Raw genomic sequence first — 72,089 nt, 5'->3', positions numbered from 1 at the left:
ATGCATTGATGAGTTGTTTCATCTTCTCATTGTTTTTTCCCAACTCCTCAATCGCCTCAATCTTCAATGATTCTAGTTCCAAGCTGGTGTAGAGTAATCTATCTTTCAATTCATAGATGTTCTGTTTCATTTCATGCCAAAATAACATAATCATTCAATTCAATTCATATAGATATATACATAAAAGAGATTAAAGGATGATGATGATGATGATGACCCACCTCTTGATAGCACCATAAAGAAGCCATTTCTTCCATTGTATAAGCTCTTGGGATCAATGGGATGGGTGGGGACTGTGGGGGGAGATATGTATGTTCTTATAGAGGGGATTATATTTTTATATTTGGATAGATAGAGAGGATCAAGGTATTTATAGAAGAAAATTAAAGGTTTCCAAAGTGGGTCTTTTTCTCACACACGAGTCATAAATGACAGTCAACGATTATTAAAAGCAAATTAAATTACCATAACAATTATTAAGTCACAAAACACCATTATCTACTAATGTCACAACTACCATGATACAATCTTAAATTTAAGCTATATAAATGGCACAAATGGGCAGGCATAACTTATCATTGCGTTTGTTTAGATTCATTTTGAGAAGAGTGCATTGCATTTTCTTTAGTATATTTGCTCGTAAATCTCTTAAAAAAAATTTAAAGACTTAGAATTTTTTTTTATAGTTATGATATGTGTTATAAGGGATGGACTCATGAATTAGAGTTTGACGGACTTGAAAAAATTTTAGAGTGAATTTAAAAAAATTACGATCTTTTTTTAATAAAACGAGTGAATACTGCCCATTTTTTTATAATTAGATAAACAAACAGTGAATTATATTGAATTTTTTAAGAAAATAGAGATGATGTCACATTTTTATCGTTAAAAGATATATATATTTGGGGTGTGCTCCAGCCTACCCAAACCCCTACTTAGATCCATCTTTATGTATTATTTTAAGTTCTCAAAAAAAAAATAAAAAAAAATAAAGCAGCATATAATCTCATTCCAAGAAATCAAATAAATAATAAAACGTCATATATTTAGACCAAAAATATGTAATGTGCTTAAACCTTAAGATCCAGTATAAACCTTAATATGTAATATTAATTGCGGGTGGGTTAGTATGGTATACCTTATTTTTTTTATCTATATTTATAGCTTACCGAAAGTTTCGGTATAAAAAAATTCATATATTTACCTTAACTTGATTTCGGTGTACCTCAATCTCGGTATGATATTTGTATTATACATTTCATATATCAAAAAAATTAACTTAACAAAAAAAAAACAACTTAATATAGTTAATACATAAACGATACACAAAATTAAAAATATTTATTATAAAATAAAGTATTATATTTTATAAATTAATAATATAATTCATGCTATATAATAATAATAATAAATATCAGTTAATTTAGACTTAATTAATAATAAAAAATTTATCACTCATTTTAATTTGTTCATTTTTTCTTTGAACAGTATTTGTATAATTTTTTCTTTGAATTTTTTTTCTTTACTTAAGCTAAAAATAGACTTATTAGTAAAAGTTGAGGATGGGATTGCAAAAATATTCTTGAAAATAATTGAAAGGAATGGGTACCTATTTTTCACTTTCTTTCCATAATTGTAAGAGATTAAAAGTTTGGTTGGATTTTTTTCTCAATTTTATCGGCAAGTTGGAGAGATATATATTCAATATTTTTCAGTATAATTATATTTTAATTTGATTTTTAAAAATTATGTTTCTATAATTAAATTAATATTAAATATATTTCTTTTCTTATAAGTATTATATATATAATTTATAAATATTATTTCGGTATATCTCGAAAACTTTGAAAATCTCATACATTTATCGTACAGATAATTTCGGTACGGTACCATACCTTACATTTTTTTCGATATACCTTAAAAATTGATATTTTCGATATATTGCGGTAAAATATTTTCAATATAAATATAATATTCGTAATTTTTCCCCCCTAATTTTATTTGTCTGTTTATTATAATGTTATTCTTAGTTTTGTTATACTTAAGAGGCTATAAGTGACTTCTCCAAAATATACTTCAACCTAGAACCTAAGGTCCAAGAAGAGTAATATAAATGAAAGTCTATACGTTCTATTTACACATCAATTAAAAAGTTTATACAATAACATTGAAAAATACAAAAACACATATTATACTAATTATAACAATGCATCTTGTAATTTATTGTACCATCGATTAGTTCAAAATTATTGTAAAACATATTTAGCATTATACGATAAATTTTACACTAGTTGTGGCATCATAACTATAAATTTGATATGCTTATTTTTTTCTAACTTAATTTTCAACAATTTTGTCGAGTATTTACACTTGTTTATCAACTATATTTGTTGAACATTATAACCAAACTTGTGTTTGTTGCTAACAATCATTTGTTATGTATATGTTTTGTCCATTATTTTGTTTGGCTCGATGTTATATGAACATATGCAAGTTCGAAATATTTCCTATGTCATTTCCTCCCTTATAAATTGTTTAGTTTTTAAGATACAAAAAGAAAAGATATTCAGTCACAAGATAACATGTAAGACTTTTAACCCAAAACACACGAGGCCAGGATTCTTCATTCTTAGATTCCCTCTCCATTGATGCCAACATTTTACCAACCAGAAATTTTAAGTATTCCTCTAGCTCCATTGTCGACCATATTATATATGCTAGCTAACTCATAATTAACCATATAAAGGCAAGCTTATTAATTTGTATCCAGTCACACAATTTGTTTTCTTTTTCTTTACCAAACTAGCTAGCCAACAAAAAAGATAATACTAGAATATTTTTAATTTAAAATTTAAGAAAGGAAACTTATAAATGTATATTTTCAAATGGGGGTCATTAATTATATATACTCATGATCCATCATCCCTAAAAAAATAGCTTTCATTCTATAAGTAAGCATTGATGAATAGTAAAGTTTGGTATGTGAGTAGGTGTAATGGCGGCAAAAAAGACAAGAAAATAAAAACCCATTACTATTGTATCATTGTGTGTGGTCAAACCTTTCAAAAACATAAAAGACTTTCTCCTCTTTTATATGTGAATGTGATCATGACTTAAAGGAGATGAAAATGAAATTCAGAAAAGAAAAAAAATGAAAATGAAAATGAAAGGTTTTAAAGATTTTACTTCTTGCAGCCCAAAAAGTATAACAAAAAAGGTGAGACATTTATGATCGGGGTCCACTTCAAACAACATTGTGAAAAAAACCCACCTAATTATTGCAATAAATGAGAAAAGGTGGTCATAATCTCATATCGATTAAATATATGTTCTAAAAAAGCTTCCAAATAAGTCGTGTTGATCTTGCCTTCACGTGCTAATGCTAGCCAATTCTCTAATGGTAGCAATGCTTAATTTTGTTTTTTTTCCAATGCCGAGTTCTAACATTTAGGCTGTCTTAGTAGTTATACCATTTTTTTTAATTTTATTTTATTAACTAGTGTCTCATATTGATAAATTTTCTTCACTTTAGTATATATAAATTAGTGTTTTTTTTTTAATTAGTAAAATCATTAAAAAAATTAAAAATTAAATAAAAATAATTTGGTCTCATAAAGGTCGTTGGGCTTACCCATGGCCAAACTTTGCAATTAAATTATTTATCGAAAAATCAATTTAAAGTAATAGAGACAACTCATTTAGATCATGTTATTCAAATGCGGAGGAGAAACTTTTTTATAAACCATCTTTTTAAAAACAAAGTATTAGTTAATTAGTTGAGGTGATATTGTGGGAGTTATTATTATTATTATTATTATTATTATTTAGGAGGGAGTGATTTCAAGTACACTTCCAAGGGATTGAATAAAATTGGGCTTGGGTTGAAAAGTCCAATTTAAACTAGCAAGGACAAATTCTTCATTTTAGTTTTAGTTTCACCCATGACAAATTAAATACTATTTAAATAAATCACTTACAAATATCAAATTTATACTAATATTTAAAATAAATTAATTTAGAGTAGAACCCATTGCCAAATAAATAGTAGGTAAAGGTTTGATGTGAAGTAGTTAGTTTGCACATTTATTTGTTGTCGGTTACATAATTATTTTTATTAATTATATAATATTATTATATTAGTTAGTATAATGACAGTCATTAATGATGATAGGAGGTTAGCAAATAGCAACACAAAGACCCTTTGACTGAGGGAATGTGCGTGTACAGATTCGGTTTGGTATTTGGTACACAGAATTTTCATCATTAATTAGAAACAACTATTTTTATTCATTTTTCCTTTTAATATATATCTATAACTAAGAATAATAATCCTTATTTCATTCATTAGTTATACCTAGCCTTTAGCAGTTAATTTGCACGAGTAATAATATAAAAAACCGTGAAAAAAATTACGAATAACATTTTTAATTTTATTTTTAATCGTTTTAAGTTTATGAGTGGGTCAACCCACAATTCGATCCAAGTATCCATCTAGTCAACATCATCATATATATAGATTAGTTAGTTAAAAAGTTGAACTTATATTAATATTAAAATGTCTCGCGTTTATCAAATTTGGTGTTGAATTTAAAATATAAAGTCTTTATAGCCTAGTTGGTTAAAGAGTTATACTTGTTTTGTTAGATTGCAAATTCGAAACATACCGCTAGCATTTTTAATTTTATTTTTAACCATTTTAAATTTAAAACCGGGTCAACCCACAATCCGACCCAAGTATCCAAATTAACCATAGCTCTCGACCCGACAATCCGGACACTTTAAAAATTAAGCATCATTATATATATATATATATATATATATATATATATATATATATTAGTTAGTTAAAAATTTGAACTTATATTAATATTAAAACGTCCCTCGTTTATCAAATTTGGTGTTGAATTTAAAATATAAAGTTTTTGTAGCCTAGTTGGTTAAAGAGTTGTACTTGTTTTGTTATGTTGCAAGTTCGAAACATACTTCTAGCATTTTTAATTTTATTTTTAACCGTTTTAAATTTAAAAACGGGTCAACCCACAATCCGACCCAAGTATCCAAATTAACCACAGCTCTCGACCCGGCAATCCGAACACTTTAAAAATTACGCATCATTATATATATATATATAGATTAGTTAGTTAAAAAGTTGAACTTATATTAATATTAAAACGTCCCGCATTTATCAAATTTGGTGTTGAATTTAAAATATAATGTCTTTGTAGCCTAGTTGGTTAAAGAGTTGTACTTGTTTTGTTAGGTTGCAAGTTCGAAACATACCTCTAGCATTTTTAATTTTATTTTTAACCGTTTTAAATTTAAAAACGGGTCAACCCACAATTCGACCCAAGTATCCAAATTAACCACGGCTCTCGACCCGGCAATCCGGACACTTTAAAAATTACGCATCATTATATATATATATATATATTAGTTAGTTAAAAAGTTGAACTTATATTAATATTAAAACGTTCCACGTTTATCAAATTTGGTGTTGAATTTAAAATATAAATTCTTTGTAGCCTAGTTGGTTAAAGAGTTGTACTTGTTTTGTTAGGTTGCAAATTTGAAACATACCTCTAGCATTTTTAATTTTATTTTTAACCGTTTTAAATTTAAAAACGGGTCAACCCACAATCCGACCAAAGTATCCAAATTAACCATAGCTCTCGACCCGGCAATCCGGACACTTTAAAAATTAAGCATCATTATATATATATAGATTAGTTAGTTAAAAAGTTGAACTTATATTAATATTAAAACGTCCCACGTTTATCAAATTTGGTGTTGAATTTAAAATATGAAGTCTTTGTAGTCTAGTTGGCTAAAGAGTTGTACTTGTTTTGTTAGGTTGCAAGTTCGAAACATACCTCTAGCATTTTTAATTTTATTTTTAACCGTTTTAAATTTAAAAACGGGTCAACCCACAATCCGACCCAAGTATCCAAATTAACCACAGTTCTCAATCCGGCAATCCGGACACTTTAAAAATTAAGCATCATTATATATATATAGATATTGACTTTATTGCCAGAATGAAGTTAACAAGAATGGCATTCAAATACAATTTTTGAACTATTTTTAAAAGTTAAGACAAATGCAAATTGAGGGTTTAAAACAAGTTATTAGTGTAAGTTCAAAAAGACTAAAATGAGATTTTTCTCCTTATAGATATCTAATTCTTAAGACTAATGTTTTAATATGTCCTATAGAATTTTTGTAAGTGAACAATAAATATTGATTCTAAGTTCTAACCTAGAATATTAACATTAAAAGTGGACAAAAGTTTAAAAGTACCTAGCCACATAAAAAAAAGTAATTCCAATTTCAAATCCTTAGTTTAAAATAAATAAATAATGATATTTTTTTAATAAAATATGAACTTCACTTCAACTTCAATTCAATATTAACCAAAGATAATCTAAACGAATACAGATGGGCTCAAGCCCAACTCCAAGACAAGAAGGGCCCGGTCCTAGCAATGTTTCATTTTGCATACTTCATTGATTACTCTGAGTTTTTCATAATGTCTTAATAGAAAGAGATCAGGCTGCTTTTAAAACTAACTATAATAATTATAATTTTATTTTGAAAAAAATGCCATTTATATTAAAAAATATATTTATAACGACAAAACATTACATTAAAAAAAATACAGTACTTATCGAGCTTGTATGTACTCGAGAATAATGATTAACTCCCCGAAAAACTTTATTGTCTTCTTCATAACGATATATCAAGAGATATTATAAATATAAATTGAATTGAAACTTTTTATTTTTTTAGTCAAGATTTTTGCTACTTTAATCACTTCTATCATTTTCTTTGTTTATTTTCTAGAGTAAATTATCATACAAATAAAATTAAAGATAATCATGTTGATATTATTTTTGTAACTTAACTCATAACACACTCTTGTAGCTCTTCAATCTTCTTAAGAATATTTGTGTTGATTAACTTTATTAGTTTTTATGAATTTTAACTCTTTTTAATATTATTATGTTTATTTTTGTTATTATTAAATTATTATCATTTTGTTAATATTATTATTATGTTTATTATCGTTATATATACTCACAACACTTATGTATCAATCCTCTTAAGAATATTTGTGTTGGTTAATTTTATTAGTTTTTATGAATATTAACTCTTTTTTTAAATATCATTTTTATGTTTATTTTCGTTATACTTAAATGACAATTAATTTTTAATATATAATCCATATAAAACAACTTTTGTCCCGTATACATACATCTGGCTCATGACTAACCTAGTTTTTTTTTTTAAATATAATGAGTCATGAGAAGAGGTGGTTAATCATACACGTAGTACATTAGTTTAAACAAACATATGTATCTCTATCTACTTTGCAAAATGATGGGAATAGACAATAATCATGAAATTAATAAAAGTGAATAATTACGTAACGGAATTTGGTAACTCATTGTGGTTATCTAAAAGATCAACCTTAATTAAAATAATCTCTCCCTCAAAAGGGGTTTGAAGCACTCAAATCATTTATTAATAAGAAAAATAATATTGTCAATTTTGACTAGTTTAGCACCAGCTGATCATAATAATACCCATATCCTTTTTTTAAACTTTTAATTTGAAGTGGTATTGCTTTGACTTATCAAAGTGCAACTTATAATTATTGTCCCTAGCAAAGAGCTAGATTCTCTTTTAATCCCATAAACTAAATAATGCAGACAACAGTATATATTTAGGTGGTAAATGGGTAAAGCACAATTATCATTTTATTTTCTCTAATCTTCTTTTAGTATGTAAATGGTTCATACTTTTTTTCACCTAAATTTAAATTTGATTTGATGTTATATTTTATTCGATATACTATCTTATTTACTTTGATCAAATTTTTTATCAAAATTTTATAATTCGGAAAATATTTGGATGGTCCCGAATATCATCGTTGGCTTTATTAGGGTATGCTATTTTTAGTTTAAATGATTTTTGTTGTCTTTAAATAATTATTAAATGTGCTAACTAAATTTAATATTTCTATTTTCCAATTTTAAAAATCTATCTATATATATATATATTGATACTTAATTTTCAAAGGTGATTAATTTGGATATATATGTGAGAATAAATAGATACTTGGGTCGGATTATGGGTTCACCCGTCCATAAACTTAAAACGGTTTAAAATAAAATTAAAAATATTATATATATATTTTGAATTTGCAATCTAACAACACAACAAAAAAAAAAAAAAAAAAAATTTAACCAACTAAGTTAATAATTTTAAATTTAATAAATTTGATTAACGCAGTTAACCAAATTTAATATTTTCATTTTCCAATTTTAAAAATTATTTTAAAAGTCCAAATCTCATCACTTACTTCCTCTCTAGTCCAGATAAGAGATCAAGATTTGAAGGGTTAGATTTCATTAAAGAAATACTAATTTAAAATTAACTTATTTTTATTTTTAATGACTCACCTTTCTAAATTTTATGGTGGTCACTTAAATTTTAAAAATTTAAAAATTAAGAAAATATTATACGTGTACAAGCGGTATATTCAAAAAAATCTTTTTGAGTTCGTTGCTTGGTGACACTCGAAAAAAAGTTTTCACGCTATGTTCTTTGTGCCCGTTAAAAAACCGTCTCTATTTATAAAATTTTAACTATTTAGAAAATTAGATTTTATGTTTTATTTGTCCAATTATATTTTCTTAAATTCTAAACATGTATTTATGTTTGAAATTTTTAATTTTAAAATAATATTGATATATACGATTGATGTCAAGAATTATAGAAAATGGTACCGACAAAATATCAATTAAAAGAATTAGATTTTTTCTAAAAAATAAAAATCCAAACAAGTCTTTAATAAAATATATATTTTTGTTCTAAAAATATTTTAAAAGTATTTTATATTTTTTTACATTTTAAAAATAGTTTAAAGCCTTTAAAAATATTAAAAACAAGAAAATAAATTAGGGGAAATCAAACCGGCCCAATGGGATATTTGGACCAGAGGCGAGATGGACGTCGGTTCTCGGGAACGACCTAGGTGTGGCTTGGGCGCCGTTTGGAATGGGGTAAACGAGGTATGGGCCAAAGTCAAAGGGCACGGCATGGGCTGACTTAGGCGTAGGGGCCGAGTTGATGCTCGTCTTCAACTTCACTAAAATTGAAAACTCCGGTTTTTTATTTTTGTTTGGAGTCTTCAAACACCAAACAAAATACATGAGAAGTTTCCCATGAACATTTAGAATATGTTTGCGCAAAGGCCTCCATCGGAGCCTCAACGAAAAATAAGATTTTCAATTGAAAAAATGGTTTTTCGTGTTTAAGAGCATTAATTTAAATTCCCGGTAGAAAGCTTTCTTCAGCTTAGTAGAATTAAAATTAATTGATTAAAATTGACTAGTTTGGCCTTTGGATTAATTTTAAAATTAAAATCTGAGAGCATTTCAAGAAAATTGATTTTGGTTAAAACTATGGGTGCAAATGAGCCGAGCCGTTTGTGAGCTGATCGGTTAAAGTTCGATTCGAGTTCGGTCAAAATCGAATTCAAGCCGAGCTTGAGACAGCTTGTTTAAGATTCGAGCTTTGATAAACTCGCTTGATGGTTCGTCGAGTTTTTTCGAGCTCAATCATATAATTTTTTTATATTATATTTTACTTTTTAATTAAAATTTAAAACATACCCATAAGATTATTTATGAGATTATTACTTATAGGTCTTCCCAAAATATACTTATAATTTAAAAATATATATTATAAAATACTTATAAGAAAATAAATAAATTTGATATTAATTTAATTACGAAAATATAATTTTTAAAAATAAAATAAAAACATAATTATACTATAATATTATTTAATATATGCAATCTCAATATATTATATTTTATAAAATATAAAATTATTTTTATTTCACTATAAAGTATTTATCAAGATATATCAAAATAATATTTATAAATTAAAAATATATATTATATAATTATTATTATAAAGAAATAAATAGATTTGATATTAATTTAAATACATAAACATAATTTTTAAAAATCAAATCAAAATATAATTATACATATATGCAATCTCAATATATTATATTTTATAAGATATAAAACTATTTTTATTCACTATAAAGTGTTTTATTTTTTAAAATAAATCTAATAGAGTCTAATATGTTTTCAAGTTTATCTCAAATACAATACATGACTTGAATGTATTCTTCTTGAGAAGACTCTCGATTTCCATTTACATCTCATTCTACACTCAATACTTTGGTGATTGATGAATTATGATTTAAGTCTTTTTAATATAAGAAATTAATATATAAATATATTTAAATTCGAGCATTTCGAGTTGAACTCGAGCCTATGGTTATATGATCGAGCTGAGTTCGAGCTTAATATTGAAAGCTCGATCGAGCTCGAGCCGAGCTAATAAAAAACAAGTCGAGCCGAACTCGAGCCAATGTAAGTTCGAGTTCGGCTTGACTCGTTTACACCCCTAGTTAAAATATAACCAAATCACTAAGGATTGGTCTTAAAATGTCCCCGACATTATTTACAAATTGTTGAAAGCTTATTGAGTCTCCATTCTTGAGTAGGAGATCAAGAACAAAGTTTTGATTTTTCAAAATTTTAAAATCTAAATTGAGTATTTCTATTTAGGTTGATTAATTCACTTTTGTTTCTAGAGAAAATTTGTAAACGGTCTTAGGATCAAATTCAAATCAAAAATTCGAACAATAATGCAATATTAAAGAACACATGAACTTAGATATATAAAATTTGATTTGTGTTCATAACATGCATTACAACATGAGTGACAACTTACATTGGGTTGGAAATCAATCCTAGAAAGTTGTTGAAACTTTTGGCTGAGCTAGAACCGAGCTTTAAAGCTTCTTACAAATTTTTCTAAAAATTGAAAAGTTGGAGAAAATTTTAATGGCGATTTTATGTAAAAGATGATTGAAGGCTTGGAGTAACAAGATTGAAAAAGAGTATGTATATTTTCTTGATATTTGCATTGTGAAACAATTCACATATATATACAAATAGGGATGACAATTTGAAACCGCACCGCTGAAACCGAGTTGAACCGAACCGATTGGTATGATTTTTTCCCGCTTTGACTGCGGATCGAGGCGGATCGGAGAAAACCCGAAATATGTTGACCGGGGTTCGGGGCGGGGATGGTATTTACATGTACCGAACCGATCCCCAAACCGAACCGAACCGATAATATATAACTATATTTATTTAAAGAAAATATATTACTTAATGAAATCATTATTTTTCTCTTTTTTTATTGAAAAACTTTTTATCTTCCTTACTTTTACACCCTTTATACACATATTAAATTATCTCTTACTTTTAACTCTTCATCTTCCTTATTATATTTTCTCTCTCTCTCAATTTATTATAATTTTAATTACATACATGATTCTACATGCATGATTCTCTCTTGAATCTTGACAAAATTTTCAGGTGGAAGGTTAGTTGAACTCATTGCTAATACTATTTTGTATATTATTTTACTGTTTTCTTACTAATTAATATAAACAATATGGTATCACATCTTTTCTCTTCAGGTAGGATTTCTTTTATCTCTGTCTTCTTCTTTCACAATCTTTGTTATTCGGTTTCGGTGTACCGCGGGGAAACCCCGTCCCCGATCGGGGCGGGGATGATTTATATTTAAAAACCAAGTTGGGAATCGGGGCGGGGTGGGTAAATTCGGGGCGGGGATGGTATTGTTATTCTTCGAACTGAACTGCCCCATTGTCATCCCTATATACAAAGGATGCCTATAATTACGTCCAGAATATTTGACCAAATAATACAGTTAATATTATGCATATAATTACGTCCAGAATATTGGACCAAATAATATAGCTAATACTCTACCTCAAGTGAGAGCAGAAAGATCACGAATGCCCAACTTGCGAAGAAGAAAATTAAAAGACGAACGTCCCAAGGCCTTAGTCAAAACGCTAGTTAATTGGCATATATTGGGTGACAATGTTTCTAGAAATTAGCTCATCCCGAATAAAGTGATAGTTAATCTCAATATGCTTCGTACGATCATGAAAAATAGGGTTATTAGTGATGTGGAAAGCCGACTGACTGTCACAGAAGAGGTATATAGGGAACGTATGTAAAATATCAAGAGTCTTCAACAAATACTTGAGCCATTTTAGTTTGTAAATAGTAACCGCCATAACACGATATTCAACTTCAGAAGAGGATTGGGCAACAATAGGTTACTTTTTAGTACGCCAAGAAATAGGAGAATGTCCAAGAAAAACCACATAGCCAGTAAGAGAGCGACGAGTGAGAGGACAGGCAACTCAGTCACTATCCGAGTACGCTCGTAGAGTCAAAGGTGATGTAGGTCGCAAATAAATACCTTCACCCGGATGACACTTAAGATATCGAAGAACTTGCAAAGCATCATCCTAATGGTATTGCATTGGATTACTTAGAAATTATGCTAGAGTGTGAATAACATAACTCAAATCCGGTCGAGTAACCGAAAGATTGACCAAACGACCAACCAAACGTCGACATTGGTTAGGTTGACCAAAGATATCAGTAGTAGACGAAGCAAGACAATGATTTTTCTCCATAGGCGTGTCAATAGGGCGACATCCAAGCATACTAGCTTTAGTTAATAAATCTAGCACATACTTGCGTTGGGATAAAAAAAAATCCCACTAGGACCTCGAGCCACCTCAATACCAAGAAAATATTTCAAACACCTCAAGTCCTTCATATGAAAACACGATTGCAAGTAATCTTTAAAACGAAAATTCAGCGTGGAAGAACTACCAATAATAATTGAATCATCTACATAAACCAACACATGGATAAAATAGGCATCTCGAATAAGGCTAAATATGGAATAATCAGCATAAGATTGAGTAAACAACACATATGGGCATAATACAACAAACAACTTAGTGAACCACTGGCGAGGAGCCTGGCGTAACCCATATAAAGAATTGCATAAACGACAAACCATACCGAAATGAGTAGAATAGCCTGGGGAGGACGTATATACACTTCCTTAGACAAGTCACTATGAAAAAAGTATTCTGCACATCCATGTGATGAAGTTCCCAATTAAAAATGGCAGTAACAACAAGAAAAATGCGTACCGTACCCATTTTCGCATAACGTTCCACCATGCTAGAAGAGGTCATTTAGTTTTATAAACTCAACCACTGTTAATTGCTTACTTACAGGCAACCGGGTTAAAGTCCGAGTTCTGTTGCATTCCAAAGCAGATATGTCCTCAGTCATTATTGTTTGCCATTGCGGTGATTTAACAGCCTCCATAAAAGAGGAGGGCTCTTTAATATCCAAAAGAGCTGCTAGATAACACTAATGTGTGACAGAAAAAATATTATAATTTACAAAACACACAATGCCAGTGGGCTTACTTGAGGTTCCTAAAGGTGATGATGGTGTAGTAGTAGGGGGGTCTATATTTTGTTGAACTAATGTATTAGTCACATAATTGCAAAGACGAGTCGAAATAATTTTAGTACGCAAGCCACGACCCAATTCCTCTAGAGCTGAGACAGTAGTTGTGGAATAAGAGGGGTCGGTCGAACTCCCCTTATAGTCAATATTTATGTCATCATCCGAATCAACCCATAATGATGGTTGATTAAAATATTTTTCCCATTTAGTTTTAGTCGTATCCGAAAGAGAATCCAAGTAAGGGAATTGATCTTCAAAAAACTGAACGTCACGACTAAAAAAATTGGATTTAAGATCATATAACCGCCAGCCCTTTTTACCAAATGGATATCCCATAAATATACAATGACGTGAGCGTGTGTCGAATTTATCTTTAATATACGGGGAATTGAAGTCATAACATAAACAACTAAAAACCTTAAGAGAATAATGAGGTGGTGGTTTACCAAAAAGACATTCATACGGAGTCTTAAGATCCAACAAAGGTGTTGGCGTGAAACTGAATAGGTACGCAGCAGTAAGTACACATTCTCCCCAAAAATATCGTGGAAGCTTAGCTTGAAAATGTAAAGCACGGACCACGTTAAGAATATGACGGTGTTTACGTTCAACTCTACCATTTTGTTGAGCCGTATCAACACAAAAAGTTTGTAAAATAATGTCTTTTTCGACAAAAAATGATTCCAATGAGGTAAATTCTCGACCATTATCCGAACGAAACACATAAATACGTTTATCAATTTGTGTTTTTACCATCTTATAAAATTTTCTAATCAAAGCACCAACTTCACTTTTGCAAATCATCAAAAATACCCATGTAGTGCGTAAAAAACCATCAACAAGAGTAAGAAAATAACGAGTTCCACAACTCGATAAAACCTTGTTTGGTCCCCAAATATCACAATGGACTAAATCAAAAACAGTAGTAACACGGGTAAAACTAACAGAAAAAGGAGCACGTGTTTGTTTGCTCATATAACAAATATGGTAGTTCATAGAACAACCTTTATTCAAAGTCTGTGAAACAAAAGTTAAAGCGAAAATAACTTTCATAGAGGGATGACTTAGGTGTTGGTGCTATAACACATTAGATCCTTTATTAGAAACCGCATGAGCTTGAATTGTTGGAGCCGCAATCGGCAGGCAACATTAAGTTGAGATACCGATAATAAATTATAAGTCATCGACGTGACATATAAGAAATTATCAAAAGACAACCCATCAAGCAAAATCCTACCAATTTTTGTCACAGAGATCGCAACACCATTAGGTAAACCAACACTAGTATTAATTGAGCTAGTGTTTGAAAAAAAAATAAGTTACACGTCATATGATTCAAAGCCCTAGTATCAATATTCCAATTATTGGGAAAAAACATATTTGATAATTTGTCAGAAGAAGCATTGATGCTATTCATAGTTTGCAACAATTGTGACAAATGCGTATCGAAAATAGATGGAAAATGTGTACGGTCAATCAAACCGGTAGACACCTCTCTAGAGGAGGCGACTTCCATGTGAAAGGCAAGGCTATGCCCGAAGCTATGGTATTGCGGCGATGAGTAACTTGAGATGTGCAGTCAAGGTGTGGTTGTTGTCCACCATGACCACTATAAGAACCACTCTTAGAACAACGTTCTTGATACCACTCCGGATAGCCATAAATCCCAAAAAAATTATCATTCGTATTCCCTTTTTTATTACAATGGCTACAAAACCGCTTATCCGAGCCATTGTCGGACCTGTTAGGATTCCCTAAGACTACAAACATTGGCTGAAAAATTGACAACCTTAATCCTAGGAGTAGATTTCCCTTCCGAAACAATCTACTTTCGTTTCTCAACAACAACCTTAACATATGCAATATTAAGTGTAGGAAATGGATCCATCATTAGAATAAAGGAAACACAATTACCAAATTTAGTAGCATCTAATCCCATACAAAATTGATGAAGAATAGCATGATTCTGAATCCGTTTATACTTAGGTGTAGCCGCACAGGTGCACTTTGGCAGCTTCTCAATCGCAAGTAAATCATTCTATAAACAACGCAATTCAGAATAGTATTTAGAAACAGACTTACCATGTTGCTTACACTCAGCAATTTGAGACTTAACCTTAGAATACGCGGTCCATTGCTCATGGAAAATTGCTCATGAAGATCATCCCACAAATCCTTAACCGTATCCGAATAACGAATGCGCCCCCTGATCGATTCATCCAATGTATTCACGATCCACGCATTAAGCATTGAATTAACGATACTCCATTGAGCAAAATCTTGATGAGTGACTACTGGAGGTGTGATATCAGATCAAGGAAGCCTAGTTTGTTCTTCGCACGAAGATTATTACGTATCATACACCTCCAATCTTCATAAGTATCACTAGTTAACATAATTGGGCTAATAATCGAGCTCGTACCTTCAAAGGGATGAAGGTAATATGGAGAGAGAGGCTCATAACGAGCAATAGAGGAGGTTGCAATAGTTAGTTCAGATGTCATCGCTGGGGTTTAGAGCCGACTAGGGTTAATCAGAGGAAGAAGACGCTAAAAGAAAAAATCAACATTGAAAAATTTGAAGAAAAATGAAATCTCTCACCGAGAGCTCTAATACCATAATAAGATTGAAAAAGAGTATGTATATTTTCTTGATCTCTACATTGTGAAACAACTCACATATATATATATAAAGGATGTCATAACTATCTCCCTAAATTATGCCTATAATTATGTCCAGAATATTTGACCAAATAATACAGCTAATATTATGCCTATAATTACATCCAAAATATTGGACCAAATAATACAGCTAATATGAAGTTTGGTTTCTTCTCTTTGTCTTCGTGGGGTCCTATTTATATGAGGCTTGAGTTAGGAAAGTGGTCGAGACGATCGAATTCGGGACAAAACTCATTAGTTTCTACAACTTGTTTAGTCAAATTATATCATCTCTGACGAGTAACACGACCAAAGATCACAAGAAAAATAATCACACAATTACTGTGATTATTTCCTTTTTTGGGAATTAAAAGAGAACTAGCATGACACCCCCACATCCATGATTCTCCGCTTAAACTCAAAGCGCTTCTAAATATAATCGAACTCGTGACATTTTGGTCTCTTAAGCCGACTTTTACCACTGGGTTACCTTGGTGGGGTAAAAAAGTAGCCACAAGGGAGTGAGGCACATAGCCCGCAAACACACTTAACCATTTAACTAGGCGCAGAACTTGTCGCCTGACGGACTCGAACTTAGGACCTCTCAAGGAGACTGTAGGTATCCACATTTTGTTGTTGCTAGGCTAGAAGAGGGTATATCATTTCCCTTTTTGAATTTCATCATTTGGTCAATGATTGATGAAGATAAGCTCGATCGGAATTTCAAATATGGTCGTCGTAATCCACTTATCGCGAGGAAGAAGACGAAGCTTGATCGCTTGGTCGCTCTGTTTGGAAAACCGTCCGCATCTTGGGCGTTAGCCTGGGCATTAGCCCTTCCGTTTGGTCAGATGGTTGTGCACTTGGTCTTCGAGTTCCCTATGCCTTGTTTGATTTGGGTCAAACAATTTTGGCTCTATTTGGCCTTCTCATTTTTTATTAACGGAAAAATACACAAAATTTATTTAAAAGATATAAATTTATTTTAGCCTATACTATTTATTATTTTGTATATATTTAGCTAAAAAATTATCTCAAATTTTAATTATTTTGGAATCAAATGGTGCAACATTTTTCAAAATAATTATTTATCTTATTTTTGCAGCAAACCACTAGGCCACCACAACCTAAACTCAAAAGGTACTCATGAAAGTATATATAATATACTAGCATCACTCTTATAAATAGTTCACATTTACTATGATTTCTCAATGTGGGACATCACAATCTCTCCTACTTAGTCACATGACATTCACGACACTTTATTTTCGCAGGATTCAAAAAGTATTCCCCCAATAAATCACTAGGCTACCACAGCCCAAGCTCATATGGTATTCATGAAGATATCTACAGTATATTAGTCTCACTTTTATAAATAGTTCATATTTATTATAATTTCTCGATGTGGGACATCATAATCTCTCTAACTTAGTCACGTGACGTCATTCATGATCATATTTGTAATCCTAGACTCCCTCAATTAGGAATTTAGAAGTGACCTACGTGACACTTTGTTTATGTGAGATTCAAGATGTGCTCCTCCGTGATACTTTGTTCCTACCTCCAGGTCAGGGGAGCACATCTTGCTCCCTCATAGGAACAAAGTGTCACGTGGGTCACTTCTAGAGTCCTAACTGAGGGAGTCTGGGACTACAAATGTGATCGTGATGAGGACGCCGCGTGACTAAGTTGGGGAGATTATGAAGTCCCATCGGAAAATCACATTAAATATAAATTCCGTATCAGAGTGAAACTATTAGACTATAGATATCTTCATGATAAGTACTTTTTAAGCTTGGGTTATGGTGGTCTAGTGATTTTTTCTCGGGATATTTATAGTCCATTTCCTCATAGGTAACGGTACCCGTCGGGGCATTACATAATGAATACAATATTTATTCAAAATAATTATTTGTTTTTATTCCTCATAATGAGTTGATAATTTTAGAAAATAATTAAGGACTCGGGATTCATTTGAAAATTTCATAAATTGGTAGAGTTAAAATTGGGTGTCTACAATATTCTAAGTCATTAGTAAGTTGTTTGTTACTCGTACCTTATGATTGTGTTGATGGTCTTTTCTCGAGTCTTACTAATATGATTCATCACTACTTTAGTTACCTTAGAGATTTGATTAGTTACTAATATGATTCATCACTACTTTAGTTACCTTAGAGATTTGATTAGTTACTCGAGACTCTCTATTATTTCATTTTATGATGTTACCCATGTATAGTAATCAAATATTATATTTTTCAACAATTTGACTACATATGATGAAACAAAATAAAGAGATATCAAGCTAAAAATAAAAAAGTGGCCAAAATTAAGCTTCAACTGGATATAAAACATAACACAATAAATATGACAGAAATTCAAGTACTTACAATTTATTTATTTATTGTTCAAAACTAGTGTTTTCATATTCTTGAAACATAGAAAAATACAGATATATACATATTACATGCATAAGGAGACACTTATATAGACCTACATTAAATTGACTAACATTAAAAACTACATGAGGGATTATTACTTAAGACTATTTCCACAACCTATCTAGATCTATTCAAGATTTTTTAACATACTAGTACAATGAATAAAAGAACTAGTTAACTATCTAGTCAATCATATACACATTCTCTTGATTATATCCTGCAAAATCTTGATCGTTTGTAGGTGCGAAAACCTTACTCTCTTCGGTATTTATATTCCACAACGATCCCGGAGAATATTTGTCCCATATTGGGGACGGCATGGTTTGGTAGGAAAAGTTGCATCCTTCCTCTGCATAGTCATAGTAAAGTGGGCTTATTTCTTGAGTTTGGGTAGTTTCTGTAAGACTAATTTCTTTCCATATGTCATCGATAACATTACTCATATCACTAGTTTCTTCTTCTTCTTTTGCCCCCTTCGAGAAAACCAATGGAGAAAAAATGCTTTCCAACCCGCCTGTATCAAAGAAACTTCTCGCATCCCCTTCTCCAATTAAAACCGAGGAAGCATTATTGCTACCAGATGATGATGAAGAGAAGTTTGAGATAGGTGATGAGGGAATTGTGTCTTGCTTCTTCTCTTGAGTATTCTTCCTCATAAGAGTCCTCCAGTAATTTTTTATCTCGTTATCTGTACGACCTGGTAACTTTCGTGCAATTCTTGACCACCTGACGATGTCGTAAACAATAACATAATTATTAATTCTTTGGTGTGTGGCTATCTATAATCATTCTTTGAAAATATTTTAATTTCCAATAGGACCAATATGTATGATTGACTTGAGATATTGATCATTGATCAGAAGCATTTTCTTCAAAAGATCCTATAGGCTATATTGATGATAAGTTTGTCATTATAAAGATTATAATTATAAGTGGGTATTGTTGGTCTGTATTCTGTTATTATAGTCCTCTCACAAATAATTGACATGCTAGATTACAAATTTTGGGTGAAGAAAATTCAAAACTTCTACTCAAGTTGCTTGATATAAATATAATATCTATTTTGAAAGGACAAATACAAATATATTATTAAATACACATAACTTGTTCTTCAGCATTTTCACTATGGATGCTATGATTTAAAATGGATCATTTAAAAAAACAAAAACTTATGCTTAAACTAGTAATACTCACCATGAATTTTATTCCCATCAATTTTTATAAGATAGAAAAAGAATAAAAAACACAAAAACATTTGTTATAAGTGTCGGTTACCTATTTCCCCATTTGGAGTGTAGTTCAAGGACTAGGGTCTCCTCTTGTTTGGTCATCTTTCCTCTCTTGAGACCGGGATGAAGATAGTTTACCCATCGAAGTCTGCAACTCTTTCCTGTTCTTCTCAAACCTAAAACATCTCGCTCAAAACACATGGACAAAAATAGAGTAACAATACATGTGATCTATATATTCATATTTGGCAATTGGGTAATTAAGAAGAATCACTATAGTTAAGAAAAAGAAAATGAAACAAACAAATTAATTAAACTCCTTCTACCTATATATGTGATCATTATTAGTAGGTAATATTTTTGTCTCCCGCCACCTTCAAACCTGAAACCTTAGCAATGAAATCCCATCTTCTATCTCCATAGAGATTCACAAATAGCACAAGTTGAATGTCCTCTTCTTCTGTCCATGGCCCTTTCTTCATCATCATCATCACCATCTTCATCTTCATGTCTTGCCCCATGATCTTAGTTTGAATGTATGTATGTATGTGGTTACTTAATCAGATGCACTTATAACCCGGCCACTAGCTAGTATTTATATATGTATGGTCTTTTGGGGTTTCTCAAAATGAAAACAAGTTGGGAAAATAAATGGGTGGGTGGGTGATGGTCTATTTGGAGTCATTGTTTAGTAGATGATCCAATCATAGCCATCCATGTGGGCCGCTTTTGCTTTGTGTGAGATAGGCTGATTACGTATGTGATATGGACTACCCATTAACACTACCACTATTTCTATGGATAAGCAAGTGATATGTAAACGTAACATCATTTTCATCATACATATCTCTTTTAAATTATATTTTTATTCAAATCTTAAATTAATCAATTTGATATGCAAATGGAAATTAGGATTCCCAAGGGGCAATCACAATATATATCAATCGACCTCTCTTATTACTAAAATATAAATAAGTCATTGTGTGTGATTATCTTTAAGACCCTAGTCCGTATCTTAATTCTAGAATTCACTAGATCTTTGGATCATATATGTAACATTTGAGTGATGAGAAATTTCGTAAAAAATCGAATAAGGAATTAGGCACTCTTAACACATATAATTTTCACTAAAAAAATCTCTTTTTGGAAGAAATTGTCAATGGTAATAACGATATTTGTTATCGTGGTAGTTGACAATAACATTGAGCGCATCGTAAAAGTGTGTTGTTTATAAATAATATATGAGGTTTTTATTTATAAATGTTGTTGAATTGACATTGTTAATATTGTTTAAGAATTATGATAATTTAAAATTTAATCCATTATTAAATGTATGTTCGGTTTAATTTTTACTAAAAATGTGTTTAAGGTATATAGATATCAGAATTGTAATAGTTCTTAAAATTGAAAAGGAAAAGAAATTCATGTCATTATTTTTATTAATTTTTTTCTAAATCATTCGTATGTATGATTTTTTTATCAATATTACATATACAAGTTAAATATTTGAAGTGATCCAAAAAATAATTAAAGTTAAGATGTTTATATTTTAGTGAATATATTAATAAATGTATAGAATACTCGTTTGGTTTCAATAGTAAAACTTAAAATTCATGTCCGTAAGGTCATGATTTAAATTTTCATATCCAAACTATTTTTAAAATAGAAAAGTATAAAATTTGTGCACATTTAATTAGGTTTTAAATCTCTATACATTTGAAATATTCAAACTATTTCAAATAAAAGTAAATATACAAAGAGTAATTTCAAACAAAAATAAATATATAAAGAGTAATTTTAAACAAAAACAAATGTAAAAGGTGTAATTTTAAAAAAAAAATGTATAGGGAGCAATTTAAAACAAGATAATGTATAGGAAGATATTTAAACTTAATTAAATGTATAGGGAGTATTATACTTATTACCCTTATAAACCCAAAAAATTCTTGTTCCAAAAAAGCTCGAGGTTCGAGAAATTTTAACATTAATTTACATGTCATAAATCTTTTAGAATAAATTTTATTTAAAAAATGTATGAAAATATCTTGACCTTTTGAAATTAAAAATAATTAATTTGAGCTAAAATTTGAAATATTTTAGATTTTGAATTAATCAAACTAAAATTTGATTTTTAGAAATTTATATTTAAATTAATTAAAATTAATTAATTTAAAAGCCACCTGTCACAAAGGCAATTATGCAGCGGAATTTTTACTCAATTTTTCGCCCTTGTGCGGCCTGTTTTGCGCACCAAAACAATCAGCCAACTCCGAGGTTCACTTCTCACAAAGAAATAAACAACTCACTCAACAAAAATGCCCAGACCCACAATGATAAATCAAACATTCAGCAAAGATAAGCACACACAACAATTACGGGCAAATGCCCAACTTTGTAATATATTCACTCACAAATATCGGTTACAAAGAGGCTATAAATTATCAAGGCTGCACACAAAATGACACTCACTTGTGGGGATATTTTTCTATCCGAAATCCAACTAGATCCCAATACCCAACAACTCGTCTTGTGCAGCTCATGATATATTTATAGCCCTAAAAATAACAATGGAAAACCTAGAGACTCAGGCAGCAGCCCTTGGCCAAGTCGTTGCTGAAAAAGTCATCCAAGACTTGACCTTCCGAAAATATAGGGTCTTGACCGGGCCCTCCCGAAATACTCGGTCCTGGCTGAGACTTGTTCCATCCTTGACCTAGCGACGCACTTCTCCTCGGTCGCCAAGTGGGTCGGGGCGGGTACCGGTCCAAAACCGGCCCAATGTCCGATCCATGGTCGAGGCCTGACCCATGCACAATGATCCGGCCCATGTCTGAAATACTCGGTCCTCAGTCCTCGGTCCTCGGTCTGATGCTTACGCTTGGTCAGCTTTCCCCCTCGGTTGGATGCTTCCGCAAGGCTAACCTTCTCTCGGTATGATGCTTCCTTCTCCACACTTTTCCCACCTGATGCCCGCACACTCCATGCGCTGGCTGTTGTTACTCTTTCGGCCCTAGGTCGCACGCCCGCGACCCTACTTTGGCCTCCACTCGGTCCTGGCCTTCCGCAATCCGGCCCCCGACCGACATTTTGCCAACACCTTGTGCCTTTGTCGCACGCACACGACACCTCTTCAGCACACCTCTCTCGGTCCTGGCATTCCACACTCGTGCCACGACAAACGCATGCTAACATCAATCTCTCGGTCCTGGTACTCAACCCTTCGGTCCGACAGCAACTTTGATTACTTAGCATTCTGGCGCTAGTGTCGCACGCCCTCGACACTCTTCTCGGCACCCCTCGGTCCTGGCCAACACACAACCAAGACAACTCGGCTGAAACCCTGCACCTCAATCGCCCGCACACGACTTCGTCTCGGCACGCTTCTTCTCGGTCCTGGCGCTTCACACAAGCGCCAGAACATCGGCTTTAGTTCCATAGCCTTCCTCATCTCTGGTACCCTGCCGCACACCCGCGACTCTTTTTGGGTACCTCTCGGTCCTGGCCATCCGCAATCAAGCCCGGACCGAGGCCAGCATGTTACTCTTGTAACACACCACCCCCACTAGAAGAGCACAACGTCCTCGTTGTGGGTTGCACCAAACACGCCTCACCCAAGCACATAAAACATATTTTCTCGGTCCCCTTAGCCAAACTCACCTTTAGCTTCCGCATCAAGACCGTGTGCTTAGTAAATCTATCCGCACCCTGGATAGAGGTCTTCTTGTTCGCATTCAGGAATATTTCCGCATCCAAGTATTTGAAACACCCTTCAATAGTCTTCTCGGCCGAGCATCCCTTCAGCCATTCAAATAAGACCGTATACTTGCACAATCTATCCACTCCCGGGATAGAGATCTTCCCGCCCTCATTTGGGAATCCAAGAAAAAGGCTTCCTGAAAACCGTGGCCACAGTCCCTAAAGAATCCACAGCAGTATCACCCCCTGCACCATTTTCTCGGTCTTGTCTAGGCAAAACCCTAGGCAAGTTATCATCTGCCTCGTATAAAGCTTATGTGTGAAGTCCCCCTTGGTTACCTTTTTCGCATCCTTCAAGAGTCTGGACTTCTTAAGCGCCGGGCCTTTAACATAGGCCGACCCTTGGCCCTCGCTGGCCCTATTCTCCATCAAAGCCGACGCATCCGCCTCTTCTTCCCCCATTCGGCTCACCACTGGTTGAATATTTATGAGACATCTCGACTTCTTTCTCCTTGGAGAATCGCAAGTTTCTGCCATAAAGGAGGGAGAACTCGACTCTCCACTTTGCAGCACTTCAAAATAAGTCTGTACCTCCACCTTTGTTTGGACCAGAAACATATTTCCTAGGATGATATCACCATCATCTAGGAGGACAGAAACACACCTGATCTGCCCTGGCCAATATCCCGCATGGAAATCAGCAATCTGCCCGCCTTTACTCGGCGCTACTTTGGAATTCAAGGCCTTCTCTCGGCCTTTATATTGGGACCAAACATATCCCCGCTTTAGAATTCCTAAAAGGACTTCCCGCAAGCCCATCTTCTTATGGTTTGAACAAGGACCTTCGAATAACCAAGACTTCCAGTAGAGGTCTGCATCCCCCATATGACACATGTTGATTCTAAGTCCCCGCTCCTCCATAAGGACCTTCGTTGTTGTGCAATCTGCTCCAGAATCCCACAAACTTTTCTCTTTCTTTGCAGCTCTTCACACCGCCAAAGAATGTTGGTTTATGTACCTTGAACCATGTTGAAGAACATGCTACTGTGTCCAATCTCGAAGCAGCAACTTTCTTCCACAACTTGATCTCGCTATCAAGTTGTTCCCGTTTAGATTCAAGGTCTTCCTCGCATAGAAGCACCTTCTTTCCAACAGAATCCAAAACTTCAGCATTAGTATCCCGCCTGGACAACCAATCTGAATTTGGGCAATCTGTTCCGAAAATAGATAAAGAATCTTCTCCACCGGTGGTTGGGGCGCCAGCCAAGTCTTCAAGGTATCGCACCATTGGTTCTCTCTCTAGAACTCGACTTCTGGTTGATTTATTTTCGGCCATCTTTTGAAAAATATCCAGCAACTTGGGCTCTGATACCACCTGTTACAAAGGCAATTATGCAGCGGAATTTTTACTCAATTTTTCGCCCTTGTGCGGCCTATTTTGCGCACCAAAACAGTCAGCCAACTCCGAGGTTCACTTCTCACAAAGAAATAAACAACTCACTCAACAAAAATGCCCAGACCCACAATGATAAATCAAACATTCAGCAAAGATAAGCACACACAACAATTACGGGCAAATGTCCAACTTTGTAATATATTCACTCACAAATATCGGTTACAAAGAGGCTATAAATTATCAAGGTTGCACACAAAATGACACTCACTTGTGGGGGATATTTTTCTATCCGAAATCCAACTAGATCTCAATACCCAACAACTCGTCTTGTGCAGCTCATGATATATTTATAGCCCTAAGAATAACAATGGGAAACCTAGAGACTCAGGCAGCATCCCTTGGCCAAGTCGTTGCTGAAAAAGTCATCCAAGACTTGGCCTTCCGAAAATATAGGGTCTTGACCGGGCCCTCTCGAAATACTCGGTCCTGGCTGAGACTTGTTCCATCCTTGACCTAGCGACGCACTTCTCCTCGGTCGCCAAGTGGGTCGGGGCGGGTACCGGTCCAAAACCGGCCCAATGTCCGATCCATGGTCGAGGCCTGACCCATGCACAATGATCCGGCCCATGTCTAAAATACTCGGTCCTCAGTCCTCGGTCCTCGGTCTGATGCTTACGCTTGGTGAGCTTTCCCCCTCGGTCGGATGCTTCCGCAAAGCTAACCTTCTCTCGGTCTGATGCTTCCTTCTCCACACTTTTCCCACCTGATGCCCGCACACTCCATGCGCTGGCTGTTGTTACTCTTTCGACCCTAGGTCGCACGCCCGCGACCCCACTTTGGCCTCCACTCGGTCCTGGCCTTCCGCAATCCGGCCCCCGGCCGACATTTTGCCAACACCTTGTGCCTTTGTCGTGTTTGAAAAAGAATCCCCAATTGATTTTTTGTTTAAAATTAATAAAAAAAATGTATACGTATACAAATGTATTTTTAACTAGAGTTTCGTTTTGATTCGTAGTTTGGTAATACTCGGGAAAGGGTTTTTGCGTTTCATTCTTTATAATCATTTAAAAAGGTTTCTATTTTATAAAAACTTGGTTTTTGAAAATTGGTTATATTACGTTTTATTTTAACCAATTATTCTTCTAGTCCTAGACAATGCACAACTTTGTGCGTATTTAAAATTATATAACAATATTTAAATGTTGGTATATGTAGCTAATGATGATGACTATAAAAGAATGTACATGAAGAACAGTAGTTTATAAAGTCATTAGGATTTAAATATAAACTCAAACGAGCCTTTAACAAAATACTTTTTTATGAAAATATTTTTAAAATTGAAATCATTTTCTATTTTTGGGGATTTTTATAATAATGGTTTAGGATTCCAAAATTACAAAAATAATTTTGAAATATTACAAATGCAACCAAACAGACCCTAGAATCAGTGTCCTCGGTCCAATGTGTGATTTTTATCGGTCGTGACTAAAACTCTTGGTCTGGGTCGGAACCCCCTTGACCGGGGTGCTAACATCCTCGGTCGGGTGTAGATGTCTCTCGGTTAGGGTCCCAAAATCCTTGGTCGGGGTGTTGAAGTCTTTGGTCGAGGTTTGAAAATTCTCGGTCGGGTGCGAGAATTATCGGTCGGGGTGCTGAGGTCCTCAGTCGAGTGTAGGAATCTTCAGTCGAGTGCAAGAATTCTCGGTTGGACCTCTCAGTCAAGACTCAAAGATTCTCGGTTGGGCTCCTTCGGTCGTGACTGAACCTGGGTTAGATTCCTCAATCCTCAAGAATATCAAAAGTGTAGGTTTTGTAGTTTTGATTGAGGTCGTGATGCTTTGATCCGCGGGCATGGGAAGCTTCAAAAACCTCTCAAGATCATTATGAAAATCATCTTGAAGTGTCATTCGACCGGGATGATGTTCTATTCAACCAAAACAGTTTTTATGTAAAAATGGGTTTTTTTGTTTTAGGCTTTAATGAAGTGTAAGGAGCTTCTCAATAGCCTCCTTATGCTTCATATGATTGATTAGTACAAAAAAATGAACACGGGTGGTTCGTTTTAACCAATTCAATAACTTGAAATTTTTATTTTTTATGAAAATTTTCATTTTGATCAAATATGATCGGGGTGGATTGGAACTGGTCCAAATATGTTTTCAACGTCATTAGAAACATGTTGGGAAACTATCTAGGTTGTTATTCTTGAGCAATAACTCAAGAACGAAAAACCCGATTTTAAATTTTCAAATTCAAATTTAGGGATTTCTGTTTGGCTTTAACATAAATCTCACAAATTATCCTAAGATCGTTTCTTATCAAACAATCGAATAACCATATAATATACAAAATTGTCAAAACAAATATAAAAAATTCCAATTCAAACTGGTAATTCAATATAAAGGATAATTGAAAGTTTACTGAGAGTTAGAGAACCTCCTTAGCTCTTGGGTAAGCTATGGGGATGTCTGGATCCGAGCTTTGAAGCTTTGCATGAAATATCCAAAAATCCAGAAGATTGAAGCTTTAATAATAGATTTTCGAAAAGTCTTGATTGTCGGATTGATCAATAGAGGTTATTTATAGTCTCCCAAGGTCGGTTCATCAACCAAATAGGCTTCAATTAGTCAAAAGACCATTGATGGTCTTTTGGTTGTTTTCCGGTCAATTGTCGACATAGGCCATAATGATGATCGTAGACCTATGAGAAATGATCACCGAAGTAGAGTGATCATTTCACCTTTTGAACGAAGTCAAAGGGTGGAGAAATGATAGAGTTCCATCTTTGAGAAATCAAAGATGACTGTAGTTCTTATCCCGATCGTCGTCGCGAGGAAGATGACAACACATGGTGAAACAACGTTGTTTCAGGCATAAATCTAAAGGTGAGATGCTCTGTTGGTATTCTATATGGGTTTCGTCCATGTTGGAGCATTCTGTCGTGTTTCGGCTAACAAAGTTGAGGCGTGCGTTGATCGATCATGTGCTGCGCGGAAGCACTTTCAGCTGATGGTTGTGACTCCTACTGCATCGATTCTCCTGAGTTTCAGCTGCACTGCATCATGGATAGTTTTTAGCCTTAAAAGTTTGTTTGAATTTGATTTTTCTTTCACCCTTTTATCTTTATTTTTAATCTTAAAAATATAAAAAATATTTTAATAAATATGACATATATTTTTGCCAATTTATTTTATTTTTTTTTGTATATCTTTGGGTTAAATAAAATAATTTATTTAGGATAAAATAGATATAACATTTATCCTAAATTATTTATTTTAAATTTTTTTTTATTTTTCTAAAATTAATTTGAGATAATATGAGTATAACATTTATTTCAAATTATTTTATTTTTTTTTTTTTGGTCATTATCTTTAATTAATTATAATTTAATTATCACACAAATTAATTCAATTATTTGTTTAATTAGGTTTTGGCCTTCATTTTAATTATTTTAAATTTTTTTATTTTAAAATTTATAATTGAGTATGTAAAATTTCAGTATTTACACCCCTTAAGAATATTATTAATATATGTATAAAAATAAAATCATACATTAACACCAACAAAATACTAATAAAATATAATTTATTAGTTAATATATTTTTTAAATATAAGAAGGTAGCTTGAACTCTTCCCTCCTAATTTAATGCGTTAAAAATTAAAATTGAATTTGTACATTTCATCTTATATACACCACTTTTCCCTTTAAATATATTTTCTTAATATTTGATAGTCATATAGTTAAAATGTAATTAATATGATAGAGATTACGAAATATAAAATATGATATTTATAATACAAATATTTTTTGAATCGGTCGGTCTAACATGACTTACACCAAAATGGCGGTTATCTCTTTAGTGAGAATGAATATAATTTGATTTGAAGACGATATGAGTTTGTTAATCAAAATAAGCTATAACAAAATATGAGAAACACAACTTAGTTGAAATTTTAGATGATCAATGATTTTAAATTAACTAGCATGTAGCCCGTGTATTTGCACGAATATTGATATAAAAATCGAGAAAAAAAATTACGATAAAAATGTAAGCATTTTTAATTTACTCTCACATATATATTCAAATTAACCACAACTCTCGACCCGGCAATCCGTACATTTTAAAAATTAATCAACATTATATATATATATATATATATATATATATATATATATATATATATATATATATATATATATATTAGTTAGTTAAAAAGTAGAATTTATACTCGACAATCCGGACACTTTAAAAATTAAACATCATTATATATATATATATTAGTTAGTTAAAAAGTTATTGTTAAAACGTCTCACGTTTATCAAATTTGGTTTTAAAATATAAAGTTTTATTAGCCTAGTTGGTTATAAAACTGATCCCATTGATAACGAGTAAGCCCAAATATTTCGATCGGGGTAGTTGCTGAACCTTATACTTGTTTTGTTAGGTTGCGAATCCGAAATATACATATAACATTTTTTATTTTATTTTTAACCGTTTTAAGTTTATGGGCAGGTCAACCCATAATCCGACTCAAGTATCTATTTACTCTTTTATATATATATATATATATATATATATATATATATATATATATATATAAATTAACCACAGTTCTCGACCCGGCAATCCGTACATTTTGAAAATTAAGCATCATTTTATATATATATATATATATATATATATATATATATATATATATATATATATATATATATATATATATTAGTTAAAAAGTATAACTTATACTCGACAATCCGAGCACTTTAAAAATTAAACATCATTATAAACATATATATATTAGTTAGTTAAAAAGTTAAACTTATATTTTTTAAATGTCTCGCGTTCATCAAATTTGATGTTTAATTTAAAATATAAAGTTCTATTAGCCTAGTTGGTTAAAGGGTTGTACTTGTTTTTGTTAAGTTGCGTGTTCGAAACATATATATATAAGCATATAGTATTTTTAATTTTATTTTTAACCGTTTTAAGTTTATGGATGGGTCAATCCACAATCCGACTCAAGTATTTATTTACTCTCACATATATATATAAATTAACCACAACTCTCGACCCGACAATTCGGACATTTTGAAAATTAAACATCATTATATATATATATTATCAATAGGGTTCAAATTTGGACCCTAAGATAAAAATTGTTCATACTTGAAGTTAGGTTTTTTATTTTGTACAACTTGAAAGAGGCTAACTATTTCAAACCAAAATAATATATAACGAACAATATCAAATAAAAATAAATGTAAAAAATATTTACAAACAAAAATAAATGTAAAAAAATAATTTCAAACAAAATCGTGTATAAAAATATTTCAAACTTAGTTAAATATAATAAAATAATATATATACTTATTAACCCAATAATAACAAAACATCAAATAAGTTAATATGATAAGTTGTCACACGATTTTCCTCTTAAGAAATGGCGAAAATGAGGCATGAAAATAAATGAAAAATAGTTTAAATACTGGTTCTTAAATAATTTTATCTTTAATTTAATTTTTGAAAAAAAAATAAAGAAAGAATGAAGGAGGTGGAGATGATAAGGTTGAGCCCATGGGCCTTAAATTTGACAATTAAAAATGCTTGTCAGGTTGGCCCACATGATGATCAAGAACAAGGTATAACATTCATACTCCAAATGAGTGGATATCATTCAAGTTTCAAGGATGTTTTGAATCTTCTTGGTTAAAGTTTACTAAAAAAATATATTATTTATTAAGTTTATATATATTATCTTTTTAAAAAATAATAATAGTTATATTAATAACTTAGTGAAATAAATTTTTTAAATCACACTCTCTAGTTAACATATTACTGTTTTTTCATTTTCTTAAGATCTACCCCAATTTTTTATGTGAACCGTATCTATAATTTATAGATCTGTCACATCTTATAAGAACAGCTAGACCTAAGGATATTTTTAAGTGATCTACTCATAAATTTTAAATTCAACATTTAATGTGAACCTTAATCTAGTTCTCTATCACAGTTCTAATAAACAATCATCATAATATAAGAATAAAGCACCAAATGGAACAAATAGTGTAAAATTAAACATAACTATCCTTATATTTGTGTTAATTTCACAAATCACTATTATAAATTGACCAACTATATATTGTCAGGACATCAATGTGTTTTCTTTGGTAAGATATCTATAACACAATTTATATATGACAAATAAATAATAAATAACATATAATTAAAACGCAAATAATCATATAAGTTGGTGTCAAATTTGGACAAAAATAGCTAATAAGTCGAATTTTGTGAATAAAACAATTTATTTGAGCCTGAAATTTAAGTTAGGACCCAAAATGGATAAAAACAAATAAATAAAAGGTCAAGTGCCGTCTATAAAATAAATTTGGTCAATTGTGCTAATTTGACTTGAGACCAAAAAAAAAATGCAAGTTATTGTTAAAACTATTATTAGAATAATAAGTTAAGGAACAAAATAATTAAGAACAATAGTTTATTGTTTTAGGTCAATATGATTCCAGACAATTTAATTTAAGGTCAAGTCAAGGGATTGCTTAAAGAAATTTAAGAAGTTTGAGAAAAATAAATATTGAAAGTGAAAAAAAAATAAAAACAAATATTTTGCCTTGATAAGTTCGCCTATGAATAGTAAATATGTGGTTTGTAGGTGGGTTATATTTCTGAAATATTCACTCTATAATAATTATAAATATGATAAAACAAAATCTTATTAGTAAAGCTATTTCCCACTATAAGTTAGGAAAACAAAAAAAAAATCCTAAATATATTAAACTTAATTCATGCATGGGTTTGGAAAGTGAATTTCCAATTTGTCCATTAAAATTAAGATAAATATGAAAGTAATATGAGTTAATAATTTTAGGGTAATCTCACATTTTCATCTAAATTTTATGTTGCGACTTAAAAAAGAAATAAAAAATATCAATAATTCAAACTCTCCAAAAACGATCAATACACAAAATAGATAGCCAACACTACACAAGTTTTTTTTTTTTTTTAAATTACAAAAATAAGACATCAATTATATATATTTGTTACCCTTAAACGCCCAACTAAAGATAAATTAACATTATTGAACTTTTACTCAACTTCTATATCTATTAAAGACCAAATTCAAACATTGTTGGCTTCTCAAGTGTTACCTATATATAGATTAAAGTGTAACCCACTCTATTTCACCATTAAAGATTGTCTCTTTATTATATAAAATATATTGTGCCCCATGACCAAGAAAACTATGTGATAATTAATATAGTCTTGCAATTGTCCACCATAGCAGACTGCTTTATTATTGAATTATATATGAGGAATGGCCATTGTCCCCCCTTTTTAACTTAATAAATTGAATTATAATTTCTGTGAGCCTTCCAAGGTGCAAGGCAAAGAGAGAAATGTGGACCCCCAATAATCATAAGAAAAAAATTGTGCATTCCACTTATAATGAATGGCTGACTACTTGCTTGTGGAATAACTATTTTTAGTGAATGGAAGATTGACAGCATTTATATATAAGAAGTTTTTTACACACAAAAAAAAATTATTATCATTTGTTTTATGTGGAGCACCAAGTACATCCATCATATATTGATATATGTGATAAGGAGTCTACTACAACCAACCGAAAAGAAAGAAATTGGTAGAGAATTAATTTGTAAATATATTTTGTAGTTAAAAGAATATTCAAATAGTAGAAGCACAAAAGCAAACAGTACCCATCTAGAATTATTCCTTACCTTTTAATTATAAGCATATCACAAATTGGACATATCTGCCTTTTTTTTTTAAATAAAATTATAATGAATATCCTCTTCCTTAACTTTTCTTAGTTCAAGATTAAGGAAGTTAATTGTGAAGTTTTTTTTTTATCTTTTTAGAATTATAGAAAACTAATACAATATTCCACAATTATGACCCCCAATCAAAACTTACAAGACAAAATTCTTAAATCTGCAAAAGCAAGAGGATATAAGAGGCCAACAAACATAAATATCAAATTCTTTCTTTGTAATGAGGTTTAGCTTTAAATGACAAGATACAACTAGTTAATTTTAAGGGCAGCTTTCAGTTGTAAATTGCAAAGGATTTTTCACAGATCATACTAGTTTAAGACATACAAATTATTCATTGTAAAGGCTATCACTAAGTGCATAAAAAAAATTGATGGGTTTTGCAACAGATTTCCCACCTTTCATAAACAATGAAAAAGTTGATGAAAAATCCATCCATTTACAAGTTTTTTGTTTAAGTATCTAATCACTAAATTACTAAATTGTTAATTCATGATACAACTAAATTAATCAAAAGTCACTACCAGATGGAGGAATGTTAGCTAGTACAAAGTGCATACTCCATGTTAGTGCTGTTGTAGTCAATCTTTGATTAGTTTGATCCATCACTTTCAATGCAAATATCATATCATGCACACTAAATTTGGTGGAGGGTATTTTCATGTAAATGATCATCAAGTGTGAAAAGGTCATAGATTCCCTTTATTTTGCTCAACAGTATGAAGAAGATCAGATAATAATTCAAAGGTTGGACCATACCTCATTGTGGGTCACTTTCCTTTTGTTTTTTTATGTAATCCTTTCATCTATTCAAATTTAATTCAATATGTTGAAACTTCCAATATAACTCTTAACTGGCTAAAGGCTCTAATTAAATCAACTATTTTCACCATATAAACATTGTTAAGGTTGATGAATTCCAATAAAAAACAATCAGACATGCTGGAACTATATCAGATTCAATAATGTTTAAAAAAACTCATTTGAAAATGATCTCCATTTTCAAAAATAGAGCAACATAATTATTGAGCTTACTTATTTTCAGAACCTGCACACTTCAACTATTTTAGCTAAACAAAGAAAGCTTCAAATAAATAGAATATTAGAAAGAGAAAAACACTAAAGTCAGATGCATAGACAAACATAACAGTAAAAAACAAACACGCAAAGGTTAACATGATGAGCAAAAGATTTGTCCGAACTCAGAAAGGCAACAATAAGAAACACCATTTGTTTTTTTGTAAATTAGATGGGAAAGAATGATGGCTGGAAAAAAATTAGTCTTTTTTTTTTGTCAAACACATGATTCACGTTTCTTAAAGATCCAAAACCTGAGCGTTTTTCATTAATGGACTGGTTTTCTTTCTTCTTCTTCTTTTGCCATCACTTAGCCGCAGCATGCAGATTTTTGTGCCAGTTGGCCAGTTCCGGATGCAGCATCTACTTGATTGATCTTGATCGTTTGAGGCTACAAACAACAAGAGATTATATCAAAATTCTAAGCACCTAGAAGAAGATAATACACCACACACACACACACACACACACACCTCTTGCTTGGTGTCTGTGTCTGCAAGCCTTTGTTTTATATCCCTTGCTATCGAAAAGAAAACTTGCTCCACGTTCAAATTAGTTTTTGCACTCTGCCACAAGAAAATAATGTTCATCGACCAGATTTCAAATCAAGTAAAATAGTAAAATATCCTTACTATTTTTTATAACATTTTAAAATATGATTTTCAAATGATATTTTAGTTATTTAACTCAAATAATCCATTTTTTCATCAAATAAGGTTTTATCCAAAAAAAAATGGATTGCCAAACAAGCTCTTATTAATTACACTACTTTGTACTTACAGTCTCAAAAAATTTAATCCCATACTCATCAGCAAGTGCTTGGCCCCTGGCAGTGGGTACAGCCTGTATAGAAAATTATTTCAATTTTCATAAATTTCATGGCAAGGATATATGCAACTGAACAGGATGATAGTAATACAGACCCTTTTGCTTTCATCCATGTCAGCCTTGTTTCCTACCAGTATCTTGTTCACATTGTCAGAAGCATGTTGCTCAATGTTGCGAATCCAATTCTTAATGTCTGGAAATTACAAGGTCTTTAAGAAATTAGAAGAAAACAGTCATTTAGTTGCTTTTATACTCCTTAAGGATATATAAAAGGAAGAAAAAAAACTGCAAGAATGAGAAAACGTTTTTTTTTTCCTTTCTTTCTTTATAAGTGATGAACATGATTTGTGTGAGGAGTGTCCACAATCACGAGTTGTGAGAAAGGCACACAACTCATATATCAATTACAAAGGACAGAAACTCATTATATCCTGAACTTGAATCAAAAGCTCATTTTGCTTTTTCGACTTTCAGAAGGCTCATTTTGTTTCATGAACTTTTAAAACGGTCTCAAATTACTTCCCGTCGTCATTTTAAGTTAACTCCTTTAATGTCTTCCAATGCACTTTAGAAAGAAAAAAAATTAGCCTGGGGTTAAGATTAAGGATATGTAAAAAATGGTATAGAGATGATTAAGAACTTAACGCAATGAATCAAGAAATGGTGAACGGGGAAGAATTTGAGTCATTTTTAAAAGGTCACGAAGGCAAAATGAGCCCAACACAAGTTAAGAAAGAAACATGAGACTTTAATGCGAGTTCAAGAGCAAAATGTACTTCCATCCAATTATAAAATAGATGAGCAAATGACCTACTATTGAAGGATGATTCATCTGTAACATCATACACCAACAGGATACCCATGGCTCCACGATAGTAAGCTGGAACACAAGACCAAGTCAAGAACAGCAAAATTAGAAGCAAATACATGGGATTCAAGAAAAAAATTTAAGACAGATGCAGGGACAATTAAATTGGCAATTCAATCTTGTTCTCAAATAAATGACTTCAATAATTTTATTATCAGTGACTCAATTCAACTGGTCTCCTTATGCTTGATTGCCAAACCAGTATTTAATGGAAGTTTAAGGAATCCTGAAATTGGTGAAAACAATGTTTTCTTTTTCTTTTATACTATTGTTTTTCTTCATTGAAAGTTTGTTAAGCCTGCCCATTAACTCTGTAATGGATTTTTCCCCTTCTCTTGTTTCTCTGCTTGTAACACTTTATTTACCATGCCTAATATGTGTTTGTTTGTAGCAAAAACGGAAGAAACTGAATACAGATCTACATGTATGAAAGAGAATACTACTATGAAAGTCTAATTGGTACTAAATCATTCCCAATATCTTTTTGATTGTCTACAATACTACAGGGTAGGATAATACTTCAGGGAAATCCATTGAAAACCATACCCGATGCTTGTAAAAGTTTGTACTTTGTAGGCATTTTATTAGCCCTTTCTACCCAACTTGAAGCTATATATAAAAATTGACTATTTTTACTAAGGTCAATTTTATTAATAGGTTAGTGAAAGTTCAAAAGAAATAGTAAAAATACAAAATTCATAACAATAATAAAAATAACTAGAATAATGGAATAGGAAGCATCAATGTCTAATGTTAAACTAGGACTATTGTTATCCATCAGAAGCTCACTAACCAGTGGTGATGGTTCGAAATCGTTCCTGGCCAGCTGTATCCCATATTTGGAGTTTGATGCGTTTTCCATCTAGCTCGATGGTTCTAATCTTGAAGTCAATTCTAGAAAGGAATATAAACTCCAGGTCAAAGACACATTGCACAAGAAAAAGATCAACCAAAGGTCTTTCACCAAAAAAGAAAGAAAGAAAAGGTCTAAAATTCTAAAAGTACACACCCAATTGTGGTAATAAAACTCGTGGTGAAAGAGCCATCAGAGAAACGCAGGAGAAGCGCACTCTTACCCACACCTGCAAGACCATAAATGAGAAGGGGGAAAAGACATATAAGAGAACAATTAAAGTTATGTTTCTATACAGTAAAACTAGTTGGAAAGTCGAAGGGTGTCCAATACTTCATCATTTGAAGGACTATACAAGCACAGTGCTGCCTGATCCCCAGTAAAAAGATTATGTGATAGACATCTTCTGTTCATTCATAAGGACATGCATAACCTACTAAAACATCTGCTTACTTATATAAAATATAAATATGAAACAGAAAGGACAAATTCTTTTAATTCTTAGGGAGAGAGAGCAACCAGATACAAGAATACGAAGCATTGTCTTTGTTTTCATCTAAAAAATTAATTAATATATAGATGCATAAGGTTGTACATCCAAGAATAAAACGAAAAGTTAAAGTTCGTAGTTAGTTCTCCTCTCATTAAGTTTTACGATGTTGATTCCCCATTCTACAAAGGATATACTTGTTTCCTTTAGTCCAAGATTGATATCTTCATTCAAAGTAATGTCCACTCTACACATAAATTTCTAACAATGCATCAACTTTGAGCCGAATACCTTCCTTGTCCTTTTTATCAACCTCATCATCTTCATCAACACTTTGATCCTCCACCTCCAAGAGTTGCACATGATTCTTCTTTACTCTCATGAGCCTTTTCAATTCCATTGACTTTATGAAGAACATTTCCTCCATGAAATACAATATATTTTAAGTTTCTGGAGACACTTTCCACTATAAATAGTTTGTTTGAGTCCCAGTTAAGAAACTCATCGCTTGAACCCTTGTAAACTTTATTGTGCGGCCAACATGATCCAAGTATACCCTACTTTTTATCAAACACGCAGTTCTTATATGAACGTAATCCTCCGTACCAAACACATCCTTAAAACCTATCCTTAATTTTACAAAAGTACTGGAGTTGAACTCATTGTGTGCCAAGTTAGGGGTTAAATTTTGCATTCCTTCCATAGTTTAAACTTTGAAGGTGAAAATATACTTAAGTCCTTCCTCTCATAATCCCCGCTTCACTCCCGGCTGCATCTATTCGTTCAATTTTCCCCATTCTGACCTTTTCAACCAGATCCGTTTTTTATTTGGAACTCTATTTCAAATTCAACGTTTCATATGTTAGTTATTCAAGATTTCCCTCGCCAATCTTCTCTAGCAACCCCTTCACCGAAGTATTCTATGTCAATACTTCCTCATTTGTCACCTTTCTTCTCCAAACCATAGGCATTCTCCTTCTAAGTGTAGACTAGTTGCTCGGCTGACCTCTCGAAGGATTGCTATCAAAGCTCTTAATAGGTTTTAAAAAATAATTCCTACAACCAACATCATTACGAAGATCTCTCCAACATGAAGCAAAGACAACATAATCCCTTTGAACACTACATGGAAACTCCAAAAACTCAAAACTTAAATCAGATCCTAACTGAAACACGTGTAAGAATACATATATAATTCAACTCGTTCCAGCAAATAATTTCTACACATGTATAATTCCAATCCATAATCCTCATTGGTGATACAACCAAGATAACCAAATGTCTCACAGCTAGTTTTGGTTTTCAAAATCATACTTGCAAACCACAGACTCAAAATCTCAATAACCAAACCTTGACTATCGTCACAAGCTCCCACACAATAGTCCTACAAAACTATCATCATGGAGCAATATAAATGTTTAAAATCCAGCCCTTACCTTACTAGACACCCCTGGAGGGATCAAACGAATCTCAATCCTAACTAGACACTCCTGGAGTGAAAATGTGACACCGTCCCAGAAATTTAATGTGTTAAAATTACTTTTCAGTTCATCCAACGAAAATCAATCTCTTGACTATTAGAGTATAATGCATAAAAAAAGTATAAATCCAAAGTAAATAGTAGTACAGTAAAGGACCCGTCATTATTGACATTAGTCTCCAGTTGGTTCATGGGAGAAGAATCTGCACATATTATTATCAGGCCAGTTCAATGTCATTCAGCAATAGGGAACATTAATAGTTAGTCTGGAAAGACACAATATGACATCCAATCACATATATTAAGATCAGTGAATAATGATAACAACTATCGCGTACAGAGTTGTACTTGTAGCTCATGAATAGATGCAGAAAGTGATATTGCATCATCAATCATTTGTATATTTCAAGATGAAATCATGTCAATGTAGTTTAATTTATTTCTACATTGCTTGTTTGCAGAAAATAATTTCCAAAATATGGTCTTAGGTTTACGACTCGTGCAAATAATGATTTACACTATTTTGACAAAGGTGCCACTGATGCCCACTGCTGACATCTTACATGAAAAATCATATATTGGATTGTATTAACAGGATTAACATACAAAGTTGAGAAAATGATCATCAATAAGAAATACAGAAATTAACTAGAAGAGAATAAATTGTAGCATGGAACACACACACCAACCAAAGGATTAGATGAAAATGAAAATATTTTTAAGATATCCACCAAAAAGATACTAATTTGTCACTCAATTAGGGGCTAGAAAATAATACATGTTCAGCACTTTTAGAAACTCATACTAGGAGATTATGTCATTGACTGAAAAATAAGAAATTATTTAAAATGCCAATGACTGAAATATTACAAAAGGCATGGAAATGGAAGGCAAGAGAGACACAAGACAAGAGAGACATTTAAACAACAGTTCCACACCACCCATCCACACTCTCATCTATTGAACATCAATTGGCATCACAACAACCTAAATAGAGAATATGTCAACATCGCAATGTGCCAACATACCAAGAAACCATAAAATTGGATCATCAACTGCAGATGGAATGAATGAACCACAATTTCTAAAATGAAAAACAAAAACATATAGCTAAATCTATTATATACTATCAGCAAGCAACCTTAACCTAATAAACAATAAAAACGCTTTTCTGTCTCCAATATAGATACCAGTTTCATCTAGAAAGCACAAAACTTCAATTAGAAATGGTTTAATCATTAATTTATATGTAACCTCCTGGATCAGCATGTTCCAACAATCTGCCTTTACCGGATCCACGGAAACATAATTTCAAATCCAGACATTGATCTATTGAAAAACGAACGCATTTGACTTGACTAAAAACATCATAACATACATACCACTGTCACCAATGAGGAGGAGCTTTATAAGATAATCGTAATCGGCCCGAGCCCTTGCAGGTGGAGCGGCCATTGAAGAATCGTTGGAAAATGACAAAAGGGATTTATATATTAAAGCTAGGTATCAGATATCCTTTCTGCAATAAAAGAAGAAAAGGAAACGGTGTAAATCAGAAGAGATCGAAGAGGAAAGCAAAATAGAGAAGACGATGAATACCGGATGATGAGATAAAAGAAAAGAAAAGAAAAGAGATCTGACATGGATGAAGATCTAAAGAGAGGATTATCAATTTTACCAAATAGGAGGAGACAAAGGTTGATCGAGATTCACCGTCGGACGGACGTACAAAGCTTCTTCCCTACAATGGTGGTGGCTTCGACGAGCACGTTCTTCTTTGACCTTTTATTTATCGTGGTGTGGTTCGTCTCTCTCCTCTCTACAACTCCTTCCTTTCCTGTGAATTTACGCAACTGACCCCTTCCCTTCTTCGTTTCAGAATGGGTCCGTATTTTACCTCAAATAAGTTCAACCCGACCCTCTTCCAACTTCCCCCAATCCGGAAGCTTTATTTAATGACACTTATATTCACAAGATTCAATTTTGACCCAGATGCATTATTTGACCCGACTGGATATTTGATATTTGTTCTCTTCTATAATTTTTTTTTTTTTAAATTGGGAGTTAAATGTAAAAATTAATTAATAAATAATACAAAATTAAAATTCTTAATAAAAAAATAATAATTATAATGCATTTTTGTTAAAAGTTATTTCAAGTACAAACTTATTTAAGTTCATAAACAATGAATAGTGTTAAATAAAGTAAGTCAAAATAATCAATTAAACGGTTTAGAGAGAATTTATACAAAATATTATTGCAATTCAAACTTCACAAATTAATATTAAAATAAGATATGTAAACTTATACCCTAAGTACAAAATTCAATTGTAAAAATAGAATGTCAATTTAAGCCACTTTGTTGAAGTCTAGTATGGCTAGAGTCTAACATGTCCTTGTGAAATTTATGTTTCTTTATTATGATAATATTATAGAAGTTTGTCTCAAAGAAGTTAAATCTAATTGGGGGATGATTCAGGAAATAGAGTTTGTGTGAGCTTAAAACAAATTTGGGACAAATTTAAAAAAAAAATAACACAAAAATTGTAAATAAAATAAATGGATAAACATATATTTTATTCTTTTTTTTATGAATTAAATAAATAAATAGTGAATTAAATTAAAATTTATATATTAAAATTTTTTGAAAATATGTCACATTTCTACCGTAAAAAAATAAAAATAATAAAATTAGAATGATTTCATAATCCCACTTAAGCCCTAAAAGTATATATGCCTCGGTATGATATTCAAGATTGTGAAATAATGAAAATGCATCCATTTTAATGAATAAATCTAAGAACAAATAAACAAAAGATTATGACTAATTAAGGGGAAATTTGATAATATGACCCTGAAAATAAAGGTATTTTGAAATATAACCTCCATAATAACTTTTTTGTTTTTTAACCTTTTTTTAAAAAAAATTCCAATTTTACCCTCAATAATCTTTTTGTTTTTTTTTCTTTTTTCTTTTCTTTTTCTTTCTTTTCTTTTCTTCTTCCCCCGCTTTCCCTTTCCCCCGACCGTTGCACTCCCCCTCCCCAGACCCTTCTTCTTCCCTTACGTTCTTCTTCTTCCCTTCCGTTGCACTCCGCCGACGTTCGCCAAGAAGTCCAACCCTTCCAGCCAGCCTCTTCGTCGATCGCCAAGCCGAACTTCCAGCCAACGACGATCGCCAAACCTCGGACGATTCTATCCCAACGATTTGAGGTTAGTTTAGGTTTATTGTTTAGGTTTATTGTTTAGGAAATCTTAGTTTAGTTTAGGTTTATTGTTTTAAATGCTGAGAATGTTGAGATTGATATAGTTTGAAATGCTGAGAATGTTTGTGAATATTTACTTTGCATGTTTTTATTAGGGTTTTAGGGTTTTAGTTTATTATGAATGCTGAGAATGGTATATTTGATTAGGGTTTTAGGGTTTTAGTTTAGGTTTAGGGCTTGGCGTGGGGTTGGGCGTTGGGCGTGGGGCATGGGGCGTGGGGCATGGGGAGTGGGCGTGGGGAGTGGGCGTGGGCGTGGGCGTGGGCGTGGGCGTGGGCGTGGGCGTGGGGCGTGGGGAGTGGGGAGTGGGCGTGGGGCGTGAGGCGTGGGGGTTGGGCATAGGGCGTTGGGAGTGGGGGTTCGTCGTGGGGAGTAAGGCTTGGGCGTAGGGCGTGGGGCTTGGGGCTTGGGCGTGGGTCTTGGGCGTGGGGCGTGGGTCTTGGGCGTGGCCCTTGGGCGTGGGGCGTGGGTCTTGGGCGTGGGGCGTGGGTCTTGGGCGTGGCCCTTGAGCGTGGGGCGTGGGGCGTGGCCCTTGGCGTGGGGCGTGGGTCTTGGGCGTGGGGTCACGCAATATGTAAAACTAATTAATAAGTTTCTTAATAAGTGAGGATAGCTTAGTTGGGAAAATGTCAGACTGAAGATCTAAAGGTCAGGTGTTCGATCCACCATCATTGTAAAAGTTTTTTTTTTCTATTGGAAATTTTTTAAACAGAGTGATGATATATATAAACATTGAAATGATTTTGATATGTATGAATTATTTTTTCAAAATGGTTGTGTGTACAACATTGAAATGATTTTGATATGTATGAATATTCTTTCAAAATGGTTGTGTGTACAATTTTTCTTGGGCCAATACTCTAGAATTGTTTACGCTCATACTTATTTCGCTAATATTGTGGCTCATGGTGGTTGGGATGATTGGGACCACATCAGTAACAAGAACAAATATACATCTTTAATATACAAATCTTAAACATTCATGTACTTTTGATGCATATTATATTAATTGTTGAATTTTCTATATAGGACTGTCTTTTTCGGGGTGTACAAGTGTTATGGGTCTGGGGCGAATAATTAATTCAATTTCATTATTTATTGTGTAGTAATTTATTTGTTTCATTGATTCTTTCATAGATGTTGAATTAGTATAAATAGAAATGAATGGTGTTTGTGTGACTTATAAAAATTACATTATAATCTTCTCAAAGTCATTCAAATAGAAAATTATTAAACAAGCCATTTGAATAATTAGTTTCTAAGTTTCAAACCTATTTCTTTTGTCTATGTTTTGGTTAATGATGAATTTTGTTTATGTTGCGCACTTGTTGTTTTCCTTTGGGCAAAAAACAACTTATTTGTTGCTTTGTGCTCTCAATAATTTTAAGTAAACAATCTTTATATATACAAAAAAATACAAGATTTATAAAATATAAACGAAAGAATTGAGATTCCTTTTCAAGAATAAGAATGTATGTATAATATACATGATTTTCACAATCCCATCAGTGAATTCAATTTACAAATTGTTGAGAGAAAGAGACAACTGAGAAAATAAGTACCTGACTTACTTATAATCCCACCCTTCCATTACACACTGGAGGCTTTTCTCAAGTGCAGCAAATAGTACAACATATATATTACACAACAATTAGTAATTTGTTCAAATTTCTACTTCATAAAGCTCCATTTTGTGCTGCAAGTACAACAACAAAGCTCCATAACTGATCCTCAATTGCAAACTGTAATACCTCTTTATTTTTGCCAAAAACCAGAAGACTTTGTACATTTGTTGCTGTTACATAGATATGTATAATAAAAGTTGTTATAGTCGATTAATGCAAGCACAAAAACAAGAATATAGATTTAGCAAGGTATATCCTAGATTAAGATTACCTTCTTAGCTCATATTAGAAACTTAAGTTCACATTGGAGATAATGAGAATGTTGGGTATTTTTCCTATTTTCAATTTCAATTTTGTAAGTTCTGCTTCGCTGTTTCATTAATTATAAAGTAAAAGGCAAAGAAAAAAAAAACTTTTACAGTGAAGGTGGATCGGACACCTGACCTTTAGATCTTCAATCTAACATTCTCCCAACTAAGCTATCCTCACTTATTAAAAATCTTATTAATTAGTTTTACATATTGCGTGACCCCACGCCCAAGACCCAAGACCCATGCCCAAGACCCACGCCCAAGACCCACGCCCCACGCTCAAGACCCACGCCCCACGCTCAAGACCCACGCCCCACGCCCAAGGGCCACGCCCAAGCCCCACGCCCAAGCCCCACGCCCAAGCCCCACGCCCCAAGCCCAAGCCCCACGCCCTACGCCAAAGCCCTACGCCCCACGACGAACCCCCACTCCCAACGCCTCACGCCCAACCCCCACGCCTCACGCCCCACCCCCACGCCCCACGCCCAACCCCCACGCCAAGCCCTAAACCTAAACTAAAACCCTAAAACCCTAATCAAATATACCATTCTCAGCATTCATAATAAACTAAAACCCTAAAACCCTAATCAAAACATGCAAAGCAAATATTCACAAACCATTCACAAACATTCTCAGCATTTCAAACTATATCAATCTCAGCATTCTCAGCATTCTCAGCATTTAAAACAATAAACCTAAACTAAACTAAGATTACCTAAAAAATAAACCTAAACAATAAACCTAAACTAACCTCAAATCGTTGGGCTAGAATCGTCCGAGGTTTGGCGATCGTCGTTGGCTGGAAGTTCGGCTTGGCGATCGACGAAGAGGCTGGCTGGAAGGGTTGGGCTTCTTGGCGAACGTCGGCGGAGTGCAACGGAAGGGAAGAAGAAGAACGGAAGGGAAGAAGAAGGGTCTGGGGAGGGGAGGAGTGCAACGGTCGGGGGGAAAAAGAAAAGAAAGAAAAAAGAAAAGAAAAAAGAAATAAATAAATAAATAAAAAGGTTATTGAGGGTAAAATTGGAATTTTTTTTTTAAAAAGGTTAAAAAACAAAAAAGTTATTATGGAGGTTATATTTCAAAATACCTTTGTTTTCAGGGTCATATTATCAAATTTCCCCTAATTAAGGCTGCTTGAGTCAAAAATTTTTATTTAATTTATTCAAAATTAATTTTCTAATTAATCAAATCACTTAAAATAATTTTCAAAATATTAAAATACCTTTCTAGTTTTAAATTTATTTTTTACATACTAAATATTTTAATATTAAATTTTATTAAAAATTATTCTTTTTATTTTATTTTTTTTATTAAGGCTTAGTTTGCATTATATTTTACTATATTGATTAGTTTAACAAAAAAAAATATTATAATTAGTTTATTAATTATTTTTTATTTATTATATTTTATTTAATAAATTCGTATTATTAAATAAATTCAAAATCAAACAAAATTTTATTATTAGCACGTTTTTTATTTTTTTTTATTTTGATGGTACGAGAATAATACTATAAAAAAATACTAAAGGTTAAGATTCATTAGTGCAACAATAAATTTGTGTGGCAATTTCATGTCGAAAAATATTCATGGTATTTGGTTCAATATATTTGTCATCTTCCTCGTCTTATATATAATCGTTAGTAGTCTCAATTCTTCATTCATTTCGACGTCTATCAAATTTAATGGGAATTTCTTCAATCATATTTCTTCGGATAAAATTATGCAATCTCGCAGTTGCATTAATAATTTAAATTGTTTTTCAATTGAAAATCATTGAAAAAAACCCGAATAAAATATTATGTGCAATTTGTTTTTCCAAATTCCAAAAATTATCTCAATCACAGATCTGATGGACGAGTGTTGTTTATTGAACGCCTCTTTTACATTATATGATTGTTGTTGTTGTGAAAAAAATTTGATGCGAGTGATATGGGGTATGGCGATATGGTGTCATGTAACCAGACATGTTTTTATAAAATGCATCAACTAGATAATATTTACCAACCAAAATAATACAAAAGTTTTGTTGCATATTTTATTTCACAATTGAAACAATGATGTGAATAACATACATGGTATTGGATGCGGAAAATCATATATTGGATTGTTCTGAACTTTGTCAAGGACCGATGAATCGTGCATAGAACCCTCAGCACCAGTGACAAAATATGTAAATAACATATTGTGGTCACATATCGCTATGAAATTTGTAGTTGTATAACCAGTTCGACCACGACAATTTAGTGACTTGCTTTCCTTAGGATGTACTCATATATGAGTGCCATCAATAACGCCAATACAATTCTATTAAAGAAAAGACATCAAATAATATTTTATTAATAATATATATAACAAATGAACCATATTGCTAAACATGGAAAATAACAAAATATTTATCTTAAATAATTTTCGAATGTTAGTTGTGGTGAATTTGACATGTGCTTGTGTTTGATCAATGAGCCGCATCTCATCCATGTATAGTTGTATTAATGATTTTAACACTTTTGATATTATTGTAGACATCGTAGACTTCGAATGACCAAAAAAGATGTCCACCGCTCTCATACTTCCACCATGGGCAAAATATACCAAAGTGATTCATACTTCCTCTTCAATTGAAATTTTACGCCCACCAACTAAATTGTAATGTGTACACAACGATTTATCAGTTGTCTAACACATTCACAATTAATTCTTATAGCTCAAAAACATGAATTATCATTATTCATTAAGACTTGTACAATTTCAGCACCACGAGTGGAAGGATCTTTAGGTAAACGTTGAACTTGCTCATTCATTAAATAATGTTCCGCAAATGTTGTAAAACAAATTGCGACCAAATAATTTACAAAATCATCATCAGATAAAGTACTCGTGTCAAATTCATCCAAATTGTTCATTCTTTATAATTTTGTAAAACAACTTAGAAATACTAATAATTAAGAAGGAAATTTGAAAAAACAAATCCAACAAAGAAGAGAGAGAAATGTGTTATGATTTGTGTAGAATAAAATATGGTCATAAAAGATAGACAGATTTTTGTTTTCTTTATAGAGTAAAAACTCAATTATTGTTTTTATTTTGTCCATAAGATAAAATAATGTATGTACTTATTGTTGTTTGTCCATTGGATAAAATTTTAAATGTACATATTATGTATTTTTGGTCCATAGGATAAAATGATGTAGGTCTTTATTGTTGTTTGTCCATGGGATTAAATGGTGTATGTACTTATTTGTTATTTATTCATAAAATAAGATGATGTTTGTACTAAAAAATAAATTGAATAAAAGAATGTTATTTTAAAGATAAAAATAAGATTAAAAATATGTAGTATACATATATATTTGATGAATAATTAGTTTGTGAATTGATTTTTTTTTTGTTTAATTATATCAGTCATTTAATATATCATTATTAATTTATTATAAATCAATTTCAAATAATCATACTCTAACATAACATAATATACTGCTTAAAATAAACTCACCTTCATTTAACAAAATAAGAATACACCTTATCATTACTCTAATAAATGTCATCACACAAATAAAAGCGATATTATAGTTTATAAATACAAAAATATAATTGTAACATATATCACAAAAATAAGTCATAAGTTTCAAAAACTACAAGAGATAAAACTATCAAATCAATGTTGAGTTGGTGGAAAATTCAGGTCATCAAGTCCAATGTTTGAGTGATTTTGTGCGAAAGTTGAGTCAACAATATTTGCAACTTTAAACTCGTGCTTGATCGAACTCCATCTTTATTCATTATTTCCAAGCTCTAAGAAAGTTTCAATAATATTAGAATTCACCGCAAAAATATGATATATGTGATGGAAGGTTTCAGATCCACGTTAAAGGCATAATTGTCCAAGCATAATATCTAAACACTTTTTCATTGGAGTAGGTGAAATGATCGAAGGAGAGGACATTGAATCAAAATATGTCCGGCGATATTGTGGCGACGATTGTTGTTGCATTTGTTTATTCCTATATAGGAGATGTACAAATATTTTTTCAAGTCTTTTTTATTGAGGAATCTTTTTTAGCTCTTTTACTCCTCCTAGATGAACACATTGCCCTTTTTTGACCACTAGACATGACAATAGATTTTGTTGTTTCAACACGAATTCCATCTTAAGGGTCAATGAATTGATTTTTTAATGACTTATCGGAGTCATTTGATCCCTCTTCGACAATAGATGTAAATGGAAGAGGTTTAAAATGAGAGCGGATATAATTATCATTTGCACGATCACAGCAAAAAAATGTTCGAACAAAGCATAGTCTGGAATTGTCTTTCATTTATAGTGATACAAATCTTTTTTTCCGTAGAAAATAAATATAAAAATATTAAAATCTAAAAATTTATATATTCAAGAAATGTTTAATCCAAAAATAATTACTCAGACATAGTCCCACCAACTATCGCTCGTCCCACCAACTATCGCTCGCATCAATCATATTCCGTATCGGATCCCATCCTAGGTCAGTTTAGAATATAGCCCATCGTAATTCAGACCAAAGTGTTTGTTTAGTATGAAAGTGGTTCTTGGATTGATCTTTCATAGGATATAACATATATTTATCCCAAAATGCCTTAATCAAGACATTGTATGTTGGATTGTTTTGTCATGGCTAACCGACAATCATTTTTTTTTCATACATAATATTTTAAGAAAAAATGTAGCCTTTTCTGGAGATGAATCTCACATTGCAAGGTTTGATTTGTTAACACCTATTAATTTTCAAAGTGACATTTTCCTAATACAAACAATGAAATAGTTCTTATTTAACCTAGATAAAAATAATAATTATGCATTTTATCTAAACAATGAATATCTATACATACATTAATGAAAAAAATACAATACATTTAGATATTCATTGTTTAAACTATTTCATTGTATTTTAATTAGAAAGTATAAAAACAAAACTAACTGAAACAAAATGGTAAATTAGAAAATACATAAATTATTATTTTAATGGTTAAATTAGTACATTACAATATTTTTTAATAATTACCCTGGTTAATTCAATAACCCTAATCTGAATAGAACAACTACTAATTGTGTTTTTATTGGAGATGGCACGACACTTTATGTTTTTCAGATTCTTGTACATTTGTAATTAATTGAATAATTACATAAACTAACACTTTCTAAAATCAAAATTTGTTATTAGAATGGATTATTGTTGTACAAAAGACTAACAATATTGTAACACTTATCAAATTAGTCATGATAGGGACAACGAAATTAGGAACGAAAGTAAGGGCACAAATTTAACGTGATCTGCGACTTTACCAAAGAGAGAAATAATAACAAAAAATATATTTAAAAAATAATAAATTAAAAAAATGGCCATGTTCGGGACAAAAAATCTCGCACATGACATTTTTTTTGATTTTTTTTCCCTCCTTCCGAACATGAAAATCTCTCGAACATTGTTATTTTCTCAGAAAAAAATTAATAATAATAATTTATTTTTCTCTCTTCTCCCCCAATATGGTCATTTTCCTGAAATGTTTTTAATTTTTTTCCTTTCTCCTCCCGAACATGACTATTTTTTCGAGAATAAAAATTATGGTTTTTTATTTTTCCTGCACATATGACATGGCACGTCAAATTCTTGATTTTACTTTCGTTATAACTTTGTTGCTCAAATCATTTTTCCTTGTCAAATTATATAAAATTGCAACTTATACCATGAGAATGATAGAACATCAATTTCATCTATTCTATTGTGACTGGAAGTTTGGAACAGAGGAGATACACGCAGATACACGCAGGTCAACCTTTTGACTAAGTTTAGCTAGCCTTTGGGCTAGAGCATACTCATCCTAGGTAGCACATTATAACTTTTTAAATTAAGAAGTTACATTTGTTTTTTTATGAAATCTTAGTGTATATTTTTTTTTATAAATTATTAACAATAAATAATTATTTATCATGTAGAATATCCATGCGATAGTGAATAAAATATAAGTTTTTTTTGTCCTATAGAATTGGGGACAGGGACTGCCCACATGTGGGCATTACAATTTTGAATTGCTAAAAAAAAATGTTATAAAATTATTTTAAATTTTTTATTGATTCATTGGACAATTGAGGTTAGTTTTCTAATTTTCAATTTAGCCCAATGTACACTTCATTGTTGGTTGTTGCTTACATCAACCAAATACTAGTTGTGAAATATTAATAAAAAATATTTGAAATGCCATCCATAGTTATATCTCATAAGTGTAAATAGGGATGGCAACGGGTACCCTACCCGCCGGGTAGTGAAGTATCCATCCCCGAACCCGATTTTCATTTTACTACCCGACCCCGAACCCGACCCCGACGGGTATATCTAATTTTATCCCCATCCCCGATTCATCGGGTATCCGATCCCCGACGGGTACCCCATTACCTGATTAAAAAATTAAAATTTGTAGAACTTGAAAAAAAAGAAACATAATAACTGTAATAAATAATAAAATTATTAATAACGAAATGTTAAAAAATATAAACAAAAACATTACTTACCTAAGTATTTATGTTATAGACTTTGAAAAAAAAAACTTTGTTGTTTGTTGTTGCTAAAGTGAAGAAAGTTAGAATAAATGTAAAAAAAAATATTGACTTATGTTGAAGATCTTGAAAGGAATAAGAACTTTGTTGTCGTTAAAGTGAAGAAAAGTTAGAATGAATGTTAAAAAAATAAACAAAAACATTACTTACCTATGTATTTATGTTGAAAATCTTGAAAAAATAAGAACTTAGTTGTGCTAGAGTGAAGAAAATATAATGAATATTAAAAGAAAGTTAAAGATTGAATATGAAGAATGTTGAGATTGAAATACATCTTGTTATTAAAAGAAAATGTGAAGATTATGAGAGAAATAACTTTTTGGGGAATATAAAAAAATAATGTCTTTTTGGGGAATATAAAGAAATAATGTTTGAGTGGAGTATGGATAAGAGCAAAATATTCATGATGATATTTGTAATAATGAGATATTTGAAATGTCACATTAAACTATAATAAAAAAATATTTTATTTTTTATATTAATATAATCGGGTATCGGGTTTGGGTTTCACACACTCCCCATCCCCGACCCCGTACCCGATCGGGTATCTTCTCTCATACCCCATGTCCGACCCCGACCCCATACCCAATTTAAAATACTCGAACCCGACTATCGGGTATCCACGGGTATCGGGCATACGGGTACCCATTGCCATCCCTAAGTGTAAATGAGGATGAAATTAAATTTTGAAACGAGGTGCATTTGCAATTTGAATTATCCAAATTTTATAAAATTTTCAAAAGATTCTTTGGACTTGAATTGAAGGTTTAAATTTGTTTTATTAGTGGGGTAATTTTCAATTGATTATTCGTCTTGATTGTAAACGAATTACATTATGTTTGATATTTTTCATTTTTTTTTTATTTTGTATAAAATTGTTTTTTAATTTCCATGTTTGTTGTGTTTATCCTTTTTTTTTAAAAAAATATTTCATTAAAGGAAAATTGTTTAAGCAAAACGTCAAAATCGACAAAGAAAAAAAAAGAGTACGAACACAAACAAGACAACAAAGAAGACACTTGAAAAAAATGGCAGCAATGAGAAATAAATGCATAAAAAACAAATGGCATCGAATACTTACTCTCCAACCAGTTTGTACACATTATCCCCACTAAAGATCGTCAAAGAGATCAACGAGGTGAATCGTTGAAACAGTTGGTTTGTCACTCTAAATTTTCGTCACATTGATGATCAAAGAACTTTGAAGTAATCTCACCGGTCAAGTTTTTTTTTGTTGAATACTCTTTGATTTCTCTCAATCCACCAAATAATGATCGGCAAAGAACCTCTTATTATCGAAAGTCAACAAGTTACACAAATTTGTCCAAGCTTCCTAGAAGTAAGTGTCTTTGGCATAACCTAAACAACTCTAAAAAAACATTACACTAAATCTCAAATAAGTTTCACGTAGTGACAATGTATGACACATTCTCCTGGCACTTTAAACACAAATGACATCGGCTAACCGAAATAATCCCTCTAGTATGAAGTCGATCATCGGTAGAGATGCCCCTACGAATATCACATCATCCTAAGAACGACATCTTAGATGGTGTTTCGGCGCTCCACAATGCATGCTAAGGATAATAAATTCCCGACTTAGTATCTTTTAAGTCATAACAAAGTTTAACGCTAAAATAATCTTGATTGTTCCAGGCCATAGTGTCATCAATATCGTTATTCAAACATTTATCTTGAATTTGATTGAGCATAACCCTAAGTAACATCGTCTCACCGTGAACAAGTCTCCTTTGAAATCTAATATTGGGTTGAAAATTATCTCTCAGGGTGACAAACATCTCAAGAACTGACTTGTCTCTACATGTGGCAATTTTGAACAAATTTGGAAACGTCTTCGTCAAACATTTATCACGACACCATGAATCATGCCAAAAGTTGACCGATTTTTCACTACCAGCTTTAAAGATCGGTTTCTCTCTAAAGTCACTCCAATTGCGACTAATGACTTTCCAAAGTCCACAAACACATGTCCCTTGGACTCAGTTGGTGAACCAACCAGACCAGTCATCACCATACTTATGTTTGATCACCTTAGCCCATAGACTTTCTCTTTGAGCCGAATATTGCCAACACCACTTAGAAAGGAGAGCGTTATTAAAAGACGAGATATCCCTCCTTCCTTGATGCTCTTTTTGATCTTACTCCACTAAACTAAGTGTGTAATATGAGACTCTGAGGTACCCATAAAAAGTTGTGCATAAGCCTCTCGATGTTAGCTGCAACGCTTTCTTGGGATTATGAATAAAGAGAGCATGTAGGTAAGCACTAAGACGATGAGACTATTAATCAAAACCAGCCTCCCCTTTTATAGATAATATTACTTCGCCAAATAGACAACTTATCCTCCATTTTGACAACAATATTGTTCCAATTCTCTCTACACCTAGAGGCACCTCCAAGAGATAGACCAAGATATGTAATAGGAGCAAACTCCACCTTATATTCCAGGATTTGAGTGTGAAGCCTCACTATTGAAAATAAATTCTGATTTCTCTTTGTAAACTTTCAATCCCATTTTATTCTTAAACTTCTCGAGAACGTTCTTTAACGCCACTAAACTTTTCATTAAAGCATCAATCATGCACAATGCGTCGGTCAAATAACAAGATATGAGAAATACCCACTTCACCCAACCTAATGCCACAATTAATCTCCTTAACGTTACTGATCAATTCTTCATTTTTTTAGCAACAAAAACAAAACTTTCATAACAATCACAAATAAAAAAGGAGACAATAAATCACATGCTCTATTTATTGTAAATAGAATAAGAAAATATAAACATGTCAAATTTGATGGACTCAAAATAAGTTCATCATAATTTATTAAAATCAAATGTATTAAGAATGGTCATCTTCATGAATTCATTGCATTGATAATCTTTAATAGGACATCTTCGTGAATTCATTGCATTGATAATCTTTTATAGGACAATAAGAAGATACATATAGTAATCTTTGGTGTTTTTGTATGGCTAATTTGAGTATTGTGACATTGAGTTTTTCAAGAATCATTTTTGGGTTGAAAATTTAATAGAAGATAAATTTTTAAAATTTTTAATTCATTGAAGAATGAGATATCATTTTCTTTAACTTTCTTCTTGATATTTTTCTAATAACTATCATTTTTTTGAAATTGTTGTTAGATTATAGGTGTTAAAAAGATTATTTATTTGTTAATTATACATTAACACAGGTAAATGAAGAAGAGAGAGTTAATTTTCTTATGTGTGATATTCTCTTCTTTTTTTTCTTTCTTTTTTGGTAAGTTGATGGTTTGCTTACCCTTTTTATTAATGTGAAAATACTGTCTGAAAAAATATAAAAATTAAAAGTTTTGTATTCCTTTAAATATAATTATATATATATATATATATATATATATATATATATATATATATATATATATATATATATATATATATATATATATATATATATTAATTAACGATTTTATCCATTTAATCTCAGGATGGACAACACATAAAAACATAAAATTTGATATTCTTAATCGAGACCAAATTATTTTAAAAATAAATGATATTTCAAAATTTCCACAATATATAATTCAATTTTGTAATCTTAAAATTTATATTATTACAAAAAAAATTATTTAAAAACAGAGACTAAAAAATTAATGGGGGTAGCCCGCAAACACACTTAATCATTTAACCAGGCGCAGAACTTGTCGCCTGACGGGCTCGAACCCAGGAACTTAGGGTTCGTATCCACCTCTTTTTGCCGCTAAGCTAGAAGAGGTGGATTAAAAACAGAGACTCATGTTTATGTTTTTAACGACTTTACAGAGAGGGATACCAGAGTAATTAATTCTTTATATTCTTTCATCTAGAACTAATTGATGAAACTATATGTTATGTTATATTATGAAATAAATATTATTATATGTTATATACCCAAAAATAAACAGTCATTTGAATATCCAAATAATCTAATTATGAACAATGTCTAAGTTTAATTATGAATTTATTTTAATATAAAATTAATAACTTGTAAATTCTGTAGTTACAAGAAATTAGTTGAGGGATGCGGAAGATTTAATAAATAAAAAATGTAGCCATGTCATCAATCCAAAAAAAACAACGCTTCAAAATGAAGCCATGTCATCAATCCGTCTCTTCTTTTATACACCAATCAGAGAGCCTATTGTCCATATATAAATAAGAAATCCGATTCATCAATAACTCATCTTATATTAGTTTTTCTCACCTACAATCTATCTATCTAACTTCATACAAATGGCGCCCAAGGCTGAAAAGAAACCGGCCGCGACAGCAGAAAAAGTTCCGGCGGAGAAGAAGCCAAAAGCTGGAAAGAAGCTTCCAAAAGACGGTGTTACCTCAACAGGAGTTGACAAGAAGAAAAAGAGGACGAAAAAGAGTGTCGAATCATACAAGATCTACATCTTCAAAGTTATGAAACAAGTTCATCCTGATGTTGGTATCTCTAGCAAGGCAATGGGAATCATGAACAGTTTCATCAATGACATTTTCGAGAAGCTTGCTCACGAGTCATCCAAACTCGCACGCTACAACAAGAAGCCGACGATTACTTCTCGTGAGATCCAGACTGCTGTCAGGCTAGTTCTTCCTGGTGAATTGGCTAAGCATGCTGTATCCGAAGGAACCAAGGCTGTTACCAAGTTCACTAGTGCTTGATGGCATAATTGTTTATGTTCTGATTTGCTAACTGATATGTTAATTCTATAATGAAATTGTTGGTTGTTGATCTTTGATTGTTAGTCTAAATTCAGTACTGTTAGCCAAATCAAAAGCTTATATATATATATTACTTCACAATTCAGAAAATGTCACAAATTCACAAGAAGAAGAAGAGCAAACTCACCATCCCATTAACGTTCGTCTTACTCTATCAACAATATGATTTCTTACCCTCACATTAGATAACTGAAATTTGCAGTTCTCATCCAGCAAGAATCTGTAAACTTCCCACTCACGGTCAGCATCCGAATGTCTTCCAATTTCAGCCTGCGTTTATAGAATTGTTACGTAAGCTTTAAACTATAAACCCAAGAGCAATATGGGAGAAAAAAATGCTTACCGAGAAAACACACATCTCAAGACATTTCAATGCGAATGTTACATCATAGAAAACACGAGGCCTTCCTTTTCCCGATAGTTCAACTGGATTGGCAACCAATAGTTCTGTATCAGGTCCACGGTTTACAGTAATCACACGCAATGGATGAAGCATCTCGTTCTTCAACGCTTTACACAATGTATTCTGTTTCTCAGGATCCACAATCTTATCGCCGTTCTTTTGTTGGATGAACAAGTCAAGATCACGTGCACCTTTCTTTACTGGACAGAATCGACCGTAAGAAACCTGTTTAAACAAAATCAACACGATGCAAATCGTAGACCTTGTTTGATGAAGGGTTATTTGGATACATACCTGTACATTACAGTCTTTCAATGTCCTCAAGATATCATAAAGGAGGCCCTTGTGATCAAAGCATTGTATCGAAAGTAAAGTGTGAGATGGGCTCAAGGAATTATCTGTAATGACACTAATGTTCTTCAACTTTGTCATATCTGGGCTAAGTTTATTTGCACAGTTTTGCTCACTTTCTGATGATGATAGTTCACATCTAAACAGTTCTTCAGCAACACCGGGAGATAGAGAAGATGCACTGTTTTGATTCCCAGCTAACTTAAGTTCACAACTGACACATGAATCACCTAAAACACAATATAATTGCTCACAAGTTTCATCTTTCCTCTGCTTTGTGTCCAGGAGATCTCTGGAAACATATAGTTTAACAACTATTACCATTATCATTCAAACCAAATGGCTTAAATTGATTCATTAAGTCATAAATCATATCATTGCAAATCATATAAGATCAACTTACAGGTTATCTGTAACAAAGAAGAGATCTAGGACTCTTCCATCTGGCGTTGTAGTCACTTTCACCCGTTGGATAGTCAACTGAAGCTCACACAGCACTTGGGTAACATCTGTGTAAGCAGGATTAACACAATTTTGATACAAACAAGCAAAAGAATCCTTAATAGGAAATGTTATATGTGTATGATTTATACCATGTAACAACCCTTTCCGATCAAGGCAACAAAATGTTATGAGGTAAACTTGAGAAGCTTTAGGGCATGGATATGGCTGATTTAGGTAAAATGAAGTAGAACAAGTTGGACACACCATTACAAGGCGGTTCTTCAAATCTGACCATCTTACTATGCCAGTACTAGCATGAGGAATCACCCAAAGCACTATGTAACACCATCTTCCATCAGTTGAAACATCTACTTCCATAAACAAATATCACAAAATACTCAAATAACATTTGTGAAATCAAGCCTGACTGATAAGAAATCAGATCCAAAAAAAATAGCTAAAAACAAGTTCAGTTATACTAATGCTTATTAAAGGAATTATTCTCCATATAAAGACAGTTATAAACTGAAGAACAGCACGATTGATAAGTAGATATTTCAAATATCGGATTGAATCTCACCTCCTTTGGTGATGCAGAGTCCGAAGTCGAGAATAGTCCAGCAGATATCGCAAGAGAGGCCGGTTTTATCGGGGCAATTGACGGTGATGATGTGAGGTTCGCCGGGATTTTTCCCTTTCTGAATTGATACGGCGTCATCTTCGCTTGGTAGAACCATTATATATGCTAATTTCCGGCCAAGTAGCACTTTCGCCGGCGTCTCCGGCGAGAATTTTCAACTGGAAGCAGCTCAAAAAAAGACAGTTGACGTCTCTATCTCTTTCTAGAAAATAAGATAGTGAGAGAGTGGATAAAAGTAAGGGATTAAATATCAAATATGACACTCATCTTTTGTATTCGTTTCATATAGACTATTGAAAATATTATTTTCATTAAAAAAAATCACTTTTGTTTAAAATGAAATTATTTTTACATATTGTTTTGATCATTTTTAAAATTATTATAATTATAATTATAACGATAATAATAAAAAAATACTATTTTTTAAATAATTTCATTAATGTTGAAATAAGAGCTATAAGGTAAGCTATGACTAAGCTTGAATTAAGCATAATCAAAATGACTACTTTTAATTGGAATTAAGGCACTACTAAAAAAATATGGTATTTTACATTAATAATATAACAATCAATTCATTTTTGTGTTAAATATAATGTACTGTAAATCTATTTTAAAACGATAGTTTATTTGATTTGAAAAAAAAAATGGATTCTTAGAATATTGTTTGATGTAAAAAAGATTGTTTACTAAGGTTGTACTTCAAAAATTTTGTAAAGAATGAAGGTTATTTTTTAAATTTGGTCTAATAAAATACTAAAATATTGATCAACAGATAGTGAACCAATGGTTCATTGACGGATTCACAAGAGTTCCAACCAAAGTTGGTATTAGTTTAAAAAAAATATATGGATATATCTACGTGAATTTTGTCGTTTTCTTAAAATTTAATAAACAAATAACATTAATTTGTGTATATTATAATATAAAAATTAAATGTTATTTGAATTTCATACTTTATTATACCTTGGACGAATCTATGTACAGGCTCGGTTGGGCTGAAGCCCACCAAAAAAAATATAAATATTATTATATTTTTTTTACGATAGAAATATGACATTACCCTTAATTTCTTAAAAAAATTAATATAATTCATTGTTTTTTTTATCTAATTATTAATAAAATGGTAAAACTTATTTTTATATACTTGTTTTTTTCATAATTTTCTCGTTATTATTTTAAGCCCACCCTAAATTTTTTTCAAGCCCACCCCAGTTCGAAATCCTGGGTCCGTTCCTGATTATACTGACATTATAATTAAACTAATATAATAATAATATTGTAATATTTGAATAACATCATAACTATATATTATTTTATATTATAACATTCTTTTTTAAACTTAAAATGAAACTGACTGACATAATTTGAGGTTGAAAACGAAATTATAAAATGTTATGTTCTTTAATTTTGATAAGTGTTTAAATACATCGATTACATAATGATAGCGTGTTTAATAAATTAATGAAGAATATAAAATTCCATGAGCATTGACTACATGGGTAAAAAGATAATTGAAGAACTCTGAGATTACTTGTGAATGTTAAAGTCCATCTATTTATAAAATGGAAGCGTGTTGATTAATAAATTAACGAAAAATGTAGAATTTAATGGGCATTGAATGCTGGGATGAAATAACAATTAAAATAACTTCAATGTTACTCGTGGATGTCGACTTTTATGCTAAATGAATTTCTTCAAATTTTTGATTTCTCAAAAATTTCAGAAAATGGGCTTTCTAAAAAAACCCCATTGTCCGGACCTGAGACTATTGAAGAATCTTTTTTATTTTTTGGTTATGTATGGAAAGATAATTTGCTATCGGATATTTATTTTTGAATTTGATAATTTTCTCTAGCATTAGAATTTTTTGAAAAGTAATTATCTCGGTTTCATTGAGATCTATCAAATATCAAATGATCGGGTGAGTGTTGATTAAATAACTAATAATTTTTTTTTTCGTATGATTGAATTAAAACTAACAAAAATATGAGCATGGACGGTTGGTAAAATAACAACCCAAAAAAATCTCGAGTTAAAACATAAACATTTAAAAAAATATATATTTTAATAAATTATTAGAGTTTTCTATTAATGACTAAACATTGATGTAGGCAAAATACTATAATTTAATGTGTTTGAGAATAAAAACAATGCTCTAATACTATGATATAATATAAAAAAAAATTGTATTGAATGTTATATTAAATTTATAAGTTATTATATTTATAAAAAAAAAATTATAATAATAAAATTATATTAGACACAATGAACTGTAGTTTTTGATACAAATTAAATGGATTTAAAATGAATCTTATCTATTTAATTAATTTGAATTTATTTTTGATTTTTTATAAAAAAAAAAAAATCGTCAAGTAAAACAAAATCTAAGCACATCATACCAACTAAACTCCAAAAGTACAAAAGAGAGATTAATGTTGTCTATGTGGACTTTGTTTGAAGCCTCACTGGAGACAAGAAGAGAGACGATAAAGGAGGAAAGAAAGAAAAAGACCGTCATTGTTGTGGAGGGAGCTTGATCATTTTTTTAGTTCTTCAACTAAAGAGGATGGTTTGTTGCGGGATCAATTAGAGCAATGCTTAAGGAAACTTGTAATTTGTTTTTTATTTCTTGATTTTTTTCTACTGTCTACATGTTATAACATTTTTAATTTTAGATTTAGGACCATAACATAACATAGACACATTTTTTAAAATAAAATGATACAAAACTATAATAATATTTATGTATGAATTTATATTAGACACATGCCCTGTCATATTGAATTCATAAATAAAGTGTAAACTAAGGCCTTCGGATTGAGGTTTTGAAAAAACTTAAAAAGGAGAAAAAAATAATGATATATATAAATAGTATTTAAAAAAAATGATTTTGAGGAGATAGTGATTATTTTTGGTAAAAAAATTTAAATAGTATTGATATATATAAATAAAATAAAAATAATAATTTAAAATTGAGGGTGTTTTAGTATTTTGATTAATGAAATGAGTGATGTGATTGTTGAGAAGTGATTGATTGGAAAAATGATTTTGTATGAATTATTTAAAAAACATAAAGAGAATAAGTCAAAATATTTTTTTAAAGGGTCAAAAGTTTAAAGTAGAATCTGTAACGTGACAGGCACACGAGACATAGCGCGGAAACCCCTTCTCACGTGAAACCAAACATCGAACAAAAAACAGTATTTCTAAAATGCGTTTAAACACGTAAAATGTTTTTTCTTTCATAATTTATCGAGTAATAAATTAGGTGACGACTCTAAAAAGTCAAAACTAGTTTAAATCTGTTTTTAGCTTATCAATGTATTTTATGTGATATATTTATATATATATTTTTTTATTTGATCGGTTCAAGTGAAAGTTCAAAGTCATTTTAAGACTTTTTAAAATTTAAGGTGAAAATTATAATATCTCTATACAAAAATATATAAAATTGTTGAAGAATTTCAATTCAAATGATAAATTTTTTGAACCGACCTAAAATGAGGAGGTCGTTGATAATTACTGACACAATTTATTTATTAATAAAATATTGAATAATGATTGGACTAATTTGATTCAACTAACAATTAATTGATTAAATAATTAAATATGTTTAATAATATTTAACTTAATTGAATGTTTAATATTAAGTGTGTTTGAGTGGATTTGTTTTAATTATTAATTTTTATTTTTTATTTTTAATTTATTGTAAATTACTCAATTTATTCGTTAAAAGGGTTTAAATATATTTAATTTAATTTATTTAATGCAATTTATTACTCAATTGTGGCTTATTTTTGATATTATTGATTAACAACATTGTCTTCTATAAATAAATTGGCCCGTGCCCTCACAAATGGAAGAGAGTAAAATTACGTTATTTTGAAAAATAGTATTTTATTGCTATTATCATCTAATCTATCAAATAATTTTTTTAAAAATAATTATCAAAGTTAAAACTAAATTGATTTTATTTATATTTGTTAAAAAAATTATAATTAAATTTGATGATTTTGTTTGTAAAGGTAAATGAAAAAAAAAATATTTATTTTTTTTATAAAACATTCTAAAAATAATTACAAATATTTTTTTTGTAAATAAATTATTTTAGTTAAAAAAAAAAACTCAAATCTAAAATAATTTGGGTGAAATTAGAAAAAGAAAAAAAAAATAAAATTTAATAAAGTATTAGGCGGGCTTTGTGAATTTTAAAAATGTTTGATTTCCCTCCTCCTCCATTGGGAACATGTTATTAATTATAAAGATATTCTTCCTTTTGTGCCCTTACATATATGGACGGTTTATATTATTAATCTTCACACACCCGACGCGGATAGACATTATCAGCCGTTGGATTCAGGATCCGCAACACAAGCAAAGCATCTACAAATACAGAGACAAACACATTCTTCTTAAAATCAAATCTCAAACACCTTCTTCTTCTCCAAATCAAATTGTCGGATTATTCTGTCTCTATTTTAAAATGTCAGGCCGCGGTAAAGGAGGGAAGGGTTTGGGAAAGGGAGGAGCCAAGAGGCATCGTAAGGTTCTTAGAGACAACATCCAAGGTATTACCAAGCCAGCCATTCGTCGTCTGGCCAGAAGAGGCGGAGTCAAGCGTATCTCCGGTCTGATCTACGAGGAGACAAGAGGCGTACTCAAGATCTTCCTCGAGAATGTTATCCGTGATGCTGTCACTTACACTGAGCATGCTCGCAGGAAGACTGTGACCGCCATGGATGTGGTTTATGCCCTCAAGCGTCAGGGAAGAACCCTGTACGGTTTCGGCGGCTAGGGTTTTAACCCCTTTAGTTTTGTAAATCGGTTTGATGCTTTTTTCTTTTCAAATTGCTAAACATTTGCCTTTGAAAAGGATGAATGACCCATTTCAATTAGATGAAGAATCTAATAGACTTCACCCATTAATGAATCTTGTTTTTACCAACACTGCAATTCATTTATAATCATTTATTTAGTTTTCAGCAAGTAAATGCCTTAGTAGGGTTTATATCCTATCACTTGTATGCATATTGTTCATTATATTATTGCTCTTCTTTATAGTGAGAGATTGGTATTTTTCAATATTTGTTTGAGGCGTTCTATATTGGCGTCTCTGGGTTACCTCAGTTCAATTGCTTGAGATTTCCTTACTGAAAATTGTGAATAATGAATCACGCTATTGGAAACCCAAATATATCAAATTCATTTCAAACATGCCCAAGTTAAACTAAAGGTCTATCCCTATTCATAAAATAAATCGTATTACATAAACATGTCAACAAACATTCATGTTAACAACATGCTATTCTCATTTACTATCTGATTCTACCCAGAGGCGTTACATTTATCGAATATGGAGGGAGATTGTTTAAAAACTTACTGAGATCTTTCAAAATCGACATGGGAGATATCCTCTCCTAAACTCTCCGAGTCTGTCCTCTAAAAGCCGTCAGTCCTTCAGTTGCATGGGAGAGATCACGCTAGAGCCCTTGAATTGTCGCCCGATTCTTACCTCAGTCCTCTTGAATCGATGCTGCTCCCTTTCTTCTCCTTCAATCGTAGAAAAAACCGTCTATGATCTGACTATTCACCCAAATAGACCTCTGCCGTAATCGCAACTTCCCTCTTTCATTAAAGTTAATGCCTTCTGACTTGGGGGTCTGAGTTTTAGGTGTTTGCCTAATTCCGCCTAAGCCCTTTTTTTTCTTTCTTTTGTAATGTGTCTAGCTTGGCCTTGTTTGATGTGTTCATTCCCTATTTTTTACCTGCCCAACATTAACACACAAAGCAAATCAATTTAAAGGTGAATATTCATTTGAAGTATTTTAATTCGTTTGATTTAGTCAAAAATAATTTTATTTTATAAAAATGAGTTCATGTTACACTTACAAATAGAGTGTAAAATGTGAGTGTCTACAGAATGCTCCTCTTGTGCAAAGTTTAAAAATTACGATCGAATTTTAGAAAACGCATGTCTAAGTTTGACATTATATACACCACATTTGTAAACAACCTAATTTATAATCATGTTATACTTACAAATAGAGTGTAAAATATGAGTGTCTACAAAATGTCTCTCTTGTGCAGATGTTAAAAATTACGATCGAGTTTTGAAAAACGCATGTCTGACATCATATACACCACATTTGTAAACAACCTAATTTATAATCCTACTTAAACCTTTTTATTATTTATTTATTTAGAAAACATTAAAAAAATAGAAAGATAAAACATAACGATCACATGATCGACGATGCCCCGATTTCGGTGCTTGTTGGTCGTCTTATTGAGGAGTTTGGATATTGAAAGATGTTCGCTTTACTTCGTCCGTAAAACATGGTAGGATTGACTGTTGACTCTAACCAATGTATTGACTGGCGACACAAGTATCTACTCCGAGCCTAGATATCGAGACATCACGAAACACTATACGAGGTTCGCGTCATCTTTTAGACGGATAAAAACAACATATTAATCTCAAGCTATTATGATATGAATACCATCTATGTGAGATAACCGAATAATTTTCATTATTCTGCGGATCGATGAACGCGGTATATTGATCTCAAGATTTTAGGGTCCGATGACCAACTATGCGAGATAACCGAAGAGTTTTGTGTCATTGTGCGGGTGGACGTCTTAAACTTACATTAATTTCACCTACTACAGTCCATAAATCATCTGCCTGAAATAGCCAATGATATTTTTATCGTCTTTTGACTCGAGTGGAAAACCAAATATATTAATCTTATGCCACTATAGTCCTTAGACCAGCTGCGTAGATAGCTAGAGGGTTGGCTCCATTCCTCAAGTGGGTGATTGCATCATATTAACCTCACGATCCTAGTTCCGAGTGCGTATCTAATTAGTCCGAATGTACGTGTCTAATTAATCTGAGTTACGTGACAAAATTCGTGAGATAGTTAGTTTGCATCAACTTGGTAGGTTGACGTTTAAACAATTTTACCGGTCTTGTGATTGCGTAGTTCGGGGAGCCATGTGCCTAATCACACAAGATTGGGTTGTGTTGCATCATTTGCATAGTGAGCGACTTACTACTTAATTTTTGTAACTGCTTCATTTCTCAATGGTGCGCTTTTGTACAAAGACATCTTCGATGATTGTTGGTGTAAAAATATCATAAATGTCTAGAAATAGAGGACCTGAAGAGCATAATCCTAAAGAGATTTTCTTGAACCGTTTCATCACTTTTGCTTTTTGATTTTTTTGATTTTTTTTTCTTGTGAAAAACTTTTTCATCATGATTTTGAGTTTCTCTTTTTATTTAAAAAAGACTTTGACGCTTCATTTTTGGACTTTGAATTGAAGGATAACATATAATAGTGGTGGATGAAGTAAAAGCGATATTGTCATATTGAGTAAACAAACATTGGTGAGATAACCTAAGGGTTGGTCTACTAAAGGAATGTCAATTTGAGTAACGCAAATATTGGTAATAAAACCCAATGATTCATGTCCACAGAGGGTGAGTCAAGGCCTAAGATTATGCCGAAAAGTATAATCGACCGCAAGGTTCGTCCACGAAGGGTGAGTAAATGCCTAAAATAATACCGAAACACGAAATTGAGAAATTATTTTAACTAAATTTAAAAATAAATTTAATTAATTATGTTAAGTTTTAAAGTGACTTAGAACTGTAGTTGAAACTTATATAATTAAAAAAATAAATTAAGAAATGTAAATAATAATTAATGTTATTTTTTAATAAAAAATAATTATATATGTATATATATAAATTAAAAATACTGAAATAATAAAAATAAAAAATATTTCCTAAAAATAAATTAAAAAAACAAAAATGTAAAATAAATTAATAAAAATATTTAAATTAAAAAAATTATATATATATATATATATTTAAATATATTAAGTTTTTTTAAAATTACTTAGAAATTTATTTAAAACTTATTTATTATTATATAAAATAAATGAAGACGAAAAGAATAATTTTTTTATTACCACATATTTTTATTTAATTATTTATATATACTTATTAATGTTTTTTAATATTTGTCCAATTATTTATTATAATAATTTATTATTATCAAAATCAAATTAAGACAATATTATTTTTGTTAGAACATATTTTTTAATTTAATTATTATATTAGTTTTAAATATTTTTAAATATTTATTCAATTATCTATTATAATAATATATTATTATAAAAAAACAAGACACTAACAAAATTTTATTACAACATATATGTTTTTAATTATTTATATATATATATATATATTATATTTTTCCAATTATCAATTATAATAATTTATTTATATTAAAATAATTAATTATATTCAATTTATTTATTATTTTTTATAAATGTCAATATTTATTAAATTTAATTATTAAATAATCAAAATCATTATAGATATAAAAATATAAAAAAATTAATTAAACTGATTAGTTGCTTTATTAATATATATATTTTTTCAAATATGTATATAATAATAATAAGTAATATTTGACCAGACTACCCGAATAAAATTTTATATAATTTGATCTAAAGTGTAATGTTTGAAAATTTATTTTATGAAAATTATTTTTATTTTCACATAAAAATATTGTCAATTTATATGATTAATTCGTGTGCATTAGATTTAGGGACCAAATTCAGAAATTAAGTTTTGAGGACTTAAAAAAATAACAAAAAAATTCTAAATAGAACGAGGGATTAAAAAACAGCAAGAAAGTTTTAAATAAAACGAGTTAATAAAATGTAAGTTTTGCCATTATTTATAATAATTAGATAAACAAATATTGAATTAAATTGAAAAAATATGAAGTTAAGAGGTAAAGTCATATTTTTACATTATTATTTTTTGGGGCGGGTTGAGCTGCTACATACATCGAAAAATTTGATGAAATGGCCCAACTAAATGGCCTAAATACAAAAATGGACCCCGCTTGATATAGTTTGCAAAAAGGGCCATTTTGCCATGCGAAAAGTTCGTAACACCCCTCGCGCGACTAAATTACCGCTCAAAGACGAGAAATGCCATTAACACGTTTTCATCTAAAGCGCGTGAGTTAATAAACGCGTTTTAGATAAAACGCGGGAGTGACATTTCCCGACTTTCCATTTACGGGAAATGCCACTCATGCGTTTCATCTAAAACACATTTATAAACTCACGCGTTTTATACGACAACGCGTGAATGACATTTCTCGTCTTTCATCATATATATAATTTTTTTGTCCTAATTAAAAATAAAACCATTCACGAATATCGACTCTCTCACTTTCCACTTCGACTCTACTCTCAAACCCTACTCCCTTGAAGACCAAGACCAAGACCACGACCACGACCACGACCACGACCACGACCACGACCACGACCAGCAGCCGCCGCCGTCGACGACTACGACCACGACCACGACCTCTCCGTTTGAAGTCGTGACCCACTACTCTTTGTTCTCAAAATGGGTATGTTTATTTTATATTCTTTAGTGATTATGAACACTAGATTGGTTATATTATAGTATAGCTAGGTTGTATTCGATAACTCCTCAATGAATATGAATCAATACTATGTTATTTGAACAAAGACATATGTTACGCGTATTTCACTCACGCGTATTGTTTCTCACTCACGCGAAATACTCATTGAGGAGGAGTTTGCTGGTATGTTTCATGGAAATACAATTTTCCAAGAATTGTCCACAAGTTTGCTTAAATAGACCTATTAGATAGGGGATCCTATCCTATTAGATTCATTTCAACAAACTTATGGAAAAGTTGCTGCATTGGATTTCCTGAAACTCTACCAGCAAACTCCTCCTCGGTTATGGTTCACACCATCTTCAAAAAGCAACAACCGAATTAAGTAAAAATCGCGAGTGAGGCAACAGTAGAACATTACAATACACGTAATTCTTGTAATGTTGTTGAACTGTTTTCAATTGTAGCTCAAGTACATCTTTACTTTGATGGAGAGTGGAAAATTACAGATGATGTTACTCATTTTTCTGCAAAGTCAAACAACGGTTTGATTGTTCCCCAAAATTCTACTTATGTCCAATTAGTTGATCTAATCTATTCTGCTAATGATGCTGACAAATATAGATATGATTTATTGCTTCAAGTCAAGTATAGTTCTCCGGGCATGAATGCCAAATTTTATTATATAACTAATATAAAAAAATATGTGGATGTAGAGTTCTTTTTACATGAAGCATGTTTAGTTCACAACCACACTCCATTATGTGTATCCTTAGTAGAGAAGTCACTACCTAGAAATCCAACAAACCCAACTCAAGAAAGTGTAGTGGTTCCAGAAATTGATGATCCTGACGTATTCCCGAAGCAGCGGGAGGTTGTCTTTGAAACTGAAAATGACATTGAAGATGAACCATGTTTGCGTCTGAATGAGGGGGATGATGATTGAGTTCATGTTACCCAACCTAGTAGTGCTGCTTGGGTTGCTAGTACCAATCCAAGCAATGCTTGGGTTCCTAGGATTGAGTTCCAACCAAGCTATAGTGATTGGGTTGTTAGTAACATACCTGACATTGAAAATTCGATACTTGAGGCATTAACTTTAGAAATTGAAGTCATTTCGTTGTTTGAGAATAAAAGGGAACTTCAACTGAAGTTACATAAATATGCGATGGCTAATCATTTTGAATTCAAAGTGGCGAAGTCAAAAAAAGATATTTGGGTGGTAAAATGTTTAGATAAGAATTGCAAGTGGAGATTGCGTGCTGTGAAAGGAAAATCTTCGGAAATGTTTGAGATTCAGAAATTTGTAAAAGATCATACATGTTCAATTGTGTCAAGGCGAGAGAATGAAAGACAAACACCATCATGGGTTATTGGGGAATGCATGAAGAGCAAGTACATGGACCATCACACCATGACCACATGCCTAAGAAAATAATGAAAGACATGCATAGAAGTTATGGAATAAAGATGAGTTATAATAAGGCTTGGAGGTCTAGGGAACAAACCCTAATGGCGGTGCGAAGAACTATAGAGGATTCCTATGGTAAATTGTCATCATACCTCTACATGTTGGAGATGAATAATCCGGGTACCATAACAGACATTCAGACGGATGAGCACAACCATTTCAGGTATATGTTCATGTCCCTAGGCCTCTCAATTAGGGGTTTCAGAACTAGTTGTCGTCCTGTATTGTGCATCGATGCCAATTTTCTTAAGCATAAGGTTGGATGTCAACTATTGGTGGCTATAGCATCGAATGCAAATGAGCAACTATATCCTGTTGCTTTTGGCGTGGTTGATTCAGAGAATAATAACTCATGGGCATACTTAATGCAACAACTAAGTGTGGAAATTGGATCAGTCCAAGATCCCATCTTTGTATCCGATAGACACCCAAGTATTGCCAATGCATTGTGCTCAATTTTTCTAGAAGCATATCACGGTGCAATGCACATACCACATTAAGATGAATATAATGGCCAAATTAAAAAATGATCACTGCCACGCAAAATTTGAATTGGCTTCTCGTGCATACACCGTCCTAATGTTTAATCAATTTTTTGACAAGATCAAGATTAAGGACCCTCGTATAGCTGTCTATTTGGCAGATATTGGAATGAAAAGATGGAGTCGTGCCTTTTTTCTCGGTAAACGATACAATCAAATAACAAGCAATTACGCCGAGAACTTTAATAGTCAGAGTAGGGAAGCTAGAAAGTATCCCATATCAATCTTAGCTGAATATTTAAGATTCACAATATAGGAATAATGTCATAATAGAAGAGAAAAAACGGATAATCACAAAGAACGTTTATCTCAATATTATGAAAAGTTCTTACGTGAGCAAGCTAAAAAAGCCAGACTATATAACGTCAATTCACTTAACCGATTCGAGTTTTATGTGCATGACAGTGAATCTCATTTTAAAGTTAACTTACACGAAATGAATTGTAGTTGAATGGTATTTGATGTATCTGGTCTTCCTTGTACTCATACCCTATCTGCTGCTTGTACACGAAAATTGGATTCCTATGATTTGTGCTTAAGCTAACAATTGTATTTTTAATTGTTATCTAACCAATTTCTCATATGTTTAATTGTTAACTTTTTCATGTATTACTCAACTGAAATGTGGTTGAATGCATATTCAGAGACATGTTATCCTGTTGGTAATGAAAAAGAATGGGATATTCCAAAAATTATCAAACAACGCGTCTGCCTAAAACCACCTATTGAGGTGAAGAAAGGGCAGCCAACAACAAATCGTAGGTCATCCCAAAGTGAGACTCGTAAGGTCCGAAGACGATGCAGCTCATGTGGTGGTCATGGTCATAACAGGGCAACATGCAAATCAGTGATGCCTGCACCATCTATTACAAGAGTAGCATCTCAGCAACAACATCAACCATCATCTCAGCAGCAACATCAACCATCATCTCAACAACAATATCAACCATCATCTCAGCAGCTGTTCTAAGTTTACTGTTGTATGAATAATGTTCTAAGTTTACTTCAATGTTGTATTGTATGAATAATTTTGTATTGGCTCATAATGTTATTTATTTCAGCATGTTAAACAAGGTGAAACATAATGTTCTAAGTTTAGGGTTTATAGTGCTCTTTGTTTGGTTGTCATATGCATTAACAATGCTCTTATTTCAGCATGTTTGAGTCATATTGTAATATGTGTGAGTCATATTGTAATATACATGAGTTATGATTCACGCATATTACAACATGACTCACGCATATTACAATATGCGTGAGTTATATTGTAATATGCATGCGTCATATTGTTATATGTGTGATTATGACTCATGCATATGACAACATGACTCACGCATATTACAATATGCGGGAGTCATATTAAAATATGCGTGAGTCATATTGTAATATGCGTGAATCACTGTTTTTTCAACAATCTGAAATAAATAATAGTATCACATAACTAATGATGATAAATAATATTCAGTATTACACAACATGTTACAACAATAATGTGAATTGTTTCAAGATATTACAACTTCATGGCTCTAAAATTTGGTGGAACAACTTGACTGCCCACTTTTCTCTATAAAATTTCATCTTATATGATATGCAATTTTCTAGACCAAGTTTAACAGTCAGGTACTCTATATACATTAATACAAAAATGCCACAGTCTCCACTTGTTGATGCTTTTGGTACTTCTGGATGTGGGATTCTACGAAATGTTAAAGTCTCTAATGTCATGTTAGGATACCTAGACATTTGAACTTCAGACATTGATTTATGAAGGAAGGGCGAAAACATTTGACACATGGGTATCATGAATTCTGCAAAATTGTCGTCATTGTAAATTGACTGATCGCAATCATAAACATCAATTCTCCATTCTTTCAATCGTAAAACACATAATACCTAGTGCTTGAGGTCGAGGTTGAGGGGAAAGTAAACGTCATCAACAATGCACCACATGAGCATTTGTCTATCTTCCTTACCCCAATAGTACTCATAAAAGGCTTCATCAAAATAATGGTCTTCTTCTGGCTTATCAACATCAACAAAATCAACAACAAATTTGTCATAGTGTGATTTAAACAAAGGGGCGAAATGACAATCTTCGATGGTGAAATCCTTCGTGTACGTCTTAGGTAAGTGATTGCTATTTTTCTTAGCAGAGCACATCCGACATTGATCTTCACATAAGTTAACCACCTAGTTGTCCTCATAATTGTATCGAAGAATTTAAAGCCTACACTACAAGTATAAAGCTCCAACTTTTTGACTTTACTTTTTTTCCCATCTCTTTCATCAACTCTGTCATCAATTTTGCAAACTTCGCCATAGGATCGACAATGATTGGATATTTCACCGCCATTTTTTTGGACCATGGACGATGTAGGGACTAAGTAGTGCTTTTGACCTCAACCTCTTTCTCTTAAATTGGACGTGGGATGCATCCTCAAATTCCACCACATCATCGTCCAACTTCTTCTTCTGACCCACCTTCTTATTCTGCACATTGTCTTCCTTCTTCTTAAACTTCTCCACAAACACATCATCGTCCAACTTCTTCTGCACCACCTTCTTCTTCTGGCCCACCTTCTTATTCTGCACATTGTCTTCCTTCTTCTCAATCTTCTCCACAAACACAAACACATCATCGTCCAACTTCTTCTGCACCACCTTCTTCTTCCGGACCTTCTTATTCTGCACCTTCTTCTGCACCACCTTCTTATCATTGACCACATCCTCCACCTTCTCATTCACATCCTTAATTTAGACAAAATTAGTGAGATTAGACCATATGCTCGAAATAGACCAAATACTTGAAATAAACCATACCTCAATATCCTCATTCTTCGTATCCTATACAAGAATAACATTGTCTTTCTCCTTCTCTAAATGCCCATCCTAAAAAAATACTCGAATTACACAAAATACTCGAATTATACATACTTCAATATTTTCAATCTTCAGTACACCATCCTCTACCACATCCTCATTCTTAGCCTCCTCCACAAGAACAACATTGTCTTTCTCCTCCTCCAAATGCCCATCTTTAAAAAAATACTCAAATTACACCAAATACTCGAATTACACATACCTCAATATTTTCAATCTTCAGTACACCATCCTCTACCACATCCTCATTCTTAGTCTCCTTCACAAGAACAACATTGTCTTTCTCCTCCTCCAAATGCCCATCTTAAAAAAAAAACAAATACTCGAATTACACTAAATACTCGAATTACACATACCTCAATATCCTCATTCTTAATCTCCTCCACATGAACATCATTATCTTTCTCCTCCACAAGAACATCATTGTCTTTCTCCTCCTCCAAAAAAACAAATACTCGAATTACACTAAATACTTGAAACTTGAATTACACCAAATACTCGAATTATACCAAATACTCGAATTACACCAAATACTCGAATTAAACATACCTCAATATCCCCATTCTTAGTATCCTCCACAAGCAAAGCATTGTCTTTCTCCTCCAAATGTCCATCCTAAAAAAAATCCAAATACTCGAATTACACCAAATACTCGAATTAAACTAAATACTCGAATTACACATACCTCAATATCATCATTCTTAGTCTCCTCCACAAGCAAAGCATTGTCTTTCTCCTCCAAATATCCATAAAAAAAACAAATATTCGAATTAAACCAAATACTCGAATTACACCAAATACTCGAATTACACATACCTCAATATCATCATTCTTAGTCTCCTTCACAAGAATCTCCTTCACAAGCAAAGCATTTTCTTTCTCCTCCAAATGTCCATCCTAAAAAAAAAACCAAATACTCGAATTACACAAAATACTCGAATTAAACCAAATATTCGAATTAGACATACCTCAATATTATCATCATTCACCAAATCCTCAATCAACACATTCATCTTCTCAAAATCTTCATCATTATACTTCAAATCTTCCTCA

General features: G+C 31.8%; 6 protein-coding genes across 7 annotated transcripts in view; 2 read left to right on the top strand and 4 right to left on the bottom strand.

The window, feature by feature from the left end:
- Positions 1–431, bottom strand: part of LOC124922435 — a 997-nt gene extending 566 nt beyond the window's left edge. The window contains exons 1-2 of the mRNA XM_047463164.1: positions 222–431; positions 1–121 (exon numbers count right to left, since the gene is read on the bottom strand). The exon at positions 1–121 is cut by the window's left edge and continues 566 nt beyond it. Coding sequence (XP_047319120.1) covers positions 1–121; positions 222–257 — 157 coding nt within the window. The 5' untranslated portion in view covers positions 258–431. The remainder of the gene's footprint in view (positions 122–221) is intronic.
- Positions 432–18,500: 18,069 nt separating this feature from the next.
- On the bottom strand, positions 18,501–20,386 carry LOC124916975 (transcription factor MYB59-like). Of its 2 annotated transcripts, none has more exons than XM_047457605.1 (3): positions 20,185–20,386; positions 19,849–19,978; positions 18,501–19,299 (listed from the first exon to the last, which is right to left on the bottom strand). In XM_047457605.1, the coding sequence occupies exons 1-3, from the start codon at positions 20,321–20,323 to the stop codon at positions 18,756–18,758; spliced, it is 813 nt and encodes a 270-aa protein (XP_047313561.1). In that variant the 5' UTR covers positions 20,324–20,386; the 3' UTR covers positions 18,501–18,755. The 2 variants fall into 2 exon arrangements, with proteins under 2 accessions (XP_047313561.1, XP_047313560.1); XM_047457604.1 differs by having other exon boundaries at positions 20,129–20,384.
- A 13,693-nt stretch (positions 20,387–34,079) lies between these two features.
- Positions 34,080–40,146, bottom strand: LOC124916959 (ras-related protein RABE1c-like). The gene is made up of 9 exons (XM_047457603.1): positions 39,982–40,146; positions 39,686–39,822; positions 36,490–36,562; positions 36,274–36,374; positions 35,427–35,492; positions 34,708–34,805; positions 34,565–34,627; positions 34,258–34,350; positions 34,080–34,175 (listed from the first exon to the last, which is right to left on the bottom strand). Exons 2-9 carry the CDS (start codon positions 39,756–39,758, stop codon positions 34,095–34,097), a joined length of 648 nt encoding a protein of 215 aa, XP_047313559.1. The 5' UTR covers positions 39,759–39,822; positions 39,982–40,146; the 3' UTR covers positions 34,080–34,094.
- A 14,179-nt stretch (positions 40,147–54,325) lies between these two features.
- LOC124916862 (histone H2B-like) lies at positions 54,326–54,858 on the top strand. Its single transcript, XM_047457597.1, has one exon. It carries the CDS (start codon positions 54,365–54,367, stop codon positions 54,782–54,784), a length of 420 nt encoding a protein of 139 aa, XP_047313553.1. The 5' UTR covers positions 54,326–54,364; the 3' UTR covers positions 54,785–54,858.
- A 90-nt stretch (positions 54,859–54,948) lies between these two features.
- Positions 54,949–56,871, bottom strand: LOC124916846 (ACT domain-containing protein ACR9-like). Its single transcript, XM_047457596.1, has 6 exons — positions 56,623–56,871; positions 56,192–56,410; positions 56,002–56,107; positions 55,542–55,890; positions 55,188–55,472; positions 54,949–55,114 (listed from the first exon to the last, which is right to left on the bottom strand). The coding sequence occupies exons 1-6, from the start codon at positions 56,777–56,779 to the stop codon at positions 54,968–54,970; spliced, it is 1,263 nt and encodes a 420-aa protein (XP_047313552.1). The 5' UTR covers positions 56,780–56,871; the 3' UTR covers positions 54,949–54,967.
- Positions 56,872–61,115: 4,244 nt separating this feature from the next.
- On the top strand, positions 61,116–61,746 carry LOC124916819 (histone H4). Its single transcript, XM_047457590.1, has one exon. It carries the CDS (start codon positions 61,166–61,168, stop codon positions 61,475–61,477), a length of 312 nt encoding a protein of 103 aa, XP_047313546.1. The 5' UTR covers positions 61,116–61,165; the 3' UTR covers positions 61,478–61,746.
- Positions 61,747–72,089: the final 10,343 nt, after the last annotated feature.

The sequence above is a fragment of the Impatiens glandulifera genome, chromosome 1 (genome assembly GCF_907164915.1).
Source record: "Impatiens glandulifera chromosome 1, dImpGla2.1, whole genome shotgun sequence".
Lineage (NCBI taxonomy): Eukaryota > Viridiplantae > Streptophyta > Magnoliopsida > Ericales > Balsaminaceae > Impatiens > Impatiens glandulifera.
This window is presented reverse-complemented; position numbering and strand designations above follow the sequence as displayed.

What these genes read in the sequence shown, in the direction of transcription:
- LOC124916975 (XM_047457605.1), bottom strand. Translation starts at nt 20,323, where the DNA reads ATGGGGCAAGACATGAAGATGAAGATGGTGATGATGATGATGAAGAAA. An exon ending in TTTCATTGCTAAGGTTTCAG is followed by an intron (nt 19,979 to 20,184) that starts GTTTGAAGGTGG and finishes GAGATGTTTTAG; the next exon opens with GTTTGAGAAGAACAGGAAAG. An exon ending in CACTCCAAATGGGGAAATAG is followed by an intron (nt 19,300 to 19,848) that starts GTAACCGACACT and finishes CGACATCGTCAG; the next exon opens with GTGGTCAAGAATTGCACGAA.
- LOC124916959 (XM_047457603.1), bottom strand. Translation starts at nt 39,758, where the DNA reads ATGGCCGCTCCACCTGCAAGGGCTCGGGCCGATTACGATTATCTTATA. An exon ending in AGTTTTATTACCACAATTGG is followed by an intron (nt 36,375 to 36,489) that starts GTGTGTACTTTT and finishes ATTCCTTTCTAG; the next exon opens with AATTGACTTCAAGATTAGAA. An exon ending in ACACAGACACCAAGCAAGAG is followed by an intron (nt 34,176 to 34,257) that starts GTGTGTGTGTGT and finishes TGTTGTTTGTAG; the next exon opens with CCTCAAACGATCAAGATCAA.
- LOC124916862 (XM_047457597.1), top strand. Translation starts at nt 54,365, where the DNA reads ATGGCGCCCAAGGCTGAAAAGAAACCGGCCGCGACAGCAGAAAAAGTT.
- LOC124916846 (XM_047457596.1), bottom strand. Translation starts at nt 56,779, where the DNA reads ATGGTTCTACCAAGCGAAGATGACGCCGTATCAATTCAGAAAGGGAAA. An exon ending in ACTCTGCATCACCAAAGGAG is followed by an intron (nt 56,411 to 56,622) that starts GTGAGATTCAAT and finishes TTATGGAAGTAG; the next exon opens with ATGTTTCAACTGATGGAAGA. An exon ending in TCGGAAAGGGTTGTTACATG is followed by an intron (nt 56,108 to 56,191) that starts GTATAAATCATA and finishes CTGCTTACACAG; the next exon opens with ATGTTACCCAAGTGCTGTGT.
- LOC124916819 (XM_047457590.1), top strand. Translation starts at nt 61,166, where the DNA reads ATGTCAGGCCGCGGTAAAGGAGGGAAGGGTTTGGGAAAGGGAGGAGCC.